Source organism: Vicugna pacos, chromosome 15 (genome assembly GCF_048564905.1).
Source record: "Vicugna pacos chromosome 15, VicPac4, whole genome shotgun sequence".
In the NCBI taxonomy this organism is placed as follows: domain Eukaryota; kingdom Metazoa; phylum Chordata; class Mammalia; order Artiodactyla; family Camelidae; genus Vicugna; species Vicugna pacos.
Genome location: NC_133001.1, coordinates 58299447 through 58371535, shown reverse-complemented (window position 1 = coordinate 58371535; position 72089 = coordinate 58299447). Strand labels below are relative to the sequence as shown.

Sequence of the window (72089 nt, the reverse complement as noted above, 5' to 3'; positions counted from 1 at the left end):
TCATGCTCTGATGCTTTTCCCCTTCCTTGGTTAGCTTTGCAAAAGTCAGAAAAACTAACACCAGACACAGGTGGACACATTTGCTCTGAAAACCTGTAAACTGTGTGTGAATTATATTTTTATACCTATGATATGAACTGTTCACACGCTGCTTTCTGTGAGATACGCTTTCGTGTTGTGATATTTAAAAAATTTGGGAAGTCACCGACTACAGCAATTCCAGAGGTTGTGTTATATTCAAGTTCACATAAAATACACACCCCAGTGTGCGTGCACGTACGAGTGTGTACACAATCTATATACCCACCTGTGTGTAATCTGCGTAGGTATGCAAGTCTGAGAACATCACTACTTCCACTTTATTCTCATAATGCACATTTATTCTTTCTTCCAGTTTTATTGAGATATACCTGACACACAGCGCTGTGCAGGTTTAAGGCGTATGGTGTCCTGATTTGACTTACATCATGAAATGATTCGCATAATAAGTAAGAATCGCAGAGTTTTTTTTTTTTTTTTTAAGAAACAAGTACTCACCTTTAATGTGGTTGGTACTTTTTTTTTAATTGAAGTGCAGTTGATTGACAGTGTTAGCTTCAGGTGTCCAGCAAAGTGGTTCAGTTAGACACACACATGTGTGTGTACATAGATTCTTTTCCAGGTTCATTTCCTTTACAAGTTGTTATAAGGGGTTGAACATAGTTCCCTGTGCTGCACAGCAGGCCCTTGCTGTTTATCTATTCTATACATAGTAGTTTGTACCTGCTCGTCCCTAACTCCTAATTATTCCTATCCCCAACCCCTTTTCCCCTTTGGTCATCCTTGTTTGTTTTCTATGTCTGTGAGTCTATTTCCAGTTTGTAAATAAGTTCATTTGTATTATTTCTTTCAATTCCACGTATAATTGATACATTCTCATGATGGATATTTACAGTTGCACCTCTCTCTTTGGCTCATTCTGTGGTAATCAGATGCAGAGGTAGGGGCAGCAATCCGAGGACTAGTGCTGCTTCGGACTTGTCTCCATTTCTTTAAAGATACAACTGAGAACAGGTATGAGCAGTCCCCAACCCTTAAGGGTTTGAGTGACATTCAGCGTGATCTCTTTGATGTGGAACCGGTCACGCTGCCTTGGGCAAGACTCCTGGCCCTGGTATTCAACCCAGCTGCTGTGATAAACCCTGTGATTCCCCCTCATAACAACAAAACGCACTTCACTGCCCTCGTTAAAAAATTGGATGGACAGTCATGCAGACGTGCCCTGACCAGAGATCTGATTTTTTAATTCAATTTTTTTGAAATCACCAAAAAGTACAAACGTATGTGATACTCTTAGTAGACCATAATATGGAAATATTAAAAATGCCGATCAATATATATCCAACAAGATCCAATTAGTTGTGTGAAAGCTTAGTAAATCTGCGAGGAAAAGGAAATGGGCTGGAGAAAGAAGATCTCGGCCACATCTGCTCTGTATCTTCAAACGGCTACCAAACAGTAAAGCTACCACCTAAACCTGTACTGGATGTAGTTTTCCCCAATGCTGAAAAGTAACTAGTGTCTTGAGGAACATTTGACTCATGGAACTTTTGATCTGAAACGGACTTCAGAAGGTTATCTGCACTGGTCACACATCAAACACTTGGACCTATTGTTTTAAAGTGTCCAGAACTGACCCTCTAACTTGTACTTGAAAATTTCTAATGGTGAATGACTTACCATTTCTCAAGGAAAGTCGTGCTTGTTTTCATAGTCACCTGGAATCTTTCTCCCCAACTTTTTGTTAATCAACTCAACTTCTACATCTTGGCACCAGACAGTAAAACTCGTATATCTCATACTCCACCATCATTCTTATATTTGAGGTAAACACCATCTTCTCATCTTGAAATGAAAAACAAAATTCTTCAAACCCCCCTCCGTTGACTTGTAAGTCATACGAATATGTTTTGAGGGTCGGCACATTAAAAACAATGAAGTACAGGACCCTATGTGGAGATGCCTTCATGTCAGACTACACTTAAATTCACAGTCACGTGACATCTGACACCAGTTCAGGCACCAGATCACCTGTGTCTTCCTGCTGACGTATCCCCTGGATCTGGCAAGCTCTCTACCGGAGCCCTGGTCTGCTTTCTGTGCTCAGTCAGTGAGGGTGGGGTCTGTAATCAGATCTCCGAGGAACGCTTAGCGCCCATCACGATACGCAGCGTGCACAAGCATCCGGTGGATAATAGCAGGTGGATAAAAAGTGACTGAAGGGTGTGACGTTTTACAGCACCACAATCCGTAATCGAAAACGTTTCCACAACATGGCTCTGCCATTTCTCCCCGGGCCTCTGCCCCCTCTCTTCTCCACAGCGTCTTCCCACAGCACTGCTATGAGAAAGCTGACCTCAGGACACTTCTCCTATTTGCCATGGTCCCCGCTCCTCACAGCATCTGATACAAACATGAAGCCAGCGTCTGCAGAGGACTCAGCAGAACAACAGAACTCAGCATTTCCCGGAAGCAGGCAGAGAACGGAAGTGTACAAGGGAAGAGAACTCGCCCACTCGGGTGTCCTGTGGTTCTGGAAATGTCTGCAGTCTGTGAAGAGACTTAGCAATCCACTTCGGCCCCAGCCCATGGACTAGTCTAATGCATCAGACTCACGGTCTTCATCTGAAATGGCTTCTTTCTGTTGGTCACAGCCACGTAAAGCATGTGGTAACTGAGGACCAGAATAAGTCTTTCAGGTGGTCCCCTGACCCGCTCCACATCCAAGGTCAACCAGGGCTCAGCTCCCACGTGAGGCGATGGGGGGGCACGGGGGCTCAGCCTGCAGGAATCCACAGTGAGCCTGCGGAAACAGAATGTAAAGGGCAGCTAGAAGTTGGAGCATCTAAGTGCTGCCATAAACGTAAGCTGCAGAGGGGAAATAGCAAAGGGCTAGAATTACATCCAGCGTCAAGGAAGGACACAGGAGGAGCCACGGGGCCAGCTGAAGAGGAGCGGGTGGGGAGCTCCAGGCTAAAGAGAAGGACAAGAACAAAAGTGCAGAAACGTAGAGAACACCTTCCCCCTGGTAGTTAGTTATTAGCAATGGGTTGAGTGTGATCAGGGAACCGGAGGAGCCGGGTAGCGAGACTGGAAAGGACGGCTTGGGGCCGACATGGAAGACGTCTCCGGACAGAGGGCGTGAGGAGCCAGGAGGCCCCAGGACTGTGGCTGTGGGTGTGCTTCCCAGCAGGAGGGGGGCCTGGGGAGCGGGCGGCCGGCACAGCCTGCATGAAGGGCAGAAGATGAGGGGTGACGGGGTGCTTCCCGGGTCGTGCAGCAGCGCCTGCTAAGATCTTATTTCAGAAGCTCTTACGTGAATGTTTCACCCAGTAAGTCTGAAGAGTTTTAAAACTGGAAAAAAGATAGTGCTGACCAAGATGACCTCTAAGTTCCCTTCCACTTCCAGCCACCTCGGCGCTGTAGAGACCCGCAGGTGACAGAGCAGCAGTGACTTCCCCGCGTGCGGCGCACCGTCCCGCTGCCTCACTGGTCTCGTCTCCACGTTGGTTGTACATCTGAGTCTAAGAGCATCATTCTCAGAACTGCAGCTGATGGCATCCTACCCAAAGGCTGTGAATAAGGAGGGGAATCCAAGTGAAATATTGCCTCTTTTTCATTTGGCTGGTGAAAATCTGCACAACGGACCTCTAGTATTAACATAAAGCGCATATACTCCTGGGATTCAAAATGTGGTGCCTCCAGTTTACCCATGTAATTAAAGGGCGCTGGTCTACCAGGTCTACCAGACGCCAGATTAATGGTTTTCTAGTCACTGAAATCCCCGACAACATGTGGTGTTCTGCAAACAGTTCTGCTGGGGATGGATCGTGGACATAACAATAATTTTATTGCAACACACAGTTGCTGTCAGGTCACGGGGCAGTGAATTGGTGCAGAGGTAAATGTGGGTTTTCCTTATGAGTTATTAATAGCAGCCTACAAAATTAACGACCATACCTCATGCTAACCTAGCACCTCTCAAAGCGTGTCATCAGCTTTTTTTTTATCCGATTTGTCCTCACGACCTCCCTCTGAGAAGTGGTTATCACGGACCGGGAGACTGAAGGAAGAGAGCCACGTTACCAAGCTGGTCAGCCCCAGGTCCTGTCAGAAGATCCTCTTCCCTGAAGAGCATGCGATGGAAGATACTCTTTGTTTACGCTACACACATTTCTTGACACCGTTTGGCCCCCACAAGTGAGTGTATAGATCTGCGTTACTCGTCCTGAGAGAACTTCCCCAGGGATCTCACACGTGAACCTCACAGGAGCTGCCTACAGCAGAAATCACAGTGTTTACGCAGCTTAGTCCCAAGCAAGCAATTTGTGCCCGCTGCCTTTGCCAAAGGAGCACCATCCTTTCCCACGGAAAGCCCGCGGTGGCAATGCGGTAGTAAGAGCTCAGTTACTCAGCCCACAGTCTCTGGGCGCCCATGGAGCCGAGGAGGGGCTGTCACGGAAGCGCCATGAAGACCCTGCTGTGGAGGGAGGGTGCTGTTCCAGTCTGTGCCCTCTGGGCATCAGAAACTGGGCCACAATGGTCAGCTAGTTTTTATTTTTCTCTGTAACAATTCTTGAAATGATTCCATTTTTGTTAAGTTTATAATGTGCATAAAAAGGGTTAATTGAGAAGCAAAAATGTCATAATATCCTAAAGAACAAAATCATAAACACATACACTATAATGAAAAATATGCAGGAGAGCTCAGGGGTCACTTGGTGTTAGCAGAAAGCAGGTGTTGGTGTCACTTCTAAAAGTTGAATCGAAAATAAGTATTTCAGCCTGTTATTGACTGAGTCTTCCTATTAAACAATCTGAGCAGTTAGGTGATTTTCTGCCTCATAATCTGGTTCCCATTGCCTGGCAATTTCCTTGTCTGAGGGCAAGTACAAACTGAACAAAATTTTCGTCTCTTTGTGAGCATCTGTTACAAGGATAGGTTTTAAAGTACAAAGTCTTCATTAAGTGTGTTTTGACAAAGGCCCCCACACGTCATTTCACGGGTGCAGCCGGTCCGGGGGACCGAGGGGCTTGGTCCTCCTCCAGCTCAGGGGGGTCGCCGATCATGGAAACCACTTCTGTCCCAGGCATGTTTCTCTTTTTACGCAGCAAGGCCGTATTTTTATTTTATATTTATTGTCAAAAATCTTGTCTTCTTTGGTGGAGTCCAAGAAGTTAATGGTAGGTGTTTAAAAGAACTTTTAAGACTTTATAATGAAATGACAAAAAATAAAAAGAAAAGGAAGAGGAAATGGGTGTAAGAAGGCAGAGATGCCACGAAACAGAAAATGCAGCTTCAGAGGTATACCTCACGATGATACTCATTTATCAACATCCTTATAAGATAGATACAAACACAAAGTAAGTGAGTGAAAAACGGCTTTAAAAAAATACACCGTACAATAAAAGCACTCAAAGAAAATAATAATGGAGCTTAGAATACATTTATCTATAGATAATTGAGCCAATCTTCACCCCTGCCATCTAATTATATGCTGCTTGTAAAACACACCCACAAAGCTGAGTGGCAACAACTTTTGTCAAACGGCTAAGGACCAAAGTCGGGGAGCGGCAGCCCTGGATCCCCAGCCGGGACTCGGCGACTGAGTAAGAGCCGTCCACCTGCTGAAGCACAGATGCTTCCTTCCGTGACTCGTCCCGATGCACTTTCTCACCTGGCCCTCACGGTGGTTCTGCCTTGTTCCCTCGGATTTAGAGAAGACACCTGGTTTCCTCAAGGCCAAGCAGCCAGTAAATCACAGAGCGACGACGGCTCAAGCCGGGTTGCCTGGTGTTACGTCTAGAGCTGGTGCCCTCATTCACCGTCTGTCTCAACACTCCTCCAGGTCTGGTGTCATGCCTGAGGCGGGCATGGCTTCAGAATCAATATTCTTTCATGACATTTCCAGGTGAAGATGGGGAAGTTCGTACACATCTGTAAATGACCGTGCACATGCTCTTCAGCTAGAGGGCGCGGCTTGGGCTTGTGGAGGAAGAACGTCACGTACCACATCCGTAAATGAAGGATGCGGTGGCCATCCAGCGCTGGGCTCCTGTAGCTGACCCTGCGCACCCTGAGGGCTTTCGGGGTGGAGAAAGCAAGGTACTGGCCCGGAGAGGTAAGGTGCAGGTCACAGGGACGATTTCAGTGAGCCCAGGCTCTTGCCTCTTCCCACTCGCAGAAAAGCGCTAAATTCGTTAACCTGAAGTGCCTGGGTTTTCTTCAATTAGCATTAATCTTCTGACGTTCCACCTACCTGTTTTTCGTTTTTTTGGTTTTTAGGTTTTTGTTTTGTTTATATCCCGGCCCCTCCCTTATCTCTTTGGGGTGATCCCTCTGAGCACCTGGGAGCCCGTCCCCCGGGCTTAAGTCCTCAGTAAGCCCACCGGATAAAGCCTAGTGCTCAACTTGCAGGTTGTGCTTTTTGCTTTTTTTTTTTTTTTCTTCTTTTTTCAGTTAACAAGAGTAACGGAGTAATGATGAACTTCAGGCAGATTTAGGAGTCAGCTGCTCAAGTCTACTCCTCTCTGACAAAATTCCTAAGCAGACAACATTGAAAGAAGGAATATATCCTGGCGTAGTTGATAGTTTCCACTGTGAAGTGGGCTGAATGTGCACGACCACACCCTGCAGGTGAACATCCCTCCCTGAACACAGACAGTAGCTCAGGCCTGAGTGGTAGGCGTGGGCCAGGTGCATCTCATTATTTTCAGAGACGAACCTTCCCTCCTCCAAGATGAATTAGGATGTTTCTACCAAAATACAGAGTTCTTTAGTCAAATCAGATCCTCAGTACTAAGCAAGCTTGTAATTACCTTCACTTGCATTCTGAGCAAAATTCCCTGAGTAGCGGCAATGTAGCTTTTGCCGCTTTCTGAATTTCAGCACATTTCCCCTTCTTTTCACAAGATTAGCTGTTGATCCATACGGCCAGTAACTCTACACTACAGGACAAGCTTTCCTTTTTACATTTTTCTTTTACGAGTCACCCCAAAATGAAACAGCTGATCACCCCAGAGAGAACCACGAAGTCCCACTTGTATGATTAAAATGGCAAACATTTACTCCATTAACTTAATAGCGTTTGCTTTTACAGTGGGAAACTACCAAGCCAAGCCATCGAGTTCTGTTTTGCCAGGGACCAGTCCTGACGTCAGGGCAGACTGACAGCTCTTATCTGTCAACGGGGTGCGTCACATCCGGAAGCCCAGGTGCCTGTGGACCCAAGTGGCTGCCAAGTCTAAAGGTCCTGACATCTCAGATCCACTCCTGCGTGATTTAGTGGAACACATCCTTGTGTTTCCTTGGAAAACAGACCTTTTATTTCAAAATAAAACTGTAACTGAGTGTTTCAAAAATGCTTATCTCTTTATCCATGTTAAAGCATCGCAAACATACTGGGCATATTTAGAAATAATCTTCTAGAGAGTTGAAGTGTTCTTGCCCATGAACTTTCCACCTCAGTCGAACCCATACCAACATGCCAATGTGTTCAGAGCACTTTCCAGGGTTAGGACCAGGATGCATTCGAACATTAGAGTGATTCTGAATGTCTTATTTCTAGATGAAATGCAATGACGACTGATTTTTAGATGTTTACTTGAGCAACGTGAAAATTCAAGTGTATTGAGTGTATCTGATGTCAGAAAAACACAAAGTGACTCATTTGGATTCACAAGGAATATGAAGTGAGCAGTGCAGTGTTACACACCAGTGCCCTTACACTGCTGTCTCCATCTCCGTCGATACCCACGCCTACATCTGTGCCTGCACACGGAAGTAAACAGAGATCGTGCATACACCACAGTACCCTCCAGATAACTCAGAGAACTGCTGGTGCCCCAGGAGCCTCCTGGATTCCAGCTCACCTCTGGTCCTAACTCTTTCCACGATCCCGACTTACATGGAAGCCACTTCCTTCCTTCGTTTGTGTTCTTATCCCCCACCCGTGTATCCTGCATACTGCATTTTAGTTTTGTTTATTTTTGAACTTTATCTGAATGGAATTGTACATCATGTATTTTTGCCCCTTGCCTCATTTACTCAACTATATATATGTGTGTGTTTAAAACCTCAGTTGCAATGTGTCGACTTCTGGCTCAACCATATAGTTTTAGTTGGCCCATGTCCCACACGACGTAGTCGTTGCGTTTCTGTGTAGTTTCCCACTGTCTGAATATTCGCAAGGTGTTTTCCCATTAGGCTGCTGTGTTAACATTTCCAGTGTTAACTATCTGTGCGCGTTGCTGCCATGATCACTCTCGTGCACGTATCTGGTTGTACCTAACTTCCCGCTGAGTATACACATTATCAGAAACAGCACTGCTGGTGCACAGTATCCGTGGTTCACAGTGTACACGTTTCCGCTCTCCTAGAGATGACCCAGCTGCTTTCCCAGCAGCAGGGCACGAGTCCCTAGCCCTCTGTGGACTCAATCAGCAACGTTTGGTTTTGTCATTTATTTTTCTCCATCCAGTGAATGCGTACTATCTCATCTTCTCAGTCTCTAAATAACACTGGACACCTTTTCACACGTTCCTTGGACATTTATTTGCTCCTCGGTGAAGTGTCTGTTTATATTCTTTGCTGATTTTTCTTTTGTGCTGTTTGCTTTATAACAACAACAACAACAACTTGTGAAAGTTCATGAGCTTTGGGTCTTTTTTGCCAGATTAACTAGTCACAAGTGTAATCACCCATTCTGTGTCTTGTTTCGTTTCACTTTCTTTTTAATTTAGTTCAATTTATTAGTCTTTTTCCTTAATCTGTGCCCTTTTGGGTCTTTTTTAAAAAATATTTTTATCTTAAGTGATAAAATTGTCCTCTATTTGCATCTCAGATTTTATCTTATTTTATTTTGTTTTGTTTTACTTTTATCTTATTTTACTTTACTTCATTTTATTTTACTGTTCTATTCTGCTCTACTTTATTCTATTCTTCTCCACTCTGCTCTGCTGTACCTTTTACTCTTAGGTCCCCAGTCCTCCCAAGTGGACGTGTATCTGATGTGGAAGTCCACACTGATTCTGGTTTCTGCATGCACCCCTGCTGACCAAGGTCCACATGTTTAGGAAACCGTCCCTGCCAGCTGAGGCTTGAAGCTGCTGTTGTCGTCTGTTCCGGTGGCAGGTGCTGGGATCTGTTTCTGGACCCCCCGGTCTTGCCTGCTGGTCTGTCTGTCTCTGGGCCAGTTGCTGTACCTATTACAATATCATAGCAAAAAGCTTTGAAAGCAAACGTGTCAAGATCTCCAGCTTCTTTTTTAAGGGTATCAAAGCTATTTTAATTATATGAATTTTCATAATCACTTTAGAATAATTTCATCAAGCTACATCACAATTCTTTTTATCCTTTTGGGCTTTTGTTTGGGATTGCACTAAATATATGGATTTCAATGTGGGAAGAGCTGGCATTTTTATAATACACTGCTAAGTTTACAAATCCAGGGACGTGGTGTGTCTCTCCATTAGTGTTGTTTAAGTCATTCATACAGGTTTATATTTTCCCACTGAGATCTTCACTTTTCTTTCTGTTATTGTGAAAATTGTGTCTTGTACTAAGGATTTTGGAGTCTTATTGTAAGTGGTATCTTTTCTTCAATTTTAATCATTACAGATATAGAAGAATACAGATTTTTAACATTGATTTTATTCATACAGTTTTGATAAAATCTCATCAATTCCTTCAGCTTTTCTACAGATTCCTTCGGAGAATTTCCTTCAGAGCATCTACAAATAATTACAGTTTTGTTTCTTCCTTTTGAATTACTTCTTATTCTCCAATTCTTGTACTTTTAATCATTTATTTATTTAATTCACTAGATAGTATTAAGTTATAATGTATCTTATATTGGATAGGAGCGCCACACTCTACTCAAGAGGAATGGTGGTGGGGACAGTTGTTCTTCTGTTAGAACCAGGGGGCCATCTAGCATTTCACTGTTGAGTAAGGCATTTGTGTTGTTTTGTTAAACACGTTTTATCAGGAAAGGGAATTTCTTTCTGTTCTTCGTCAGCTGAGTGCCTTTTATTATGAATGGGTTTTAAATGTCATTGAATGCTGTGATGCATCTATTGGAATGACTGTATTAGTGTACTCCTTTCATAATAGTTTTTGACTCAAAATACTGATGGATTTTCCAAAGATAAACCAGTCTTAAATTTTGATGTAAACTCAGTGAAGTTACATTTGGAGTTTAGATTTAGCTAGCTACTATTTTCAGATATTTTAATCTTTACTTATTAGAGAGATGGCCTGTAATTTTTTCTTTTACCTTCTTTAACAGATTAATTACTTCAAAAAATAAATTCTAGAAACAATCATGTATAACTGGAATTATATCTTTTTTTTCTTTTTTTTAATTGAAGTACCGTCAGTTACAATGTGTCAGTTTCTGGTGTTCAGCACAGTGTCCCGGTCATGCATATGTGTGTGTGTGTGTGTGTGTGTGTGTGTATTCCTTTTCATATTCTTTTTCACTAAAAGTTATTACAAGATATTGAATATAGTTCCCTGTGCTGTACAGAATAAATTGGGTTTTTTAATTTATTTTTATACATACTGGTTAACATTTGCAAATCTCAAACTCTCAAATTTATTCCTTCCCACCCTCTTCCCCCATTAACCGTAAGATTGTTTACTATGTCTGCGAGGCTCTTTCTGTTTTGTAGATGAGTTTGTTAGTGTCCTCTTTTTTCTTTTTCTTTTTCTTTTTTTTTTTGTTTCAGATTCCACAAATGAGTGATAACATATGGTATTTTTCTTTATTTTTCTGGCTTATTTCACTTAGAGTAACCATCTCCAGGTCCGTCCATACTGCTCCAAATGGCAACCTAAATGTATATCGACAGATAACTGAATAAAGAAGTTGTGGTGTATTTATACAATGGAATGCTACTCAGTGATTAAAAAGAATTTTTTTAAGTAATAAAATAATGGAATTATGTCTTTATTAAATATTTGGGGAAAACTTGGTTGTGAAGCCACCTGGATCTAAAATGTTCTGAGCAAAATGGACTTTTCTGTTTGCGCTTTAGAACTTCAGCTCCTTACAGTCAGGGTGACTGGCAGCTTCTCTGCTGAGGTGAGGGCAGTCTGAGTGATGTACGTTTTTCTAGGATATTCTGTCTGTATGGTAGCTTCCTGGTCTGCAGAGAATGATTCTTTTCATCCATGAAATTAGTTATTTAGGCCTTTTCTCTTCCTTTCTCCACCAATCTCACCAGAAGTTCATGAAATTTTAGACATTTTGAAGAACCACTGTTTGGATTTGTTGATTTCTGAATCTATTTTCTACTTTAGTAAGTTCTTCTGTTCTGGTTTTAAGCTTTTATCTTCTCTATTTCCTTGTTTCTTTGGGTTTACTTTTATCAGTCTCTTTTTCTCTTAAGTTTCTGAGACAGACTTTTAGTTTGTTAATTTATAGACTTTCATTTATATATTTAAGAGTATAAATTTTTCTCTAAATCCTGTTTTAGTTGTATCCCACAAATTCTGATGTATAGAATTTTATTACAACACAGCTCAAAATATTTGGTTTCCATTATAATTTCTGTTTTGATCAATGGCTTCCTTAGAAGTATCTTTCTTAATTTCCAAACATAAGTATATTTTGTTGTATTTTCTTTGTTATTTATTTCCAACTTAATTACACAGTTGTCAAAAAACATTCTCTGCGTAACTTGAAACTTTTCAGCTGTGTGGAGAGTTGCTTGTGGACTAGGATATGTTCAATTTTGGAAGAATATTCCAAGCTTGCTGCAAACAGTGTGTGTTCTGCAGCTGAGGCTGATTTCTTTTCTTTCATTCCTCTTCTCCTTCCTCCTTCCCTCCCTCCCTCCCTTCTTCCCTCTCTCTCCTTCTCCATTACATTAGATTAGCGGTTTTTTTATTTGTTTGAATCTCTGTGTCTTTCATGAGTTTTCCCACACTGATTGTGGGTGATTCTCTTTTCTCTTATTATCGTGTCAGGTTTTGGGTTTTTTTTTCATGTTTTCAGGTCATAAAATCACATGAAATCTATAAATGGTCACATCTTCCTAGTAAATTGAAACTCTTATCTCTTGATACTTTATTTCTAGTGATACTTTGCCATGAATTCAACTTTGTCTGAGAGTAAAATAGTTACACAGGTGTTTTTTGTTTTGTTTTGTTTTTGGTTGGTGTTTCCTTGGTACATCTTTTTCTGTTTTTTTATTTCAAGCTTATGTTTTAGATAAACCTTATGTTTTTGATGTATTTCTTATAAATTACACATGGTGGGGTTTTGTTATAGTCACTCCATTTTTGCTCTTAACTAGAGCCTCTAATTTTTAGTTTTTGCTTTTAACTGGAACATTTAGTGCATTAGTGTATTTGTATATTTATTAGTTACGGTTTATCTCATGGAAGGACTCATGTAATGATAAATTCTCAGTTCAGAATAAAAAAAAATCTGTATAGGAGTCTCAGAATATTCGTTCACTCTTGACTCTTTATTTGAAGAACCAAGAAAAATAAATTGAGAGATTTGGGGAAAACGGAGTAGAAACCACTGTTCATATTAGTTGGCTCAGGTGAACGTTACTACTTATAGAACTAAATTCGTAAAACAAAAAATATCAGCATTTAACCCCTTCAGGCTTTTATATTTGTGAGATAATAGAGGAATGATGTTGAATGCATGCACTGTGGAATTTGGAAACTCAACTGTGTTGGGAACCATAAATATTTCAATCAAAACATCAAGAGTTAGGTAGCGTAATTATAAAGAAGTCTGCAGTCGCCATTTCCAGTGATGCACAACAGTAAGGGTGAAACACAAAAATAAGGAAAACATAGATTTAAAGCCGTTCCTCATAACATTGCATTGCTGTGTGGCTACCGGGGTGAGTTTTGAGGATGGGGAGTAATTTAGCACAGCCCCCACATCCTCACGGCAATTTCACAAGCCTGTGACAGCTTCCCAGTCACTCAGTGTCTGGGCATTCAGCATCCTTACCTTGCACTAATTTCCACTCCAGCTGCAAAGAGTGGAAATAAAAATGGGGTCTTTGAAGTTTTGTGCAGTAAATGACAGAAGCTGGTAGAGCGTGAGAGCTTGCACCCAACATGTGATCAGTACTAGCACTGAGAGTGCTTTAGGGCTCAGTCATGAGGTGAAATATGCAGCCCTCACTAGAATTTTTTGTAAAACTTGTTCTAAACCTAAGGGAAAAAAGACGGACATAGCATAGTCAGAGAATAAGAGCAGGAGAGAGAAAGCCAGGTTGTCTTCTCTCTTCCTTCCTGTTGGTTATGACATTCCTTCTATTCAGGGGCCACTCGCCTCTGTTCACCTGGTCACCTTCCTGTCCCTCCCTGACGTTGCCCTGGGAAGTCTTATACACAGTCTGGTTACTTCACAGGAGACGGTAAATGCACGTGACTCTGGATACTCCCCAACTGATAACCCAGCACGCAGCCTTCTTTCCTGGCCTTTTCAGACCAGTGTTTCAGGATTTATTTAAGCGCTTTCTTCACACCCACAGCCAACCAACCCACAGAAGGAGCACACGTGCACGAACACATTTTGCAAAGCCCAAGTTGTATCTCTCTGGAAAGTATGAACAGCGTCTAACCTTTCAGCACTGAAATTTTCAGTTTTATTTTTGAGCAGATTAATTGCATTTCCCAAATATTAAACGAGCCTGATAATGGCACGTTGGTCCCAGCAGCAGACGCTCAGTCGACTTTAAGGGCTTAAATCATAGCCGTCTCTTCAGACGAGAAATGATGACTTACCAAGTCTATAATAAAAGATTTCTAATAATGTTATTGTAAAAGTGTTTATTTCTTTAACCAAATAATTGTAGTTTCACTTAGGAAAAAAATGGCAAAAATCCAATGAATCCATGAGAAATAATAAAAAAAAAAGTTCAGGTTGATTTTAATGCTACTTTCAGCTGAATTTTTACAGATGTTATCAATATGCATTTTGATTGTGGACAGTATCTGCGAGTTGAGAACTTCTTAAGTCATTTTATTGCAGAGAAAAAAAATCCTGAGATGCCACTTTCAAATATAAAAATTATACTTCTCAGAAAGTTCTTCTGTGTGTGTATGTGTGTGTGTGCATACACACTCCTATACATTTAAATTCTTTTACCCCCGCCTCCCCCACCAAAGAAGCTGGAAACCTTCATAATGTTATAAATGCCAGATTCAAGTCTGAAAATACACGTTGGATTTAAAGATAATAAATAAAAGCTCCAAGAAGAATTCAAGCCAGATTTGTTTAAATTTATGTCACATAAATATTGAAAATAAAATGGCACCCCCTCCTCCCTGTGGTTGGGCACTGAAAGGTGGTCCAGTCTTTCTAGCCGTGTTCTTGAAACATTAATCAGTTCCCTACGCCACCAGGAAAGGCACCCAAAGTGTTTTGCAGAACTTCAGTAACTACCATACAGCTCTGACTTTGCCGAGAATTTTGCCATCAGTTGGATTAGACAGTTTCTGTTGCCACCAACAGGAAATCCAACTGAAATGAGTTTAAAAATAAACAAAGAAAGAGTCCTGGAGAAAGACCGGACCCCAGTCTCCGTGTTCACAGGGCGAGGGCTCCCCTCTCGTCTTGGCTTTGCTGCCTCGGGGGGCAACCGTGTGGGGTCCCGTTGCCCCGGGAGGAAGCTGGAGCAGTTCTAGTGTGTTCCCCCTGCATGTGCTCCAGAGAGAACAGAGTTCACTTCCCACGACGCACAGAGGAGATTCTGGAACAGAGTCTCACTGGCCCTGAGAGGCGGGATTTGGGTCCTGCATTTGTGTCTGGGCTCTGTGCTTGGGGCGGGGGACTGAGTGTGTTCACTGGGCCAGATGCTCTGTCTTTGCAACCTGACCTTTCCTTGGGTTGAACGTAGGAGAGGGGTTGTTCCCCGAGGGTCCAGGGGCCTGGTCCCTTGAGGAGGAAAGGCTGGGTTGATGCTCGGAGGCAGAATAACAACCAGTGTCTACTCCACCTTTTGGCAGCTGCCACTTCCCATCCAGACACACCTACAAAAACACCATGTCCTTGTGAAACACGTCCCGTCCTAAACTGCGGCAATGTTTCCTCATCCCATTAACTCCCTCAGCTGCAGGTCAAGACGCAGGAGCTCTGATTGTCTTGCAGCTCTCGGGGTCAGTCTTACCCCAGCTCCTCCGGCTCGGAGGTCCGTGGCTAAATGATAGACACTTCCCAGCGCACCCAATACGCAGAAAGAGAGAGAATCAGACCTGCTGGGGCACGGCTGGACCACTTCCGTTTAGAAACTGGAGAACAGTGCTCAGAAGCAATGTCGCACCACGAATTTCATGTCCTGCTGGAAGGAGTGGCCGGGACTCCAAGGCTGGCGGTGACGCCTCCTCATTTTAATTTGGCTGCTTTGATTTTGTTCTCTGGGAGAATCACCTTCGTCTCTTGCCCTCCGGGGCTGCACTGGAGATAGCTTGGGAAGACGCCTTCTCTGGAGCTGTTCACCTTTGGCATCACCTTTTATTCTCACACAGGACCAGAGGTCCACGGGCTGTCTTAGGGTTGAGCATCCCAGACGGTCCTTGGCTGTCCCAGGAGTTACTCCAGTGACACAACTCTTTATGAAACTTACAGGTGTTTTGTCTATTTCTGTGCAGTAAACTCCATGGTGTGTGCCAAGGGGGGAATCAATTAGCAGAAAAAATAACCTCGATGTGGAATGTGGTTTTCCAGAAACTGGCTCTGCTAGGTGCTCTGTCCAAGGCCAACAGCTGGCATCCTGGTCTTTATCTCAGAGCATTTCAGACAGCAGTCCATTTGAGGAGACATTACTAGCGTCATCTCTCACTTCCCATTGCATCTCAGAGAATGGCTGTTTAAAACGGAAATGGTTCTTTATTTTCTGAGGGAGAAAGAAGATAACGTAATGTGCCTGTGAGTGGCCTGTGACATTAAGCTTCTCCCTGGTCCCATTTCCATCTCCCCTCAGGGCTCGCCTCATCTCTGCCTCGGCAGGCTTTAATTTTATCTGTGTGTAGAAAAGCCTGGCTTTCCCTAGACTGAAGTGCACAAGTAGAGGCTGGTGTGGCCAGTTTCAAGTGTTTATCTACGTGTGACCTGTGACAAGCACAGAAATCCTCCAGCGTCTGGAATCTCTCCTGTCAAGTCTTCCAACTTTGGAAGGTGGGCAGTCAGCACATGACCTTGGTCTCCAAATACACCAGAAACAGCCCAGACAATCACCTGGTTACCTTGCAACGCGAACGGCTGGACGACCAAGGGGCCCCTGCCTTGCACGTGTGGGCGAGGCTCCGCCAGCCTCCCTCTGGGGGCCTTTTGCCTTCGACACCTACCTCCTGTCACTAGTTTCTGAACCAGTGGGAGTGAGTTGTGTGGAAGCGAAAGAAATTTTAAGGGGGGTTGTGGGGAGAGACTCTCATGACTGTCTAGTCCAGGTAAACCCAGCTTCAGCAATGGCTTGATGTGGTGCAAACAACGTCATCGACACATGCTTCTCCTTCCCACTAGCAGGTCTCACTTTCTGAGCACGAGGTCCCTTGTGAGGCCAGTGAGACCTCAAGCGGGCTGGAGCAGCTCCCATCTCCCACTTCCCCTCTTTAACACCCAGCGTGAACAAGGGAGCTTTTCCAGAGACCGCAGAACGAGCGTCCTGTGAGTCTCGCTGACCCAGAATCGGCTCGTGTTGAGCAGGGGCCCTTATCAGTGCAGCGGCAGAACAGAATGACTGACGGACGGGCCTGGACGAAGCCCTGAGAGCCCAGAAGAGAGACGGCGTCACTCAGCTTTCACAGGATGAGAGCAGGGGGTGTGACTGCCCTGGAAGGAAGCTGGGGTTCACAGAAGTGGAAGCGGAAATTATGCACTACATCATTTATTGGTATTTCAACGAACATTTATGGCGTTTATGCTCTCTGCCCAGCCCTGTGAAAGCTTCTGGGGAAACAAAGAAGAGTAAGACATGGTCATTTCCCTCTAATTGCACAAATTAAAGACGCCTAATGCAATTTAAGAAATAGGGGCAAAGGAAGGGCTTTTGGAGAATAAGACACCAAGGAGGCTTTAAATGTCAACTAGGACTTAAACAAGGGGAGGCGGCCCTGGGGATAACGGGACAGCGTTCCAGGTGGGAGAAGGCCCGCGCCAAGCCTTGAGAAGCCCCGTGCTGTGTGCACGCTCTTCTCTTTCACTCCAGGATTTCGTGCAGCTTCCTAGCTCCACCACTGTTTAACGGTGTGGCGTTAAGCGAGCGACTTCCCTTCTCTTATTTCTTGTTTTAAATCATAAAACAATATACTAGCGCTCTCCCTGCCTGGTCCTCGCCGTAACAGATTAGGCTCATAAAGCATCAACACAGGGCTTGGCATAGAGCAGGCCCCCTATAGTCTTACCAAAGGTTGCATGAAAACCTCAGGAATTAGAAATGTTTATAGAAAACTTTCTCCAGGGCCTGATCGCCAAAGGAAAAAATGATGCATACACAATTCAAAGTTTAAGATCAACTCGGATGTTCAATATTTTGTAATAATAATCTTTAATGAAAAAGAATATGAAAATGAATATACGTATATATATGCATGACTGGGACACTGTTCTGTGCACCAGAGATTGACACATTGTAACTGAGTGTACTTCAATCAAAAAAACAAAACAAAAAAAAGATCGACTTGGGAAGGAGGAAAATGAGAAGAGTTCAAAACAATTTAAATGACGTCACATAATACCAAAAACAAACAAACCATCCCTGAATGTCCCTACACGGTACCGGCTCACCTGTGAAAACGTCCAGAGATTACTGACCTGGTTTTATAAAGACTTTGGAAGTAAATACAAACAAAGATTGCAAACATAACAGACACTGTGAAGAATATTGCAAACCTGTTCCCTCCTCCTCGGCAACCGGCTGGACCATCTCGCGCCCCTCCCCACCCCCATGCCCCAGGCCTCTATCTGGGGCCCCGGTGACATCACTGCCCCCTGAGGGATGGCCTGTCATGTGTTTGCTGTGACACAGCCTGTCACAACACAGCAGGATGCCACACGGGTCAGAGAAGCACACTCCGGGCCTTCCCGTCCAGCAGTCACAGTGTTTGTGAGAAAACACGTTCTTCACCGGCAGCCGACACAGCACTGTGAGCCCTCACAGGCCGGCGCGCGTTACTGACCCGTCTGGGCGCTCGCAGGGCATCTCCTGAGGCAAAGTGCTTCCAGGATGTTGGCTCTGTGTTCCTACTTGTCAGGCATCCAGTTAGGTTTCTAAATCCTTGTTGCAAATATAATTTTTGAAGTTAAACCAAGATGCCAGTCTACGCAGTGGATTCTCTCCCTCTCTCTTTTTTTGTTGTTTTTTTATTTCTGTTTTACATGAAGTGATGGGAAGACTGACTTAAGCAGCTGTTTCGGCGCTGAAGGCCCAGATGAGAGCCTCTGGTCTGGCGCCGGGCAGAACCCAGCAGTGGCCTCCCTCCGACAGACACGCCTCAGCTCTCCTCCCATCTTTCAGCGCAGAGACGAACACGAGGGCGCCATGCGGTCAGGAACAGGCGACGTGGGCGCCGAGCTCTCCATCCCTCTCTCTCTCTGCCTTTCTCGTTCGCTCTCGTTGTTTTATATTATCTGTAATGACTTCCTTCCCACATCCCTCCCCCCACCGCACAGCGTGAAGGTAACAGCTGTAAAGTCTTGCACATTCGCACTGAAATGTCACAGTGTGGCGTCATTACACTGTGGCACGGAACGCGACATCAGACGTGGCAAGTGGCGTCCCCACGGGCCGGGCTGTTCCTGTGGCTCCCTCCCCCCAAGAGCAGGGATGGGTGAGTGATGGCCTCAAGGGGTCCCCAGAACCAGTGTGACGCTTCACTGTCATTCTACTTGGAGCGGGGCCGCTGTGCGCTCACCCCGCGGGCACACGGCTCCACAGTGTTCGACTCTTCGGGGGAGCCTTCTGACCCAGGATTCTGGACTTTGCGTGAAAATGGGGGCGATGACACACCACCGTCAGTGTCAGCGTCTTCACGTTTACAGCTTGGATCGCGTCATCCCTTTCTTTCTTTAAGGAGAGTTTTTTCTCCAAGCTGCACCGGGACCTAGATTTCGGCACCAAAGTGCTGGGGGTTTTTCTCCTTTGCTGTGACCACGAAGGTAAGAGAAAGACAAGCCCGGACGCAAAACCGTGCGCCCGCGGCGGGGACGCAGTTCACCTGGATCGCGATGGACCCTGGGGCCGTCGGGTGAGCCAGCATCAGAAAAGTTGTGTAGGATTTTCGACAGGTTATTTAGGCTCTCTCAGTCTCAAATCTAGAAAGTGGAGCTGCCAAGTCCAATCTCACAGGACTGCACAGACCAGCGGTGACAGCACCTGAGGGGCGGCTGGGGGTGGGGGCCACACTTTGGCTGAACTGCTGATTCTAGGCGCACACAGAACTCGGTGAAGTTGTGCTCAGGCATTTCCTCACGCACGCATTTCTCCACCTCGTACTTGTGACAAATGAGACTGATTCCCTCATTTTGTTTTCTTTAAAGATTTCCTTTTTCATTCTTTCATTTAAATGAAAAAGTGAGTTTCTCACGCAATAGTGCAGAGGTGCGGAGAGAGAGCAAGCACCCTGAGCAGGGTCCTGTGTGAAATGCTGACATTTGACAACTACCTACACTTGGGACACGTGACAACCCAGCCCCGGCCCCTGGGACATGGGGACTGGCTTCATCACCATGACGTGACTACGGAGGAAATGCCTCAAGTCTGTCTTTGATGATGAGGTTCTCCAAGACTCAGCCCACTCAGGACCACCACTGGGAGCGGCGCTCCAGGCCCGGGGCAGAGGGTGAGGAGCCGCAAAGGTGCCCCTGCCCAGGCCCTGCTCAGAGCATCCTGCCGGGAGCCACTGTCAGCAGAGCCCCTGCCCCCAGATCCCTTCTGTCTCAGGTCAGCATTGCCCTGAGAGTCAGAGGCAGCACAGAATTTGGGAGGGATTTCACTGTACCAGTGGACGGGGTATTTTTCACCATTTGGAGGGAGGTAGGATTTTAGGCAAAGGTGCGCCATGGTGGTTAGGACCTGGAGCTCTGAACAGACGGGGGTGAAAAATCCCAACCGTTCTTCTTTTCATTTTCTATGTGAGGCAGAGTTTTGCATCTGTTAAGACTCAGTTTTTTTCTTCTGCACATCAGGCTCAAGGCACCCCTCTATGGGGCATTACAAGAGGTAAATTAAAGGATGCATGTAAGGTGCTTCCTATGGTGTCTGGTAAAGTTAACTCAGAGTGATGATTTGTCAGGTACTTTAGCAGATCAATGGCTAATTCTCAGTGGTTCAGACATACGGACAAAATTACAGGTTTCAGCTCCCGAATTCGAGTTACTGTTTAAGTATGGGCTTGGCCTGTGTTGGCACACTGCCCAGCTTGCTTGCACACCAGGCGTGCAACACATGCGTACACAACACGCACACACAACACATACACTCAGTCAAGACGCCTCTAGGCACGACGTCTTCCATGATCAGACAACCCACCGTGTCCAGGCCCCTTGTATCGCACACATGGACCCACAACACGGAGCTGAGCGGTCAGCTGGGTCCTCTCACTAACTGGTGCCCAGCTGTCTGATTTCATCCACTCCTCCGTCCTCTGTTTTCCTGGCCTCGGGCTGGCGGAAATTACAGTCTATGAGTTATAGAAGAATGTTAGCTGTATATTTATTAAAGTCACAAAGGCCCCCCCTTTTTTTTCGCATTTGTTCTTCCAGAAATGTTACCTTTTGAAGCACAGAGGGCTGAAGAAAGAAATGTCGGACCCACACGGGTGAGCTGGGCAGCCTCAGATCAAGGATGGCTTTGTCAGTCAGATTAAAGAATTTGACTTTATCTTGGGGGCTTTGAAGCCCCACCAAAGGGTTTTAAATAGAAGATTATCAGGTTCACATTTGTTTTGAGAAGGCCCTCCTGCCTGAAGAGGGGAGATTCTGTTGGAATGGCGTAAGACCGAGGCAGGAGGCCAGACGGGGATATGAGTGATGATGAATTAAAGACGTTTCTCTGGACAGGGGCAGATTAGAAAGACCCTTCCAGATAGGATCAGCAGGGCCTGGTGCTAGTTCACCTGGGAGGGGAGAGAATGGAGGTGGATCTACCAGTGCAGGTGTGGAGAGAGGGCATTTAACGGTCTCCTTGAATCGTCTCAGCGGTCCTGTGGGGCAGGCGACATCACCTCACAATTCAGTGGGTGGTCTGAACTCTTCAGTTTGGAGAGCTGTTCTGCGAGCCCAGTTTCAACAGAACGAGGTATGGAAACATGTCGCACTTGTTTAACTCCACTCTGTTCAATTTCAGTTCAACGTTAATGCAAAAGAGAGAGAGCAACCCTGCGATGAGGAGCATCGTTTATTTTTCATAGTTACTGATCTGATAAAGACAACATCATGCGTGTGACCGTGAGAGGCTTAATGTCTTAGTCCAGCCATAAACGGTTTCTCAGAACATCATTCAATTCTTTTTGAAAGTAAGTTCTGATCTTTGCATGACAATGGTGGGGAATCAGTGCGGTAGTAAGAAAATGTGAGTTAAGCCCTGGAAACACACATCCAGAGTCTAGACTTTTTCTGTTTCTCTTCATCCACACACACACACATGCAAAATATCCACGAATGTTTTACCTCTCCGCCTTTCAGTGTAACCCACCATACTGTGTATGCTAAGAAACTGCAAGGTAGGTGCCTCTGGAAGTTCAAAGTCCTACGACAATTACTTCTTCATTGTTTTGAGGTGACCTAAAGGATTAAACAGCACTAAATGTGTAAGAAAGTCGCCAACAAGCCAGTGACTAAACAAACGATCAGGGGAATGCCCAGCAAGCTTAACCATCAGATCTTTTTTTTTTTTTTAAGTGGAAAAGAAAACCTTTATTACAAGTGGAAACAACTTTAGGGGTTTTTATGGACTCTGTATTGCAGAATCAATTCATACATATTCACCCATAAGCCACCATTATTCTGCTTAATAAACTCCACCATGAGCAAGACGGGTGGACGTGCATTTGCAGATTTTACTGATCCCATTTTTTGTTTACTGTCCACTTGAGTCCGGATGGGTCTCACTGGCACTTGGAACCCGTTTCGTTGGGACTGAAGGCAACTTCACGGCCAGCACCACGGCAACACCTTTGTAACTCCAAGGAACAGGGCTCCTGGACCCCGATCACAGATCTGAGGAGTGAGAGTCAGAGACCTAACGCTGAGAGGAAGTCCAGGAATCAGAGGCACTGGGCTTCAAGGAGAGACGGCGTCACTGACCTTGAACAGGTGTGTTGGAGAAGTAGCAGCGTGGGCGCCGAGTTCGCCGGAGCCGCGCTCTCCAGGCTCGCGGTTCGCACTGCCATGCCGTTTCCGGAACCGCGAACGTCCCACTTTGCACCCGGAGTCGTCCGAGCACTTCATCTGAACCTGACGCGGGACGAACAGGAGGGAGCGCATCACGGCGCAGCGGGCAGGATTCTCCCCAGGGCCTCCGCCCTGCGCCGGTGGCACTGCTGCGTGGGACCTGCCTCCCGCGCCGGGCGGCCGCAGGGCCCGAGCGCGGGTCCCGCCCTCGGTGCAGACGGCTCTCGGCTCCCTGGCCTTCGTGTCTTTTCGTTCCAGCAGAGCTCAAAGGCCTCCAGCCTTTGGCTGGTCTTGCGGGGGTGGGGCACGTGCGTCCCATCACAGCTCCAGGGAAAACCTCGCCCTGAGCCTCCTGGCTGCCTTCCTTGCGTTTTGCCCTGTGTTACTTTCACACGGAGAGAGACGGACTTGGTCAGTTTGCGAGGCTTTTCCCCCTCTCCTCGTCCTGGCTTGCTCAGCATTGGACAGTCAGGTGCCCTGTGTCAGAAGCAGTGAATTCTTGCCGCAATTCCAGGATTCTGTGTTAGCTTATATTCTTATTTCATGTGCTCACTTACCATCGCTGTTTCCCCTTTTGCCTTTGCTGCTTAGTTCAAAACGAGATTCATTATGACTTACCCACTATTCAACCCCCTCAAAAGCTATATTAAGAACCAGAAGATAATGTTTGCAAATCATTTGAACCCCTCTGAAGGAAATTACCGTCTGAATTGTACTTAAAATTATCTTGAGGAGTACTTCCTGGCATGAAAAGTAATCTTTCTCAAAATTATCGTCATAGATTTTATCACAGCCATTTAATAAAAGTTCTCCCCCTCAGTATCCATAGGGGTTAACATAGTAGAGTGTACTTTGTATCGACATTGTCCCTAAATTCAATGTCATAGTTATTCATTTATTCCAGAATTTAAAGACTTGAAAATAACAGAGCTCTTATTATATTTAATGGCTCAAAAGTCAAGACAACAATTATGAACCAAGGAAACTAGCATTTGGATGATATATATAGCTAGACAGATTCAGAGGTGGAGGTGGAGACAGAGAGAGGGAGAGAGGGAAGAATATAGGTACCCATGTGGATGTAGACAGCTGTGTTGGACACAGGTATAGATGTAGTGTATGCAGGTTAACACTGAAACACAGAAGAGAGAGCTTATGGAAGCACGCACATGGAATTAAGACTTAAAAAGAAATTGGTCTTGAGTTTTTAAAATTATTACAAGATGATAAAAATGAATGGGCAATCCAAAGCATAGCATGTAGTGAAGCACACTTGAGAGGCTGAACTGTAAGGCGAGAAGTGATGTCCATGAACATGGGATGCCTACGACAGTCGTTCTCAGGGAACTACACTTCTGGCCCCTAACCTGGACGATCATTACCTGGGTGTTGATCTTCCACAGTTCATCATACTGCACAGATATTTAGTATGCATTTCTATGGCTGAGTTATGCTTAACATAAGACAGAATTTTTCAAAAAGTAGTTATAGGAAAATTCTCACAGTAATCCAGGGAGCAGGCACTTAATAAGAGCACCCTGAGCACACTTAGCCATGGTCTTACAGCCAGGGATGGCCTTCTTGTTTGTCCTCAGATAGCAGCATCGAGCTGCGTGTGCAGACCCCAGTGCCTGCAGACCGGGAGCTCCCTTATCTGGGGCCCAGAAGCTGATGACATCCACTGTGAGAGGGGCACCAACGTGGTGACAAGTACGGCTGACCTAGGACCAGGTGGCATTGGGAATGACCTCAGGGCTGTGAAGATCATTGTAATTAGGTAGCCAGGCGATGGAAAACACAACAAAATGTGGCCCTGGGAGAGACCAGCTCATTAAAAGTCCGTTGGGGTCCACCGTGTCCCGACTGAGTTGCTAGATGGCGTAAACTAGGCAGAAGAGTTCAAGAAGCCTCTGCAGGAGGTTATCATTTATTTGAAGGAAACGTTGGCCCAGGAGAGAACCTTATGCACTCACAAGCCCCTGGCAGCAAAATCAAAATAATGTTATGCCAGAATAAGGAAACATAAACATTCAAGGGACATAGTAAAGGGAAGTTTGGAATGGGGTGTAATTAATCCCTGGCTTGAGAACAGTGAGTGTGTGTGTGTGTGTGTGTGTGTGTGTGTGTGTGTTGTGTTTTGAAGGAGGAGACAGGCACTGGTTTGCAAGAAGGATGGAAGAAGATTCTCTCCATGCACTTAGGGGAGAGCCTGCATGTCAGGAAGGGAGTCACATGATGAAAGGTGGTCGAGAAAGAACACTCCAGTCCAGGCAAGCAGGACTGCAGCAGGGGACAGAGGAGTCGGCAGCAGGAACCGGAAGTTTCCTCCAAGAGGAAGTCCAGAGTAACGAGGGGTGAAGTCATGCTGGAGTCATGCTGAGGAATGACTGGAATCAAGGACATTTTAGAAAAATAATTTAAATCACCTATTTATAGGGACTGGCCCGAGTGAACGAGGATGACTGAGTAGCCTTCAAGAAGAGCACATTTGAAGTCTCTTATTCTTCCTGCAAAGCAAAAACCCGAAAAGCCCAGCTTTTAGGCAGCTGCTAGTAAACAATTCCGTTAATTACTACTGGCTTAGGACATGCTTTAATAATTCAATTTTTGTTTAATGACTAGATAGAGTTTACCCAACCATGGTGATCGTTTAATACTTCATGCTCTGTTTTATTATCAAATTTGCATAGATATCTATAAAAAAAAACAAGTAGGGAGAGATGTAACATTTCCATGCATCTTACTGGACAAAATTGCAATTTTTGTTTTAACAACGTGAGGAAATATGCTGGCATCTCTTTGAAATTAGTCAAAGTTATAGTCATTAAAAACGTAAGAGGAAGAAAAACAACAATCCAGCCTGTCTTGTTTATCTATGCAGGTTCCCAGCTGTGTTCATTGTGAAGGGAGAGAAGGGCAAATGAAAAGATGCTGGGCTCCTGCCAGAAAAGGAAATGGAATCTCCATATTGCATTTATTGCCCTGGCCGGCTTGGCTTCCATTCATCATATATTTAGTTAATGCAAATAAAACGACTTAGTCCTGGTTGGAATGAATAATTGTATGAATGATCAGACTTGAGATGTCAAAACTATCAGCCTCTCCACTGAGATCTCAGACGCTCAGCTTTTTTAAGTACCGAATTTTAGGGGTACCAGTTCCCCCCTCTCTCCTGCTTCAATTTGTGGCTTGTTTCTCAATGATCCCTATAAAGGAATTACCCGGGGACGTGTTTTCCCCACTTCCCACCCCTGCTTTCCAGCTGGAATCCTGAATCCAATTATAAATCCATTAAAATGTATATAAATGACTGAAACCGTAGCATGCCTTTTCAGAGCTGGACCACATTTCCTTGAGTCGAGAGGAGGACCCTAGCAAAGAGTTGTGTGGACTAAATGTTTGGACAAACCATCATTTCAGAATCTGGTTTCTATATATTTGATGACTTTTTTTTCTTTGTTTAATGGCAGCCTACCATATCTGCCAGTATTATTTTAATAGAGGTTCTTAAATTTCAAGCTCATATGTTTTCAGCCACACGGGAGACCCGTCAGGCTACTCTCATTTGTAAAGTAAGGATGAAGTCATGACAAAGCTCCAGAGCAGATGGAGGCATCAGTAGAAAGGGTGTTTTAAAAGATATTCAGGCAGACACACTAATTTGCAGAAACATCTTAAAGGCTTTTAGGCCAATAGAAATAGAACTGTTTACAAAATGTTTTGCCCAAGATGAACTGTTTCTCAAGTATATTTACTAGATGCTTCACTAATACCAAGTTTCTTCTATCTGCTCAAAATAATCTCTTCATATCCAATTTCAGAGCCTCTAGACAAAGATTCTTCCAGGTCTTAATTGAAGAAGATGATTATTTACTTTTTTTAATTTAAAGGCACAATTTTTGTATTATAACTGTTACTGCTCCAAATGAGAGTAAATTTGATAAGCTCCAGTTTAAAGATGCATGCCTAGAAAGAAAAAGGTCACATTAGCTCAGAAGGCCAAGGGCAGCCCACTCAGCTGGAAAGACATGATCAACCTTGGCGATGCAATTAGGTGCATCCGACAGAAGCGTCTGGAAGTTCCACAAGCGTGTCCAGTTGAGGAGACAGCGGTGCTGAATTTGGCCAGCCAGGTTATCACAGTGTCCGTGAGAAGAACCACTTTGTTCTAAGCCGTCAGACTTTCTGGTCTGTATAGGATGGGCTCCAAATTCCTCAGCTGGCCATGTAAAGCCCTTTGGAGCTCTCACTAGCGAGCCTTTCCTACATCATTCTCCCAAATCCCTTTAGACCATTCAGCTCATCTTCTGATTGTGCAGACACACAGTTACAAAGGCAGGTGGAGCTGGACTTGCCCACATCCTTTCTGGTCACTAATTCCTACTCATATTTCCGGATGCGTTTTAGCTTCTGTATCCACCAGGATAATTTCCCTGGACGACTTAACTGGGAGAAATGTTTGCCTTTTCTGGAAGCTTGCAATATGCCATGTATAACTATCTTGTCACCCCACTGAGACTTACACTCAAGTTATTTATGCAGATGTCTTATTTCACCAATGAATTACAATCATATTAAAATCATAGCTTCTAATTTGGTCTTTGTTATACACCCGATGCACAGCCTCTTGCACATAGTAGACTAAGAAAATATTGTCTTGATGCTGATGCATCATCTTGAAGTGTCCTTTCATCACACCCTCGTTCTCCTTCTGCAGTTTAAAATGTAATCCATTCTTCTGTTCCATCTCCTCCATGGGTCCTTTTCTTGATTCTCCAAAATTGGAAATAGACTGACAATATGACCCAAAGCGTTCAGGACTATTGTATCTCACAATCAGGATGTGTGCGATTAGGAGCATCAGGCCAGTAGATTAGTTAAAGCAGAAGAAAGAGAGAGAAAGACAAGTATCATATGATGTCACCTGTATGAGAAATCTAAACAAAAATGACACAAATGAACTTATTCGCAAAACAGAAACAGACTCACAGACATAGAAAACAAACTTATGCCAGCGTTTTTAATAAATTAGGTCTCCGGGAGTAACAGATACACACTACTGTATATAAGATAGATACACAACAAGGTCCTACCATAGAGCACAGGCAACTGTATTCAATAGCTTGTAATAACCTATAATGAGAAAGAGTATACGTATGTGTGTGTGACTGAATCACCGTGCTGTGCGCCAGAAACTAGCACAACATGGGAACTCAACTACACTTCAATTAAAACCAACCAGGCAACAAACAGAAAGATGGCAGGGGGAGCTAAGTGGGAGAGGAAAGCTGGGGGCTCAGGCTGACCCACAGAACAGACATGAAGGGCACCGATGCGTTACGGAGAGGTTTTACTAGATCACGTTTACAGGAGCGGAAATGAGGCGCACCGAAGACGCAGGTGGAAGAGGGATTGATCCACTCAACGTGCTGTTGGAAATACGAACGCATTTGTGTTTTGAATCCTACCTGCAAGTTGGAAATTTACAGACACCAGGTAACGGACGAGTGCGAGGTGGTGGAGCGCCTCAGTGGGGGCCGAACGTCGTGGTCCTCGGACGCCCCGCGTGACACTCACGGCGCAGAGCGCAGCAAGTGCACCGGGGGACCCTGAACTCAGGATCCTCAGGGGCAGGAGCTCACCTCGGGCTGATGTGAGGCGGGAACTGAACCACCACACTCCAGACTCCGTCCTCCCGGGTCCCCCGGGGCCCTGTGGCAGTGCCGGGCAGAAGCCTAAGTTCTCCCTCTTGCCTACTCATGTCCACCCCTATGGAGGGAGCAGTCCCAGCACCGCGACGCTCAGCTTTACAGAATTTCAGGACAGGGCAGCCTTCTCACCACGGTCTCCCTCCCAGGCTGATGCCAACGTATTTAAACTACTGAGTCTGAAGATAAAGCACGAATAAAAATTTTACAAACTGTAATGGACTTGACTGCGTTTTTTGGAAAATGCTCTCTCTGGCCTGACTGATTGGGAGAATGACTGCACGCCAAGGAGCTGGAGTGAATAATATTGTGGTCCATGGGCTACAACACATCCTCTTACCCCAAGACCGCAGGGGCAACACTGTCTGCTCTCAAGACACCGAGAATCAGCGACATTATCCTTCCTCTCCTGCTGATGCCCCATCCCGTCCCATCCTGACTCTGAGTACGGGCTTTTCCCTCTGGGGCCTCTCCCCGCTCCTCCGCCTCCCCCTCTCTCTGCCACACCACCCAGCACTGTGCGTAGGGCTGCCCGGACCTTAGCAGTGGAGGGTGGAGCCCAGACCTGGCCTTCCACACCTCGTGAATGAGAATACCGCCCACGCCGTTCCAAGAGCTGGACTCTCCCAACTCCTTCACATTTCCGATGTTCCTGATACCCCAGAATGAGAATGTCACACCCTGATTTAAAATTCATTGAGATGACAGTGGGATATTTCAATTATGTTTCCGTTGTGGTTCAGCTGTGAGTACTTCTGCTGTGAACAAGCACCGCCACGTAATCCAGGAGATGTACGTGGCAATGTTGAAGGCAAGGAGCAGCCCTCTCTCCCGGTTCCGTCCCACCCTTTCCTCTGAAGCCCTCTGCGTTGCAGGGAGCACCGGCAGACCTATTTTTAGAAGACCCCCTTTGATGTGGGGCAGCATACATCCTGTTACTGCTCTTCAACAGTTTCTTTCCCCTGGCCTTTAAATGTATACATTTGTTAAAGCAGGCCAATGTTTACAGTGACCTCGAAGACATTCTCTCCTGCCCCGTCTGCCACTCAGTTAAAGCCTTGATGTAAACCATTCGGTGCCCACAGAAGTGACTGACTGACTGACCGAGTGGAGCCCTGCTCAGTTGGCATCTTCCATCTGTAATTCACTCAACTCCTTTCTTGACTGATTTGGAGCAGGGTGTTCTGGTGTTTGAAACAGGAATACGCACAGAGCACAGGGCCTCGGTTTTGTTTGGGGTTTTGGGGTGTGAGCAGGGGGAATGCTTGCTGCTCCTCCCAGGCTCGTCCCCAAGGCTACTGGGTGGTGACTGTGAGGGCCGGGCTGACAGACTCCCTGCACCTTTAGCTTCTCCTGCTCCAACAAGCACGTCTTCATAATCGTAGCTCATCAGTGGCTTTTTTGTTTTTAACCGAAGTACAGTCGGTTACAATGGTCAGTCTCTGGTGTACAGCACAATGTCCCAGTCAGGCATATGCATACATATGTTCATGTTCATATTCTTTTTCATTAAAGTTTATTACAAGATATTGAATATAGCTCCCTGTGCTATACAAAAGAAATTTGAGTTTTTAAAATCTATTTTGTGTATAGTGGCCAACATCTGCAGATCCCAAACTCCCAAATTTATTCCTTCCCACTCCCTTTCCCCCGATAGCCATAAGATTGTTTACTATTTCTGTGAGTCAGCCATAATAAAGAATAAAATAATGCCATTTGCAGCAACATGGATGGACCTAGAGGTCGTCATTCTAAGTGAAGTCAGCCAGCAAGAGAAAGAAAAATACCATGTGATGTCACTCATATGTGGAGTCTGAAAAAAGGGAAAAAGAAGACACTGGTGATCTCAGCTACAAACCAGAAACAGGCTCGCGGACACAGTGAGCAAGCAGTGGCTCTTTGTCTTTGTCTTACCTCTTCTTGGTGGGAGCTCCGCTCTTCATCGTCAGAATTAAGTCACGGTGATTTTCTTTCTGGCCTGTCTTCAGACCTGACAATTATCAGCCACATCCTGTCCTCACGGAAGGGCCTCTGGCTGTTGGAGGTGAATTTAAAAAGCATCCATCCAGCCTCTCGGGGTCACTGGATTTTAGGAAGCCACCACGTTCCCTTGGGGATGGCCCCGCCCAGCAATGAGGCAGCAGGAGAAACGACTCTCCAGCCCTGGTGACCCCCGCCCCCCCACTCGGCATCCACCAAGCCACCCCAGCAGGTCGGTGACCGGCGACAGCTCATTTCCAACAGCGTACACGCCCAGCGTGGACCTGAGCAGCCTCTGAAATTCAGTTTCCAGCCTGCAAGTGTCTGGACTCCCCACGTGTGTGGGCTGTCACCGAGGGGCAGTGTGAGCCCGGGGTGCCTGCACTCACAGCCCAAGTCGTGGGCTGCCCACCTGGGCTCCTTCCATGGGATGGAAAGGAGAGAGGTGGGTTTAACACCTGCGCCAGTGGTGACATGTTTGGTGACAGACGAGGCCTGGAGCAGAAAGCTCTCCAATTTCAGGGAGAGGCAGGTTTAACCTCCCGGGCACAGTGCGCCCGACCCGCTCTCCCTGCGGGGGCAGGGCAGGTGGGCGCACCCCTGCTTCCGCTCAGACCAGGGCAGAGCCAGGCTTCCGTGTGGACATTTGGTCACCTGAATCACCGCCAGAAAGCAGCTCTGCTCCAAGACACAGAAAAAGCCTATCGTCATCTGAGGGCTAATACCAGAAAAATAGAAGTCTTAACATTATCAGGCTTAGAGCATAGAAATATTTTTTCTACCTCTAAAGGCCATTTATTAAAATTATTTTGAACTTTTAAGACTCTTGGATTAAATCTTACCGCACTGCATCCGTCTTGTTAAACTAAATTTGCATAAAGGTGCTGGGTGCGAACAATATTTTTTAAATGATCAAGCTATAAGCAAAGGTAACCACGGCGTGATGCTGTCACAGCCTCTCCAATCAGCCAGCATTCTTAAAGGTATAAATGCTGGTGAGGATTGATGAAAGAGCACTTTCAGCTACTGCTGGTGGAAGATCCATTGTCACAAATTGCTTTCTGAAATAATGTGGAAAATATGTCTCAAGATTCTTAAAAATATACGTATTGTGTTAATTCAAGGAATCAACCTTAAAAAAACCACATGAAAGTTACAGATCATAGTTTCATGCACAAAGATGCTCACATGGCAAATAATAAAAATCAAACCACCTTCCGCAGTAGGGAATAAGCTAATTGCGTTATCACACCTGCATGATGAAACAGCACGCAACCACTAAAAGTTGGGTCCCAGATTTTTCATTCAGTATGAGAGCAGACCAATGAAAACATCAGAGACTGAAACGGATATATATGAAAATTTATTACACGATAAATGCAGAATTTACATCAGATGATTAGCTATGCTGATATAATCTGCTATATCCATGGAAATTATAAAATTCTCTTACATCCCACTTTGCCCAGATGGATTATGCACACATATGTATACATTTACTTGTATAGATACACATAAGTTTCTATATATAGATACATTTATGACACATAATCAAAAAATATATACAGAAATGTATATATGTGTATATATACATTTTCATTAATTAGAAGAAAATATATTTATATTTATATATCTTATATATTCTATTTTTTGTAAAATTGTGAATGATAATGCTAGCCTTACAAAGCAACAATACCTAGTCGTCAAAAAGTAATAGATCAACAATTTGTCTACATAAAAGTTAAAATCTATGTATACATAAATGTCTCATCTGTCAAAGGATATTATGAATGAAAGTTAGACTGGGAGACCGTATGCTATAATAGAGGCACACTATTTTCAAGATAAATAAGAGATAAAAGTCCAGTTTCCTCATATGTAAACCGTTTTTTCTACACATCAGTAAGAAAAATATGAACAATTCAATAAAGTCTCGCAAAAGACATATGAAAAAATAATTCGCGTAAGAAATGTGAACAGCTTTTAAACACATGAAAAGGAAGGGAAGCTCAACATCACTGCAATAAACAAGGAGAGAGCTTTTTTGTGTTTTCCCTCGTGGTGGCCAATAGTGAGATGCTCGGTGGTACACGCGACTGGAACAGGCATGAGGAAGGTGCGCTCATGCGTCATCTGGGGAGCCCGATTTGGCACGTATTTTTCAGGGCAATTTGGTAACTTTTTCAAACTGAGCTGACATTTAAAATTCCCAATACACTTCCACTGCAAATTTCTGCTCTTAAAAACATACCCTCGTAACTATTCCTCTAAATATGCAAAGATACTTCAAGAATGTTTATTACAGTGTTATTTCCAACACGTAAATGTTAATGAACCAAAAAGTCTGAAAGGGGAAGATGGTGGAATACATTATGATATATGTCTACGTATATTCTGTTCTTCAGATCACTGAGAGATGTATTCACTGAGGTGATGCTAGATCGTACCAAACACACCCTATGATTCCAGTGCTTCAACACAGGGAAGTCTTTCTCATAACCTCTGGGGTGGCAGGTGTTTCTGGTGGCAGAACGGTTTCCTGCCCTGGGAGACTGTCATCCTGTAGGGTCTCAGAGTCCTTGCACCCAGCCCATGGGAGGTGCACACAGCCACCTGCAGGAGGGCTAGGCCGGGGGACCCTCCTAACTTTCCCTCACGTTCTGTGGGCTCCATCACGTGCCCACACTTACAGGGGTGCCGGGGACCCCAGGCTCACTTTGTCCAGGTTTGGTGGGCAGTATGCGGTCCCTACACTAAGTGCCAGCTCCCCCACCAGAAGAGGAGAGGGAAGGGCAGCCCCCACAACACACACACAAGCTCCTGCAAACAGTGCCCGACTCCCGCCCTCCAGGCGTCCTGCGCCAGGAGAATCAACTGTCTCTGTAGATTTCAGAGGCCTTCCGGAAGCACAGGGGTATTAGTTTGCATAAGCCAAGGATTTTCGTGTGCTCCTCAGGGAGCAGGTGAAAAACTCCAAACCAAGATTGGAGTTTCAACCAAGCCAGGGGGCTGGGGCAGCCACATCAAACTCAATCAAAGACAATTCAGAATATAAAGAAATGGTTACATGTCTTCATTTTCTGAAATATGTCACCTGAACTTAACAGTGCAATAGGGAATAAAGAGATAAGCTTATGTCAGCTTGGGGTAAAAAACTGAAAAGAAGGAAGGAAGTCAGGCAGCAGGGACTCCACCGACAGGTTAACAGAACGGAGGTGAGAAAGAAAGGAATAGAATTCCTCCCCCCAAAATAGGTATTCGGCATCCTCCAAAGATAGATGTACCCAAATAAAACGTATCATCTTGGTAAAAATATTTGCCAGACTTTCTTTCCTTATTTTAGAGCTTTCTTTTCCCCCAGTTATAGGAGGATGTAGGGGGTGCTTCCTTCCGTGCCTCCGGAGGAGGTACCAGCGGTCTGCAGCCCGGGACTGCGGAGGGAGGAGGTGCCCCGCCACGCACGCTTGATCGGCAGGAAGATGTTACATTCACTTGAAGATTCCCAGAGACACGTGGGAAGTGGGGCCAGAACAGACAACACGCAACCATGCAGGGTAAAGTTTAATTTATTGTCCTATGAGTGTTTAACAGAGTAATGTCCCTGAAATTTGATACGTCCGGGTCATAAGGCTCTGTATTTCCTTTTTTTTATTCTGATACGCCTCCCTTATCATTTGTAAAATGAGACGCATCTTACAAATCATGCAAACTCTGGATAAGGTGGTACCCATGTCTTTTCCTTTTCTTTTTCCTTTGTTCCAAAAAACCCTCTTATAATGAAGATGCGTTTTCTAATCTATAAAATCTTAGCGTTGAGGAAATATGTTGCTAAATATGTTCAAAAAAAAAGGCTGGAAATAAACACACAAAATTATGAATCCCAGGTATCTGTGGGTGACAGGATTATGAACTATGTTTCTTTGAACTGTCTCAATTTTACACAATTTCAAGAGCGCAAAGAAAAACTAAGAAATGTGATTAAAAGCCTGGAGAGTATTCAAAACAAGGAGCCTGGCCAGAAATGAAACCAGACTGCAGATTGCAAAGAGCTGACAGTCGCTAAACTTAATCCACGTCATGGCTGTGCCCTGGCTAGACACTCCCGCAGGGACCGACAGAAAGCGCCACACTAATTGTGCCACCGAGGAGCAGAGCTGACGGCCCTGCCCGAATTACGCTCAGCTCGCCCGCGAGGGCAGGGTGCCCGGAGCCAGTGCACTGCGCTGGACGGAAGAGGGGAACTCCATCTTTGGGATTCTCTGGGGGCTCAGCCTGGACACTCTTCTCTTTGCTGTGCGCCATCCAGCGATGTCTTCATGCTGGGTGTTCCTTCTCTCTGCCACCCCAGACCCGGAACCGCCTTCTCCCCTGGCACTGTCTTACCCTGAGCCTTCCCCCCTGGGGTAGGAAGCCCCAGTGACCCAGATCATCTAGTTTACCAAGAGTTATGCTTACCGATCTCATTCCTGGTTACAACCTGAGAAAGGAAATCGGGGCTCAGCAGACACGGGCTAACTGCCTCTTCCCCCAACACATCTGCAGCTTAATAGGAAGAGACTCCAAAGACAGGAAACTCAGCTCTACAAGAGTTTGTCCGAGAAGATACGAGAGGGGAGATGCTTTTAGCTCCGCACTGCTGCTCCTGCTCTCCAAAATGCCCCTGCAGTCAGCTCCGCACGGCGAGGTCTGCTGCGCCCTGGCAGACAGCAGGCTGGCTGGTTTTAGCGCTGGAAGCTTAGCTTGCTGGTGCAACAAATCTTTTTAACGTGACCATTAAGAAGCATTTCAATATTTTTCCTCTAGACATACAATTTTTTGGTTGCTGAAATAATTGTCTGGGTAATTATATATTGCTGTTTATGTTAACTTTGGAATTAGATACCGTCTTAAAAGTAAGACTGTGATCGTGAAAACGTGCTGACTTTAAAGTCTCGACTCCCACTTCGCATAATCAGACAGATACTGTGCACTTCCGGGGGCGCCGAGAGCTCGGATGAGTGGATGCTGCCGAGAGATTCCCGAAGCGGAGCTCCACGAGGACTGGCTGTCTTTGACGCTGCTGTGGCAGCTTTGTTCTTCTGTGGACCCTCATTTTATCGGCAGTCCGGCTGAACACCTGACGCTCGGTAAGTGCCATTTGATTTTGGAACAAACCAAGTTAAACCGACGCTCTCCCTGGGGGTGGGATTTCGTGGAGGAGATGGGAACCGTGCGTGGGAAAAGCAGACCAACAGCGGAGGAGGCAGCACCGTGAATGCTGAAGACGCGCGACGTGGGCACGCGAGCTGCACGCGAGGGCCGGAGCAAAGCCCAGGGCACCGGCTTGCTTCCGCCCTTACTAGTCAGCGTTCTACTCTGTGAGGGGCTGGGGGCACCCACGACAGGGCTGTTTTAAGGGAAAATCACTGTCCTTGCCTGTTGGCACGTGAGAACTTTTCTGGGATCGCGCACAAAATCCCCACGTTCCGTTCTCCCAGCACTCGGGGGGTGGCTCTCAAAGCCCCGTGAAACTCTCTCTTTTCAAGGGGGGGGGAAGATCTTTCTTATTCAGTTACGTGCCTTCGTTTCCCCTAAAACCCAGTTTCCCCCATGGATCCCCAGGGGACAGCAGACACAGTAGCCATCAGTCCATGGGTCACGGCCTTTGGGGGCGTTGAGCTGAGGGGACTGTCTTATGTCAAGAAAAGGACTGTCATTTTAAGAGGTGGCTGCAGATTGGCCCCTGACTCCACAAGTGCAGGGCAGTTAGCTGAAACGAGGTCACTTTCTAATTTTTTTTTTTGAAAATACCTTGAGGAGCCAGGAAAGGGGCCATTTTTGCACCCCAACATGACTGGGTGTGAGTGGCCATCCTCCGCCGGTTCAAGAGAGCAATACTGGGGGTCCCTAAGGGATCTGCAGAGAGTGCGCAGGGGAAAGGGGCTGGAAAGGGAGAGGCCCAGGACTGGCACCGCTCCTGCCTGTACGCCAAGGCCTGGGTCCGGTAAGGGAGGGCGCACCTCGGCCTCCGAGCTCTCTGCTGGAGCCTGGCTTCAGCCTTCGGGCCAGGCCCTTGGCCAGCCGCGCCCGTGCTCAGCCGGCCTCCCTCGGTCCAGCCCTTTGTTTAAGGGGTGGGTAGGCCCTGTCTCCGCCCCGTCCCTTGCCAGGCACTCCCCGAGCAGGGCTTGCTAAAGGCGTTTATTTTTTAAAGTGCGAAACAGCTCTCCTGTCCCGGCCCCTGCCGTGAGTTCTCCCAGGGCTCCCGCTGGCGGCCGCGGGCGCCCTCCCAGCTGCCAGCCTTCGGAACACGCTTTCCTTCGCTGGAGCGGGAGGAGGGGCTTCCCTCCGCAGGGAGCCCAGAAAGGATGCTCCCAGCCCGGCAGTCCCGAGTGTCCCCAGCTCTGCTCCTGCCTTCGCAGCCTGGATTACTGCTGGAACCCTCTCACACTGCACCTCTTGCTCACAGGTAACTCAAACTACTTGATGGGTCTCCAGGGAGACTCCAGTAAACAGCGCCACTTTCCCTGCCCCGGGGCTGGAAAAATGAAAGTCCATCAAGGAACAAGAGATGGGCACAATGCCACCTTTATTACCGAAGAGGCCGAGGTGAAGGGCAGAGCAGTGCGAGACCCTGGGCTTGCCAGCATCCCAGCCACAGCCACGCTGCAGGGCTGGCACCCGGCGGACACAGCTGTTCCCCAGGGAGATGGGAGAGCGGGCGGAGCAGGCCCATTTACCGCCCATATTTCCCTGTCAGTTAAGTCCCCGACCGGCTCTGGGAAGGTGTGAGTCAAGTTGCTGAGAGAAGCCGGGGGGACCCCGCACCGAGGACTGGACGAGAGAACTTGGAGTTGGGGAGCACGCCTCTCCTCCACGAGCCCACAAGAAACCCCCACGTCCTTGCCGTGACCAGGAGTAAGAGGGTCAACTGCTCACCGAGCCCTCCGACTAGCCTCCTCTAGACACTCTCCAGGCAAGAGGCACCTGCGGGTCTCTGTGCTCACATGGGCCAGTGCCTTCCAAGGCCTCTCGTTTCATCACAAATGATGGAACAACCATGTGCTAAACAAGGTCTCTCCATCTCGGCGAGTGATGCTCGGCCTGGGTTGGGCTGGGAAGGTCTCTGGCTCTGAGCCAGGCTTACATGTCCAGCGGCCGGGTGCCTGCCCGCTAAGGCAGTGAGGATGCCCACACCCCGTGTCCTGTCCCCTCTAGCAGGTGTGTCCGTGGCGGTGACAGGGGTACAAGAACCTTCGGCTGTCTTTCACTTCCACCATCCCACTGGCCCAAGCAAAGCACATGGCCCAGCCCGGGGTGACAGAGGAGACAAGTAAGTCTAAGGAAATAGCATGAAAGACAGTCCTTAATAAATGAATAGGACCCCCCTACAGGAAGGGGAAAGAGGCAGCAGGGTGAGCAAGGACATGGGGCTAAGACAGAAGCTCGATGCACTTCAAAACCATGGCAGGAGGGAGGCAGTTGGTGGGACACGAGACTAGAAATGAGGTTGGAGCCCAGTACAGAATCATTTTCAATGCCACCCTAAGGAGATTGCATTTTATTTTTTATGGTGGGAGCTGTGATGAGAAACAAAGTCTTGAGTTCTAGAAACTTCCTTTCTAGCTTTCTGCTCTATATCTGTTAACAGCTCACATCCATAAGACCTTTACTACCTACTTTTTTGGCCAATGATTATTCCCAGCATAACACTGCTCTACACTTCCTTGGCCATGGGTCAGTCCACTGGACCAGTGTGCTCCAGCTATCCAGAGGCAGGAACTTGCCCTTGTCCAGTTCCCACCTCACCTCCACCACACCCAGCACAGTGCCTGACACCCAGTGTGTGCTGCATGTGAAGGCAGTGAGCTGCCCTAAGCGACCATCCCACAGAGCCCCATGGCCGAGGGTCAGCCCTGGAACCAGAGAGGCGAACAGAGAAAAGACTGCCTTGACTGAGACCCTTCTCAGGAAGAAGGTGCAGATTTACCTCTTCATGCCCATCACTTTATTTGAGCCTCACGTCAACTCGAGCAATCATCTTCATTCTTGTCTTTGTTTTACAAAGAATAAGGTTGACAGACGGAGAAACAGGATGATTGACTCAAGTTTGCCAAACTCTCAGTCCCCAAAGCCAGGAAGGAGAAGGACAGAGGTGCAGCTGAACCACTGCTGAGAGCAGAGAGGCTCTGTGTCCAAGGGGTCATGCGTGCTGGACTTTATCGTGCAAGTATTTACAATGGGCTTAAGAGAGGCAGCACCCAGACCTGTCTTAGAACAGACTAGAACACTTACAGAGTCATTTAAAATAGCCAGTAATGTTAATCAGAACCCTCCTCCATTGATGGTGGAAAGGTAAAACAGTGTAGCCACTGTGGACGGGTTTGGCAGTTCCTGAAAAAGGTAAACACAATTAACATGCAACCCAGCAATTCCAGCCGGATACATATGCTCAGAACAACTGAGAACAGGGACTCAAACAAACACTTTTACATGAATGTTCACAGTAGCATTACTCACATTCCCAAACAAGGAACACAACCTCAAAAGGCCATCACAAGATGAGTGGATAAACAAAATGTGGGAGATGTACGCTACGGAATATTACCCAGCCATGAATAAAAGCAAATCCTGAATGAACAACAACTTCACGCTGATTGAAAGAAAGTCACATATGGCCTGATGCCATTGATATGAGGTTACTGAAACACTTCTTTTCCAGTAATCGGTACACCAGTCATTAATGAGTTAGAGGTGAAAGTATTTTTCTTCTTCTTTTGACACATGTTACGAGTGAATCCAACAGTTAAAACCTACCTGGGATAGAGAGAGAAATTATTTTACCAAATTTGCACTAAGTCTACTTCAGGGTTATTTTTAAAGGTAGTATGTGTTGATGAATTTAAATATAAAATCTGGTATGTTGATGTGAAAACGAAAGACCCACAAGAGAATTCGTTTATTCACTACTATTGAAAAATCCCCCAAGCAGATATAATTTCAAAAAGAAAATGCAACAGAAAAGAATCAAGTAGTTATTTGATGACCTAGAAAGGAAGTGTATGTATTCAGTGTTCAGGTCGAATGAGGACAATACAAGGCAGAACCAAGTAGGCAGATCATGTGATCCAGGCCCATAACTGAATTTTCTAGTAACCACATCAAAGGGACTAAAAAGAAGGAAATATAACTTTATTTTAATCATACATTTTATTTAACCAATGATATTTAAGATATTATCATTTCCGTATATAGTTTACGTTAAAATATCAATTATATAGTTTACTTTTTTGCGGTAAATGTTTAAAATGTAGCATGCATTTTACCCCTACCACATATTTCAGTGTGGACCAGCCACGTTTCAAGTGCTCAGAAGTCACCTGCTGCGGCCAGTGGCTGCCTCACTGGATGGTGTAGATACGGTTTCTGATAAAATCATGCTCACATGTCAAAATGACCAGTTTGGGGTTATTCTTCGCTAACGTTGGAGTCAGTGAACATGAAGGCTGCTTGATTTTGTGGGGAAGAGGAGGAAGTTGGACAGGCTCAGTCATTCCCACCAGTCCATTCGGCCTTTCACAAAAGACCACTCCATCCCAGGCCCTCGCAGAGCACGCGGTGTTTTCCCAGGTGGCTCCTGTGTCTGCATCATTCTTGGTAATAAACTTGCAAACCAGAGAAAAACCCAACTGGACTTGAATTCATTATCGTCCACTCACGCAGTTGACAGGCTGTTAAAGTCTGCGCACACCAGCTCTCGTTACGAATTCACACCTTGCACGGGTCGGAAAGCCCTTCCATTAACCCCACCGCTGCGCGTGCAGGACACGCAGCGCTGTCACGCACACACATTTCATTAGGCGGCTGACGGCAAGTGGAAGGCCACTCAAAGTCCTTACAACGTGTGATGAGGAGCCCGCGTTCAAATGGAGTGGATTTGGTGGCGCTGAAGGTTACAGTATTTTCAGCAGAGAGAATAGGACTTGGATGTGTGATTCCTGTGATGGCTGATGAGAACTGAGTGGTGGAAGATCAGATCTCCCACCATGTGGGTCATACCCACTGCATCCCTGCCTGTCCACCCGCCTCCCTGCCCGTCCACCCGCACCCCTGCCCGTCCACCCACATCGCTGCCTGTTTACCTACAAGTCAAGAGGCCGGTTTCCCGTGGGGTACTGCCCTGCCTTGTGCAGCTCTATATGCTGAAGACACAGGCACAAAGGACCCCCGTCTTTCCTGAATGCTGTTAAACTGCCTTAGACTTTACAAGCTCCTTGGGATGGTGGGGAAAATTATTCTGCTCCTTGACTCATTAATGGAAATGTTCAAAGAAAGACCGGAGAGAATGGAAGATGCAAATTACGTCTGTAAAGTTTGATTGGGCCGTTAGGTGCCTGTGGGCCACAGATGACCGAATGTCTGGACCGGCGGCAAAGCGAGGGCTGGGGCACTGCGTAAACTGCTGGCGTTTATCTTGTCATAATGTGTTGTTTTAGGACTTTTAAGACTTCATTGCTTACTGCTGGGCCTGAGGGAGAAAGTGATGATTTCAAGGCAAGAAATCCCGACAGTTTGGTTGGGTTGTTTTTACAGGCGCTGAGGTTACAGAGTTTTGACACCAGAGACTTGACTGAAGCAGGAAAATGTGATGAATTTTCACATCAGATTTGCAGGGTTGGAGGCAAATGCTTACCGTCTAAAGCAGAATCCTTCCAAATCACATGCTGTAGGAACGGAAGGTTCCTGTAGGACCACACAGAAAGAGAATGCAGCCCATATGTTAATAACGTCATATGAGCTAAAATAACGTGGAGCATCTTGCATGAAAATTTGACTACACCAGGGTGCTTTCTAATAGATTTTTGTGTAATCTACTTTCAAATTATGTGAGTTCTAAAAGTAGAAAATCTAAGTCAGACAAAATTCCACCTGGTGAACAACTTTTCAGCTGCGTCCTGTGCTGGTGCAGCATGACAGCACGGTAATGTCTTTTCAAGATGTCGAACTTTAATTTCAGAAAAAGGACTCTTAATGCATAGGTGGTTTCTTCTTGATTAGCATCTCTAGGGGATGATTTACTGCCAAACACTCCTTCCCACTGCCCTCCTGTTCACCCATAAAAATGTCGCAGTGGGAATAGAAAAGTTAAAATCAATGAATTAAAATGAAATTGTGTAAATCTGACAAAGGATGTAAAAGTTCTGCCACCACTCCCCAGGGTTGATGTCATCGAGGTTTTTAGGAATTTCTTATGAAGAAAGGACACACACACATACACATAATGTTATGCAATCCTCTCCCTGTGACTTGCCAGGTACAAACACCGAGGCCCCCAGAGAAGTCACCTCCCCAAGGCTACATGCTCCGGAGCCTGGCGGAGTCGGCGCATAGCCCATTCACGGACCGGGAAGACGTGACGCTTTCCAGTTCACGCTTGGAGGTTCAGACAGACGTGTGCAGTCTTGAGCCTGGATTAGTGAGGAGCACTTCTTCGTCCCAACAGCTACGTTAGTGGGCTTTTAGTCTGGCTTTGATCTGAGTCAGTTTTCTCCAGACATTTATTCTCAAGCTTGGCGGTAAATGAAAGTTATCCAGAGAGCTTGTTGAAAACACAGATTCCATGAGCTTCACTCTGATGGGTGGTTCATTCCTCAGTGCGAAGTGGGGAAGGGAGCCTCTCTTCTCAGCGGGCACGCCCTCTGGCTGTTCCGACAGAATCGGTGCCCAGGTGAAGCTCTGGGAACCGCTCTTCAAGGTGCTGCTTGACCGACTTTGAAAGGTGCGGCACATCTGGGAACCTGGCTGGAATCACCGGATGAAGTCCACCCTTTCATTCAGCTGCTGCCCCTCCGCTCATACCAGGAGGAGGCGGAAGCACCCGTCCCCCGAAACACTAATGACACCCCCACCCGACGCTGAAGGGGGATCCACGTGGTCACCCGTCCCCCAAAACACTAATGACACCCCCACCCGACGCTGAAGGGGGATCCACGTGGTAGACGTGATGGCACTTTTCTTACCATGCCTGTTTTCAGGCTGCCTCTTCTTTGACATTTGATTTTATGTGTGTGTATTTTCTATTTCTATTGTGTATTTTATGTATATATACGCATGCGTACAGGCCAGTCTAACGTGGACTTTGAAAGCAGGCAGAGGGTGATTATAACCGTGGATTATTCTCAGTTTCCGCATTTTTTGGTATCGGCTGCACAACATGGTCACGAGGATTGGAGAAGTGCCTAGGACGGCCCGCCCTGCTGTGAAAACCCCGCTGCGACAATTGCAGTTGAACTTGTGTTTGCTACCAAGTACGTGAACGTGGACTTCACTCCGAGGGTCTGGGGGCCGGGTGTGAAGTCCAGCCCAGGCCAGGAGGCCACCTGCCCGCCTCTCAGGAGCAAGAAGCCACGTGTATCCACACACGGGACAGAGAGGACGGGGCCCCGGCTGGAGGCCGGCGGCCCGGGTCTGCCCAGGACGGGGGCGCTGTCGCTCCCCGGGGGCTTCTTGAACGCGTGCCGAGGCTCCTGGGGGGACGCCGACACGGACGGCTCCCTCACTGGAGGATCGGGGACGCGATGCCTCCAGGCAGCGCTGGGACAGTCACCTGGCACAGGCTCGTCTCCCTGACAGAGAGGAAATCCGCGTGCGGCTCAGAAACGTGCAGCGAGCACCCTAAACGCACGGCCCCGCCCGTCCTGAACGAGGCTGCGGGGCCTTTTCATTTTAATTCTTACTGTCTTACTCTAAATCACTCAAAAGAAAATGTAATTCAGTTTTACCAGAAATACAGTCATGACTGTGTTATCCTGAAGCCTCCCTTCTGCCTAATGTGGGAGAGTGTTGGTGCCGGGAAGAGTGACAGGATGGGGTGTCAGGAGACGAGGATCTGGCTCCGGCTCAGCCATCACCACGATCAGACACGAGATGACAAGGCTCTCCCAGGCACTGCTCTCACCTGGAAAGTGTGTTGGCATCATCGACCTAAAAGGTTGTCACGTGACTAGATGAGGCAGGTCATGAGAACGGTGCACAAGAAGGACTTGTGAGTGTCCAAAGTGAATCTGAATCTCAATCAATTTTCTGAAAGAAGAGAAAGATGTGTTGCCCTCGTTCCTTACCACCATGATTAGAAGGACCTCTAGCCGGAAACCGCCCCGGGCACCATCACCGCCCGTGGACCATGCTGTCTTGGACCCGTCAGGTTGGACCTTTGTAAACTTGGTGCGGCAGCAGCAGTTGCGTCCACCCGAGTGTCACCGACAAGGCGTGCGATTCCACGGAGCCCGGGGTGAAACTCGCAGGGGTCAGCCTCACTTCCGACTGAGTCAGGGCACCGCTGCCTCTTGGAGAAGGGTTGAAACATGCTGCATGGGAGCTCCTTCTGGGGGGGAATGGTCACTTCTGGAATTCATGCAATTGGAGTCAGGGATGGCTGACCATAATTCGCTTCTGGCTTACCCATCCGAAGAGCCCCATGCGGTTGGTCCCAGGGGTTTCCTCGCTTGCTGTGTCCCGTCACTGCAGTGTGCACTTCTCTCGGAGGCTGTCACCCGCAGCGCTCTGTCCAAGTGCTGGATTTGTGTCTTCTTGCAGCCGGGTGCGCTCAGACCAGTGGAATGCTTTAAGCTTATCGTGTAAATAAATCAAATCGTTTCCTCACAGTAGGTGTCAAGGGCTGAGCGACTATGTGTCTGATTTACTGCAAATCCAGAGAGATCATTTGCATTTGCGGAAAAGCAGAGAATTCCTCTCCCCTGACCCACGGTAGAGTAGACGGAGCACTTCCTGGCGCCCGGTTTAATTCTCCCAGCAGCTCTCTCCTTTGTGTTTACCTGAATTCCTCGTTTCTTTCTAAGTTTTCTTGCTCAGAACAGGGTAGCTCAAAGCAATGCTGAACTAGAGGTTCTTATAAGCGCTCATTAAATAGCAGGACCGAGTACACAGGAGACCGTGGGGGTCACTTGGTACAACCTCCTTGTGTCCCAGGTGAAACGTCCAGCTGGATAAGCGGTCTTTTCTCAGATCACAAAGCCGGCTGGCGGTCAGCTCTCCCGACGCTCACCCTGCGCGGTGTTCTCTCCGCAACGCTGCGCAGGTCTGTGAGGTGTCACTCGGCTAAACAGACTGATGTGCAAGTTGGATCTCTGCCCCCATGGTTCGTCTTAGGAGAGAGCCCCTACTCCCTACAGGGTGACCAGCCAAGTCCGAGCTGGGCTTTCTTTTCCCCCGTTGGTTCCAGCCCAGCCCTGCCGAGTGAGCCCCAGTGCCTGCTTTCCCAACCCGGACCCCGGGGGCCAGCCTTTCCTGCAGCTGAGCGGTCCCGGGGCTTGTCGGTTTTGATCCTGGCTCCTGAAGTGTCTCTGATGTCTGCTGGCTCCGTCTCTGGCTTTTCTCTCTTACCCTCCTCCACGCACTTCCATCTGTATTCTTCTCTCTTACTCAAGATTTCATGGACGATTTCCATGTAGTCATGCAATTTCTCAGATCTTCTACTTGAACTCCCGAGACTGCAGTGAGAATTCATTCTCTTGAGAGACCATTGGAGGCGGTGGTTGAGCACGGGCTCGGGAGTCCAGCCAACGTCCTCGGTCCCGGGGCATCTGCCTGGTCTAGGAGACCTCCCTTTCTGAGAACAATGACTGGCAGCCACACGGGTGACTCTGAGTCGTCATCCTGACACTCGTGGTCTGTCCCTTGGTGGCAGGCGAGAACCTCAGCGCTGGGCTCTGCATCCCGGGCAGGCCACACATTCTTTCTCCTGGGAACTCGTAATGAGGAGCCAGCCGTGCTGGCTGGTCTCTGCTGTCTGTTTAAGGAGGTGTGGGGTGGTGGTGAGTGTTCTGAGGGAGGGAACGAGACACGGGAGGAGGCGGGACAGTGAGGGGAGTGGGCAAAGGAAGAGGTGAAGACGGAGGGGGAGATGGAGGGGTGGGAAAGACAGAGACGGAGGGACAGAGAGAAACAGAGAGAGGGAGAGAGACAGGAGGAGAAAGAGGAAAGAGAAAGAGGGAGAGGAAGTGGGGAGACAGCAGTTCCCTCGGCTCCTTGCGACTTTCATTCCCTGAGCTGCCTTCTCTGGAATTCCCCAGCAAAATTTATAATAAAATCTTTTTTAATTGCTTAATTAGGTTTGAGGAAGCTAAAATAATGCTGAGTAAACCCCCCCCATTCTCTTCATTACCCCCTCCCATAGGAACCAGTCAATGGCTCCCTCCCCCTTAGAAGCCACGTCTGTCCCCCAATACAGGAGAAAATGGGGCACAAGAGGGTGGCCATGTCCCAGCTCTCAGTCGAGTCCCCGGGATGCACCCCTGCCAAGTGAGGGTCCTTGGCTTCGTGCAGGAAAGAATTCAAGAGTGAGATACAGTTGAGTAAAAGTATTAAAAAAATAGATAAAGTAGTGATGTAAAAACACATGAATAATTGTGTATTTACTACAAGGGCCTAGGGCTGGGAAATTTATCCTTTATTAAAAAAAATGTTGATATGAGGGCAGTAGCCAAAAGAAGAACCTTCATGGGATAAACTAAGAATTTAACTGGCGGGATCCATGCATTTGTGTGTAAGCAGGACATAGATGAAATCATATACATATGTCATGTTCAGATACATGCACACAGACACAATTGTGTTTCCCTTAGCAGTGTGTTTGGAGAGTAAATAGATTGTGTCATCTAGGTCATTGCCCCAGTCCAATCTGATACAGTGTTGAAATTCATCCCTTCCTTTTTTTCCCCTTCTTTTTCTTTCTTTTTCTTTTTCTTTCCTTCTTCCTCAAACACTAGTTATCTAATATGTGCTAGACTTGGGCGGGGTGTATTAAGAGATTCAAAAATAACTGTTCTCATAGAGCCTATATACAAATGACTAACAGTCTACAAAGACCGTGAAATAGATACTCACCTACTGCACAGATTATTTCAATGCAATGACACAGAACTAATGGCGTTGTCCAGAACTGGGAACCAGACGTCCTGGGTTCCAGTCCCATTTCTGCCGCCAGCCACCTGTGTGACCTTGGTGAACCGAATTTCCCTCCAGGAAATCAAAGTAATGCTCCTTGTGCTATCCTTCACAGGAATAAAGTACGTGAAATGATTACCGCTGTCAAAACATCGTGATAAACATACACAGCTTCATATAACATGCACACACACACACACGTGCTGAGAGAAAGTCCATTTTTAGTGCATCGCTGAGGGCTAGGAGGGACTCCAGAGGATGAAGAATGTGGATGTTCTGGGCTGAACAAGCAGCCCGCGTGCAGCTAAAGGGTGGACAGTGGTGTGGGGCTCAGCCAGCAGGCCAGGCACCAAGCGAGGGTTTGAATGTCAGGTCCAGGGCTGAGGGCACACACACACATGCACACGCACAATGGGATCTTGTCACAGAGATCCTTGAATGCTTTGCGAAGGGACTCAGCTTGTTTTTGATAAGGAAATGGCGTTACTCACCTACGTATCACATCGCTAAAGCCCAGCTGTTGGAAAGGTGCGAGGCGGGGAGAGGAGCCGCTTGGAGCCCACTGCTGCAGCCCAGGTCAGTGGCTGTCAAGGCGCGGTCTCGAGGAGGGCTCCCCGGGTAGCAGAAGCATCACCAGGTGTGCTAACGTCCGAGCGCTGCAGTCAGGGACCAGAAACAGGGCCTCAAAACAACAGAAACGCATTCCCTCAGGGTTCCGGACGTTAGGTCCAGAGTCAAGGCTCGTGAACATTGGTTCCTCCTGAGGTCTCCGAGGGAAAACCTGCTCCTCGCCTCTCCCTAGCTTTTGGTGCTTTGCCGGCCATCTTGGGTGTCCCTTGGCCGACAGACACATCACTTTAATCTCCGCCTCTAGCATCACATGGTGCCTTCCCCGAGTTCCCCTGTGCTCAAGTTCAAATTTCCCTCTTCTTGTAAGGACACACCCCGCTGGATGAGGACCTACCCTAGTCCTGGACGCCCTCGTCTCAACCTGATTTCGTCTCAAACGCCCTATTTCCAGCAGGGCCATGTTCCCAGTTCTAGGGTCCAAGGTGTCAACATACCTTTTCGGGAGGTGTTGGTGGGGGTTGGTGGGCAAGCATACAATTCAACCCAGAACCCCTGGGGTCTTGTGAAAGGTGAGCATTCTCCACATCTGCCCCAGGCTCGCTGGTTCAGGAGCTCCGGGGGTCTGGCTGGCACTGTGTGTTTTCACCAGCCCCTCCTGCGGTTCTGATGTGATCCCCGTCCCAGGTGGGAGTGGACAGGAGACAGAAGGGGGTGAGGCTGCAGGGAAGGGGGCAGGGCACAGCCATTAAAGGAAGGACGCCGCAGTCAGCACCAAGATGGCGGAAGATCCAACTCCCGGTAGACCTTGAGCTTCGTTATGCATTCATTGTCACACAATGGCTGCCAAGCGGCACACCCACCGGTGCCATGACAGTTTCAAGGCTGGCCCTAGGAGGTCAAAAAGTGGGTGATGGCCCAGTTCCTGGGACTCGCAGCCCCTTCCCCAGAGTAGTTGGAATGATCCTCCCACTTGTTAGCATATGAAGTTACTGAGCCCATGAAAACTAACACCCCCACATCCTAGGGTGCTCTCTGGCTCTGTCTCTCTGTCTCTATCTCTGTCTCTCTCTGTCTCTGTCTTTCTGTCTCTGTTTCTCTCTCAGCCTTTCTCTGTCCTTCTGAGACGCCTGCATTCTGTCTATGGAGTGTGCATCTCTCTGAATAAATCTATCTTACAGCCATATGCTGCCCCTGATCTGCATAAGAAACTCTCCCAATGGGACTTACATGAATCCAGGACAGTAATCAACATTCACCCCATGTTTTTGTTTGTTGTTTTAAGAAACTGGCTGGGGGAGGGCAGAGCTCAGCGTTAGAGCACACGCTTAGCACACACGAGGTCTTGGGTTCAATCCCCACGTACCTCCATTAAAAAATAATAATAAAATAAAATTTGAAAAAAAGAAAGACACTGGCAAACTTACGTATTTCTACCTTCTACTAAACATGTAAGGTTTTGTTTTCCCAAATCCGAATTCTTCACGGAGCCAGTGGCTGGACACTTCTTACAGCCACCTCGGGACATGTTGGAGCTGCCATCAGAGGGGGTCTGGGAGGAAGGGTCAGACACATGTCGATCTCCTATGAGAGACACGCAAGGCGATTCAGCTTCTTTAAGACGAACACCTGGGCGACCTCTGAAACTGTCACGCCCCACCGCGCGCTTCCTTGCCTGGCGGATGCATTTCCCCGGGACTTGTTAGCATTTCTTGAGTCCCAGAGCCGGGCCTCGCTCACTCGTTTGTGGAAGAGCCACTGCCCCGCGGGTGTTCTGTAAAAGCCAGCTTCCTGCTGGGGTCCGGACGAGCCGCCCAGGCCCGCAGGAGAACCGGGGCGGCGCGCCTTAGCAAGCGCCGCCTCCCGCCGCGAAGTCCCGCCGGCCCTTTCCCGCACTTCCCGCAGCCCGAGAGCCAAGGGGGAGGCTGCGCGCGGCCGGCAGGTGCCGGCGAGGGGGCGGGGTTGGGCGGTGAAGCGCAGGACTGAAACCGGCGAGGCCCAGGCGCCGCGCCGGGGGGCGGGGGCGCTCGGTGACAGCTGCCGGGGCCCAGGGCCGGGTCTGTGCTGCCGAGGCAGGTTAACGAGAGCAGAAGCCGCGGAGCACGCGCTGGGTATCCGTTAGTGGGGTTCCCTCTGTCATTGTTTGGGAGAAACCGGATCGTTTGTGCTTTTTTAGGCTTGAATCAGCAGCAGGGCTGTTTTCTCTCCTCTCCACTCGCGTATGTCCTAGGAGACCTGCCTTCATCTAATCATGGATTAGGCTTTGGAGAATCAGTCAGTGTTACGGTGTTCGAAGATCATTTTCTCCATGAAAACTGAAGCACTGGTACCCACTCCGTGTTGCAACGACTGTGTTCTCTGCACCCACTGCAAATCAAAGTGTGTGTAAACACTACGTGAGGAGAATGCACACTGGAGTCAAAAAGGCAGGAGTCCTGCCTCTAAATGCTCGTCAGAGCACATGGCTTGCAGTGTTACCTTCTCTCAGTATCATTGCGTCAGAATTCCTCAGAGAAGGAAAGACTAATTGGTCATAAAATGCAAAAAATCACATATATATGATAGAGCATGCATTTTAGGATAAAATGAAACCTATTTATTTTCTCTATGGTTGCTATTACTAATTCTTCTGTATTTTAAATACAATTTAAATAAATATTTATATTTTTCTTTCTCTGTGTGACTTACTTCACTCAATATGATCATTTTTTAATATCATATGATATCACTTATATGTGGAATCTGAAAAAAAATGATACAAATGCTATGTACAACCAAAAACAGACTCACCGACATTAAAAAAAAAATCTATGGTTACCAAAGGGGAAGGAGTGGGGAGAGATAAATTAGGAGTTGGGGATTAATAGATACACATCACTATTTATAAAATAGATAAACAACAAGGACCTACTGTGTAGCACAGGGAACTATATTCAATTTCTTACAATAACATATAATGGAAAAGAATCTGAAAACGTGTATGTGTGTGTATAACTGAAATCACTTTGCTGTACACCTGAAACTAACATTGTATATCAACTACACTTTAATAATACATTTTTTAAAAATAAAAAAGTACATATTTATATATTCAATCCACATAATAAAGTGTATTTAAATATCTTAGATATACACGTGTGCGTATATATGTACGGATATCTGCAGGCACAAATGCCTTTGGTAGAAAAGAGGTTGCTCAGGACTTACTCTGAGACACTCGATGCAGGAAATGAAGGCACAGCACAACTAGCATCGCAGCGGGATGAAGAGCCCGTGTGTGTTCCTGCGTTCACGGGGCCGCTAAGTGCTTGAACTGCATCAAGCAGATGTGGTTCCTCCTCTTTAAAAAGGCGGGGCTGGAAGGAATCCCCCTGCAGGTCCTTCCCAGCCCTGTGCCAGAAAAACCGAATCCCCACAAATGGACGGTCTCACACTGCTATGTATATTAGACCTACCGTTTGTACAGGTCCTATTATTATCCGATTAAAATAAGAAACTTAGAATTATTGGGCACAGACGGAGCAGAGACCGGGTCCCCGTGTGCCGGGTGCTTTGTGAAGCCTCTCTTTAGTTTACCTCCAGGCCTCCTGCCACATGCAAACTGCTCCTTCCTTCCTGCAATTTGAGACCAGTATCCACGGAAGCCAGTTAATTTGTTCTGGAGTCAGGAATAAGCAAGGTCTGGATCATCACTGTGGCTTAATTGGGCTTTAATTAACTCAGGTACTCTTGGGCGAAAAGAATAACAAATATGGGGAAACACACACACACAGGCCCAGCCTCCCAGGGATCTTGGTGGGGGGTGGTCTTCAATGGTCTCTAAACCCAGGGAGTCACCTCTTCTGTCAGCCAGCGACCCCTCACTCGGGGCAGGCAGACCCCCACCGGGAAAGCTGGAGGAACTTGGTCAACTGGTAGTTTTACTCATGGGATCCGTTCCTGAAGACCAGTGGGGCAGTGGATGGGGTGCTCCACCTTCAAGGGGCCTCCGTGCTGGCCTTGGAGGCCACCGGAGCGTGGGTTCCCCTTCAGTGACCCTCCCCGGGCAGCATCTCTGCTTGCTGCAGGGCTCGGCTTCCTGGTCCCTGATGGGCGGGTGTCATCCAGCCCTCCCTCCTGGAAGCCCACTGGCCCCATAACTGAGGGGGGTGTCTGGGAGGGCCCCCTTATCTAAGCAGGCTCTGTCTCCAGGAAGCAAGTCTGGTGGGGGGCCGGGAGAAGCAGCTAAAGGAACATCACAAAACAAGTGGGACCCACTTGTCAACGATGATGCAATGCTTGCAGGAGCCTCGAGCTTAGCCGGCAGGTGAGATCGCATTTTGGAGACAGCGAGGCACATGAAACACAAGGAAAACCTAAGGCACGACTGGGGACTGCAGGTCCTGCGTGGATGATGCCAGCCCAGGGAAGACACCCCGCATCTTTCTAAAGACTCTAGTTCAACCAGTTTGAAAAATGCGTATGCTCTGACCTGACATTTTTAGACATTTCAAAAGCTATTTCCTCATGAAGGAAAGCCATTTCCCCCTTGCAGGACGGCCAGCCGACTTCCTCTATGTCTGGAAGCACATCGGATAGGACTTGAATGCCCCTGATTTTATCCCCTTCCCCTTTGCTTCACCCTCTTGCCCACGGAGCCTTGTCCCTGACATCGTCCACCTTCTTTTCTCAGCTGACAAAGGATGGAGCCCATGACTGCGAGAAGCCGCTCTCCCAGGAGAAAGCAATGTGTTAGTTTAAAACATCGGTTTCTGGGAACGGTTTCAAGGCTGTGCGGTCAGGCTGATCTAATATCTACCTCGTGAAACCTCCTCATGGGGAAGAGCGGGTTTTAGCCAAGTCCTTCTGGTCCCTCAGCATCTGGTCTCCCTGACAAGTAGGAGGTCAAGACAGACCCCTCAAGTTCCACCCTCTCGAGTCACCAGAGCAGCCGTGTCAGTGAGAGGACGTGTGTGTATCCCAGGTGTGTGTCCTAAAGCAGAAATGCCTTTTAAACTTCAGGAAAATGCAGATGGAACAAGTGAGAGCTGACCTCATATGGCTAAGACTTCTAGAAATGCAAACAGCTTAGGACCCTGCTGAGTATTCAGTAGGTGCTTAACATTATCCCCCCAATGGAACTGAAGCACCCCAAGGAGACACGGGGGAACATGCACACACCCCGCCAAACTCAAGCACATCCAGTTGTGTCGAAGATCGGCGCCTCGGCTTCAGCCGAGGTCTGAGGCTTCCCTGGCCAAGGAGGCAGTTTCGCAGCCCGGCGAGCCGCACAGACTGTGAGGCTGACATTTTAATTTGCAAGTGTGAAATCTGACCCTGAAGGGAGCCTGGGGTGGGCTCCACAAAGGTGCTTTCCGCGACAGCTTAACCACAACATTTTCCCCTGTGTCAAAAAACGATTTTTAAGTCACTTTTTTCCAACACACTGCAGGCCCCATTGCACGGTCCAGACCAGGCCTGTGGCAAATCCTGGGAAGTAAAAACCTGCAACTTGCAGTCAGAGTCCTGGGCGTTTCCTGTGAGGCTGAGGGGGCGGGCGAGGAGCTGGCAAGGCCGTTTGTTTCCGCTTCCTTGAGGACGAAAGGCGTCTACTCAGGGGGCCCGGGTCTCGCTCACATTTATACCCCCGCCCACAAATCCCAGCCCAGGAGGCTGAGACTGAAGGAAACAGAATGACAGGACCGCAGCCTGGGAGTCCCCTCCTGGAAACCCGAACGCGGCATTTGACAGCGTTCAGAGCTGCAGGATGAAGCATCTTGGGAAACAGTTCTCGCTTGCTGCCTGGCGATGTAGAGGGTGTGCCCGTGTGTGCGCGCGCTGTGGGTAGGCATTTTCAGCACTGAAAATGTGTTTCCTAACTTATCCCTCCCCCCTTTTCCCCTTTAGTAACCATAGTTTGTTTTCTATGTCCATAAGTCTGTTTCTGGTATGTAAATAAATGTTGTATCTTTTTTAGATTCCGCATATAAGTGGTGACATCCTATGATATTTGTCTTACTCTGTCTTACTTCACTTAGTATGATCATCTCTAGGTCCATCCATGTTGCTGCAAATGGCAATATTCATCCTTTTTATGGCTGAGTAATATTCCATTTTATATATACATAAATACATATGTATATACACACACACCATATCTTCTTTATCCATTAGAGTTTGGAATTAACAGATACACACTACTATATATAAAATAGATAAACAAGGACCTACTGTATAGTACAGGGAACTATATTCAATTTGTTGTAATGAGCTATAATGGAAAAGATTCTGAAAAAGTATATGGACGTATGTATACATACAACTGTATCACTTTGCTGTACACCCGAAACTAACACTGTAAATCAACTACACTTCAATAAAAAGCAAAATTTAAAAAAATAAATTAATAAAGCTTGTTTCCCACAGCAGCAAAGGAAGACTGCTTCCTGCTGTCTGTCTGTCTGTCTGTAGGCTGCACACTGAAAATTGCGGTGTAAGCCCCAGTTGAGATTATTCCATGATAGGTTGATTGATCCGTTGATTGATTAAATGATTGATCAATTGATTGATTGGTTTAAGGGGCTTCAGAAATGCCCGGGTCAGCCCTGTTTAGAGCGAGGAAGTTGGAATTAGGGATGGGTGGGAGAAACACTGACGTGTTGAGAAGTGAGATTCTAGCTGAATTCTTCCCCCGACTCCCTGTGTCCCTTCTCTCCTGGACTCAGTTTTCTGCCTACAAGTAGTAGTGGTGATTTCTGGGATAGCTGAGAAGGAAGATGAAGAAAAAGAGAGGGTTTATCAAAACAGAAACTCAGAACGTTTTTGTTGTTGAACATTAGATATTCAAATTAAGGTAACAGGAAAGGTGGCAGTGGGGCATCAAAGGCTGATTAAATGTAAAAAAGAAACAAGCCTCCACGCTGAAGGAAAACGCAAAGATAAAATCAGCAAAGGAAATGCTTGTCTTGTGTCTAAATGCGAACAGAGCCAAAAGCACAGGGCACGTACTGGGTGCATCAACTTAACCCTCAGCCCTGGGAGAGACGACATTTCTCTAAAGGACCACGGAGGGGGTTCCAGTCTCCTGTTCTTTCAGAACTTCGAGGAGCCCTGACAAGAGCTGGCCTCCACGTCCTCTCCCAGGGAAACTGGAAGCTGGGACCACAGCAAGAAACGCGCTACCAGGGCGCCCACGTTCCTCGCAGGCGGCGCTCAGAAGGCGGCGCGGCAGCCGCTGGGGTCGCTCTGGGCGAACTCACCCTGGGGACCGGCCGCCGTGCTGCGAGCAAGCTGGGACGGCACAGAGGCCACACGGAGGTGTCCTGGCCCAGGCCCGGCTAACGGGTCAGCCAGTCAGCATCCACCCAGGAGGGCGAGAGAGTGGTCTGCAGATGGTCACAGGCTTTGACAGTCCCCAGCGATGCCCCGGAGAGCAGAGAGGGGCACTCCCTGTGACCCCCACCCACACTGCAGACTCATGAGCCCAGTGAAACTGGGAGCTGTCGGGGAGGTTTGGCCCAGAGTCGTGGCAACTGGATCAAGGGACGGGTACCGTCACTTAGAGAGAGAAGAGGTGTCACCTCCTAGGGGTGACACAGCTGTGTCTGTGAATGTTTGAGTATTATGTCAAACTAAGTTAAACGGGGCTGACGGATAACCGGGGTCTCTGTAACTAACTCGAGGCAGGGGTCAGACTCAGCAAGATTTCCTCCCCTGGAGAAAGAGGTTCTCAGAATGGCGCCCAGCCCCCAGCACACAGGAGGAGCTACACGGCATTTGTCAGATAAGGTGAAACTTAACGTGTCTGGTGCACACAGTCATGTGGAGAAGGGCAATTAGAGCGTCTCCCACAGCCAAGGAAGCGTGCAGACTGCTGCCCACAGTCCTGCTAAGACGTTCACCAGTCACATTTGGGGTTTCTGCTCCGAGGTCCCAGGATAACAAAGCCGGGCTCCCTACCCTGAAGGCACCATTTTAAAATAGGCTCCACACCCTGCCGGACGTGCCAATGCTGTTCACTAATTGTACCTTAAGAATTCAGAGGTTACTTGAAAAGGCAGAGCCCCGGGGCAGCCCCACAGCCGGGAGCTCCTAAATAAAGCAGTCCAGCCAGGGCATCTCCAGAGCGAAGGTGCTCATAGTTGCACTGAGGCCAAGAACATCACGTTTGTTTCCGCCCTGATCTCAGGAGACGCGTGATGCGACGGGAACAGCTCTGTCGGCGTGTGAGAGCCAGCCTCCGCCCCCTGGGGGTCTCTGAGAACCCACTGAACATTCCCCGCTTTCAATTAAAACATTTTGTTTTTAGGAACATCAGACTTGAGCGCCAAGTTTGTACGTGGCCCCGTGAAACTGGTCAGTTCTGAGCCCTGTGTGTTGAGTGCCCGGCACACACCCGGCCCAGGGGAAAGTGTGGGACACACACCAAGGATGAAGAGCTGCCCCAGGAGAGAGAGGAAGACAGGTCAGCGGAGGACGATGCAGAGCTGGGAGAGGGAGACACAGACACCCTCAGTACCAGGTTCATTTTCAATTAATTTTAAGCAAATAATAATTTGTGTGGCCTCTGTTATTTTCCACCCAGTACTGAACGAGAGTGAAGCTCTATACAGCTCAGTTTTCCTTTACCTGAAATTATTCATCCAGAAACTTTATCTAAATATATATATATGTGTGTATATATATATATGTGTGTGTGTATATATATATATATATATTTTTTTTTTCCCTCTGCAGATCTGAACACCATAAGTCGCTAACAAGTATAACTTGTCCTTATGGCCTGAACTGTGTCCTCCGCACAATGGTGTGTTGAACTGTAAACCTCCAGGACTTCCAGGTCCTGACCTTCTTTGGAAGCCGGATGGGTGCAGATACAATTGAGACTCTGCCATCCTGGGGGAGGGTGGATTCAGGGATCCCCTAATCCACGTCCCTCTAAGAAAACGGCCACGTGAAGTCAGAGACACAGGGAGAGGCCACGCACAGAGGCGGCGGAGACCAGAGGGACACAGCTACCAGCCCAGGAAGCCGAGGGGAGCCAGCAAAGCTCCAGGAGCTGGAAGACTGGGTCCTGGACCCTCCCTTCCAGGTCTCAGAGGAACCGTGGCCCTGCCGACACCTTGGTGTTGGACGTCTGGCCTCCAGAACTGTGAGAGAATAAAGGCCCATTGTTTGAAGCCCCCCAGTTTGTGGTGTTGTGTTACGGCAGCTGCAAGGCCCTCATACCCACGTGTAGGAGCACATCGTGGTGGTGAAGGATGGGTGTCTGGAAACAGTGCCAAGTTCAAGCACTTCCAGGCCTACTACGTTCCCCGACAGTGAGGTTACTCCACCCTAAATCTCCTTTTTTGTGCCTACATTTCTCTGTAGCTGGCGTCCGCGGAACGCGGCAGGGAGCTGCCAGCAGCCCTCTGAGCAGGAAGGGGTTTTGTGTGACAAACACTTGGCAGGGCCCCGGGCACAGAGGGGCCTGCGGGGTGGCCGTGGTCTCTCCTCCCCGAGACGCTGACATTGTGGCGGCCCCCACGCCCCCAATCCTCTCCTCTGTTGTAAACGCTGTCAGGAGGAGACACCAGACGGAGCTATGCACTCAGTGTGCAAGAACACACCGTGGTTTCAGGCGAGAACAGAATAATATTTTCCTTTCTCCCTTCGGGACGAGGCTCACGCAGAGCCTTTGCGTCTCCCCGCAGCTTAGGTGACTTTCTGCCGCTCACAGCCTCGGCTGTTGGATCGGGCGTCGGGTCCTGGATCCTGCGGTCCAGAGCAAGACGGAGCTGGGGCGTTCACTGTGATGTGTGAGTGCCTGTGTCTGTGAGTTTATGTGTTTGTGTGTGTGTGTGTCTGTGCGTCTGTGAGGGTGTACGTGTTGGTGTGTGTCTGTGTGTGTATCTGTCTGTGTGTCTGTGTGTGTCCGTGAGTGTGTGTCTGTGTGTGTACCATTTAAAATAGCCAGGGGATGATACTGAATATTAGTAACTATAATTAGCAGGGGTGGCCTGCATGGGTGCAAAACTTTTCCAATTCAAACTGTATGACTCAGTAAGAATGTTACATTTAATTTTACAAATTGCGAATATTATTTAAAAAGATTGTTCCACAGTATGGAAAAAAAATAAAAAACAAAGTTCAGCTTCCCAGGGCTTCTGTTCTCCGAACGTGTCCCCCGGCCCTTGATTTGTCCCTGTTTTTGCTTCCTTTGAGGCCTCCCTCTCACCCCTCGTATGTGCTTGTCAAAATCCTCCACCAGCGGACACTTCCCAGGGCCTCTTCCCTGTGGCCTGGCCTGGGCTCAGCACAGCCACACCCAGATGGCGGCGCCTGCCTCTGCCTGAACCAGGCCGCGCTCCCAGGCGCCGTGGGCCGCCTCCCCCCATGGCCCGCAGGTGTGCTGGCTCTGTTGGGGGGGCTGGAAGAGGGGCACCCGCTCAAGGAACAGCTCTGATGTCCTCCCCTCCGTCCCCCGCAGTGTCCCTCACGGCAGCCTCATACACGTGTACGGAGCCCACGTGTGCCCAGCTAACCTGCCACAGCGACGCCGGGGATAAGGGAATGCCACTCATGTTTCCAGGGTCATACGATACCTTTGAATGCTAAGGGCCCTGGTGGCCGAAGGACCCCAGGAGAGGAAGAGGGAGGCCGACGGGGGACACTGGGCCGCAGGGCCAGGTGACCCGCGCCCCGGAGGAAGCTTCCCTTTTTCCTAGGTGTGGGAGCCATTTTTGGATCCCTCTGCTCTCCCATTTGTTTCCCTCCATCAAACAGGCATAAGACATACCCTCGAGAGTCCTAATGGCAGTCGGAGGAGGTCACGGTGTGGGGCCAGCGCAGCCCGAGGTCTCGAAGGAGAAGTGGGCCGAGTCGCCGAGCAGAAGCAGCAGCTCAGAGCAGCCCCCGGCCGCTCCCCCAGCCCCGCTCCCTCTCGCTCCTCGACCTCCACGTGTTTGTTCATGCCGTTTCCTCTCCTGCTCGCCGCAAGGCTGGCCTTGAGGTTGGTCTCAATCAGACCACAGCAGCATTTGTAACTTCACAGCCAAGGCTCCAGACAGAAACAAGCGTTAGCCAAGAGAATCCCACGGGAGACCATTAGCGCCTTCCAGGCGCCGTAAGGGACCCAGGAGCCCGCCCCGCGCCCTCCCAGCGCTGTCTGCGAGGCTGGCCCGGGCGGGCTGCTCAGGGCAGCTCTGGGGCCCGACACTCACCCACCGCTGAGCCTTAGCACGTTGATTTCGGAAGCTTGGGGGAGGCTCACAGCCGCGGGGTTCCCCTGAGATCCAGGCAGCTCGGCTTGCTCATGCCTCGGTAAGAAGCAGCTTGAGGTCTCGGGCGGCCTCGCCCATTGGCCCATCCCTCCTGCGGGCTCTGCTGCACCGAGACTCAGTCTTCTGCGCCCTGCTCGAACGGGCTGCGCGGCCCTGAGGCCGGTGTGCCACAGGAAGTGAGGATCCAAGCTGCCTTGGGCGGCGGCTGCCGGGCCAGCCCACGCCCTGCCGGGTAGCGCCCCTCTCGGGGAATGGGCGCCTCCTACTCAGCCATCCCGCCTTCGTTCTTCACTGACTCCATCTTCACAACAGCTCTGGAGGCAAGTGTGAGCAGCCGCGCTTTACACGTGGCAACAGTGAGGGCCAGCGCACCAGGCCAGGTGCAGAGTGGGATTCTCAGAGCCAAAGAGAGATTCGAACTCAGGGCTGTATGGAAAGTCCGAGCTCTTTCAGGAGGACGTCTTGGCGATGGGAAGGGGGCCCTGAAGAGGAGGAAGGGTAGAGCTGCAACAGACCGCGCAGGGCGGCCGCGGGCCAGCCCAGACCAGCCGTGCGGTCAAGCCCCGCTCTCCTGCGTGCAGGTCGCAGGGCAGGAGGGAAGCAGCAAGGCTGAGCCCGGCTCCCGATGCACCCCTCCCTTCCTTCCCCTCCCCTCCCCTCCCTCTTCAGCGTCTGGAAACGGGTTAAGAAACAAACCAGCTAACAAGGTGGCCCAGCGAGGATTCCAACCCTAAGGCTCCCGTAAGTTGCAAGAGCATCACCTCTTGACTTCCCTGCCATTTTGTATCTGGCCTTTCCCCCCTCAACCCCCACTGCCCCTGCCCCCCGGCCCCTCGCCCCTGAGTCTTACCCCTCTGCCTCTGCAGACACACTCATTATTTACTGGGTGATAAGACAGGCCTGGGCCGCCTTCTTGGAAAAAGGCACAGATACTCTTTGCAAAGGCTAGAAAAGCAGGTGCCCTCAAGCTTATCTGAATATTTGGTGTAAATCCGTGTTTTGAAATGTAAATGCTGCTGCAGCCTGTCTAGTTTGAGATAAAGCTGCGAACAGTGAGTTAAGCCTTGTTTTATGCAGTTCATTATCTGAAGCCTGCGACCGGGCGGCCACCTTTCCAAGCATAATGGAGGTCACACCCAGGTAGATAACTGCCCCCCTCGCCGTCTCCCCCCACCATAAGCCACATTTATTAGATAACGTTGGACATAAACGGACCAGGGTATAAACGTTTTATATGTGCTTACATACACAACACAAAAGGATGATTGCTTGAAGTATTTAGTCGCTATTAAACATCTCAGTCCTTCATACAATTGTTTCCTTACTGTCCATGCAAAAAGCAGATTTTTTTCTTCTTCCCAGGGTGAAATTGAATGTATTCATCTTGCTGAGACACATGATTTAATCTTCCAGAGTGGCAGTGGGAAAGAGTGTGGAATCTCTTTGATTTTTTTTATTATCTTTAAATAATTGCAAAGAAAAAAAAGCTGGACATGCATTCATCTGCCCAAGTCCAGTAATTAAATTCTCCTTTCTTCTCTCATGTCCTTCCAAACACAGACGAGCAAGCAAAGTCGAACCCCCAAAGCGCCCGGGTTACCTCAAAAGGAAAGGGGGTGCAGGGCCCGGTGTCACAGACTTTAGGTCCGAGCACATCCATCCCGTCGCTGCGCAGAGGTTGGTAGCTGCAGCAACGATTCAAAATGGCCTAATTCCGAATTCTTTCCTTCACCGCCATTCCGGGTCAGACCTAGTTAACGCCTTTTGTAACTGCCTTGTCCCCCGTTTTCTCTCGTGGCTTGTTTTATAGCCTCCTTTCTTCTCATCCCCCTCTTTCATCTTCTCCCTCAGCACCTCAGCTTCCTGTTTCTGTCTTTATTTCCCCCCTTTATGGACACTCCAGCCCCCCTCGGCTGTGCTGGGGCTTTCTGCGTCAACGGCACCCCGGGGCACTGAGCTTTCCCCTTCCTGGTGCAGAGCCGCTGTCTCTCTGCCCGATTTATTTATCCTCCTGGATTCCAGCGGCTCCTCCTGGCACTGGCTAGACCGCCAGCATTCCACACCTCTGTGTACTAGCCGTCAGCTAGGGGACGGCCTGTCTGCCCATCCCTCTGTGTGAACAGAACACGTAGAGAGCCTTGGGCAAAGACGCACCTTCTCCGTGAACTTGTACGGCTGGCACTGCGGGGCAGCCCTCCGGGTGGAATCTAACAAAGACAAGCCTCCTTTTCTCCTGCATCCTTCGTGGTCACCTCCAGCAGCATCTCATTGCCTTGTTTGTTGAAGACCCAGCTGGGCTGCAGGAGATAAGAGCTGATCTGTGTGTCCAGAATATTGACTCTCAAGCACATGTTTGCAGACTTATTACTGGGAAGCTACGTAGGTCTCTCAGACGTGGCTTAAGAGGCATATCAATGTGTTTTTTATTTAAATATTTGACTCTGTTTTTAATAGGAATGATACCATCGTGGCATTATGCTCCAGATTCTATTGACTGTCGCTTGCTGATGACATTAAGTAATTCTAGAAAATGTGTGATCCATATTTTATTTATAACCAAAGAGGCACCATTAAAATTAAAATAGGACCCCAGGGCTACATCGCTCAGACACATGCCCGTCACGAGCGGATGTCAACACGAATACCAAGTCTTGGCACCTTCTGGCACACAGCTCTTAAAATAAATCCATCTGCAGATATCTGATGACAATCAAGGTCACAGCAGTGGGAAAGCACAGATGAGGACTTCAGGGATGCACTTACCAAGACTGACTGTGTCCACGTGCGTCGCCAGAGCAACCTCTGGCACTGATGCACGCCCTCTTCCCGGGGAACACTGACCAATTTTTAGGTTGTATCGACCACGTTAATGTATTAGGTCATTTCGCTCTAAATGGTTAAGTTGCTTTGTTCACAAGAATTCTGGTGGAACAAGCACCTATTCAGTGGGGACGCCTGGGAGAGAGCACTGGTTAATTCCAGCCCCTCTGATGTCACTGCAGCCAAGATCTTGCATGGTTTCAAGGGCAAGTCCACAGCACTAATAACGAAATAAGCACCTGTCATGTGCCAGGGGTGATGTGCCCAATTCTTAAGAAGATGGATGTATTTCTCTTTCTCTATCTGACTTACTTCACACAGTATGATCACCTCTAGATCTATCCATGTTGCTGCAAATGGCATTATTTTATTCTTTTTTATGGCCGAGTAGTATTCCATTGTATAAATATACCACAACTTCTTTACCTTATCATCTGTTGATGGACATTTAGGTTGCTTCCATGTCTTGCCTATTGTAAACAGTGCTGCTATGAACACTGGGGTGCCTGTATCTTTTCAAATTAGTATTTTCTCTGGATAGATGCCCAGAAGTATGACATCACATGTGAAATCTAAAGAACTTACATGTGAAATCTAAAGAACGTTACAAATGAACATATTTATAAAACAGGAACAGACTCAGACGTAGAAAACAAACTTCTGGTTAACAAACGGGAAAGGTGGGGGAGGGATAAATTAGGAGTTTGGAATTAACGTATACACACTACTTTATATAAACTAGATAAACAACAAGGCCCTACTGTAGAGCATAGGGAACATTCAATATCTTGTAATGAGCTATAATGGAAAAGAATTGGAAAAAGAACACATACAGATGTATCACTGAATCACTGTGCTGTACGCCAGAATTAACACAACCTTGTAAATCAACTGCACTTCAATAAAAATAAAATAAAAGATCTATACAAAAAAACAACAACAACAAAATAGATGGGTTTACGGGGAAGTGGCTGCATCTGAGCTGCAGGGTCTTCCCCAGGCGACAGTTCTCTCCACAGCACTTGTGTTAACAGTGTTGGATCCGTTTCCTCAGAGAAGGTCCCCCAGATTGCGCGGCCTCGGGCCTTACCAAAGCCAGCCCCTGCGCGTTACATATTTCACAGCACCCTTGCAGTTGTGTGAATTTGTGACTTACAAGAACGTTACACCAAAAAGCAAAAGAGTAAGTCGAACAGGCGGGCTGCGGAACATACAGCTTCCCTGGGAGCCCGCCTTGGCGCCCGTCTCAGCGGCGCGGCGCTCCCGAGGACGCTTGCCGGCTTGAGCGCTGTCGGCGTTGTTGCTTTCCCGCGCTTATGTGTCCACGCTCTGTAGTTACAGGCTGCGACCACAGTCGCTACGGGGGACCTTGGCTGTGTTGGCATATATGGCCCATTCTAAGTTAGCAAGGGGTTCGTGAGAATTTCTCCCTCTGAAGAGGAACTTGGACAATGTTTGAAATATCCCGCAGTAGCCTAAGGTCCCAGGGCCGTCCGTGCGCAGAGCGGTACCGGGACAGGCAGGCGTCTTCTGCTTCACCACCTCCTGACCTTCATCTTAACGTCCGACTGGCCGGCTGACTGGCCGCGCTGAGGCCTGGAGTGTGCGTGTGGCCCGTGTCCGAGCTGCCGGGGGAGAAGCGGCAGGACGCCGCGGCCACGCTGGGGCTCCTCACCATCTGCAGGCTGACGTCCAGGTCCCCGGGCAGGGCACACACAGACCTCCACAACCCCCTCTCTGCCCTCTCTTGCTCTCCCGCTGACTGGCCCCTGGTGTCCCACAGCAGGGCGTCCCCCTTGTCACCTTTCCCCCCGACCCCACCCCCCAGACTCTGGACAAACCAGCCTTCTGGGCAATGGCTGACTGCATCACACCGCCTCCCGCGCCACCCGTTCCCTCCAACCCAGCCACCGTCACCTCCTCTGTCCCAGCTGCCCCTCCACCGTCACCTCCCTGAGCACACCTTTCCTGTCCGCCCACAAATCCTCTTCCAGGGCACGGTGGGTGGCTCCCTCCCGGATGTTCCCAGGTTCTAGAATATTTATTTCGCTAACTTGAATACAGGGCCATCTCCCTGGTTCAATCACCTGCCCCTGATTTGGGAGTTTGAGATTTGCAAGTGTTAACCACTATATACAAAAACAGATAAAAAACAAGATTTCTTCTGTAGAGCATAGGGAACTATATTCAATATCTTATAATAACCTTTAAAAGAAAAGAATAGGAAAATGAATACACATATACATGCATGACTGGGACCCTGTGATGACTGGGACCCTGTGCTGCACACCAGAAACTGACACAGTGTAACTGACTGTACTTCAGTTAAAAAAAAATCGCCTGCGCGGTGCTGGGCTCCAGGGCACAGGCTCCACTCCACCAGGGACGATCTGCCTACAAAAGTAATGGAGCACACTTCCACGTCCTGCACCTTTGCTTGTGAAGCTGAGCATGTGCATTTCTTTAACTTCTGACTCACCTGGAAACTTGGATCCACGGTGCTGAAAATTGTCAGAGAGACGCGCCTGCCACAAAGCAGGACTTCAAAAGGTGTCCACTGAGTGAACGGTGCCACGCATTTCCCCGAACTTCTCCTGCGCAGCCCAGCGTGGACTCCCAGGCCATCAAGAGCACAGCATCGTTTTCAAATCGATCGTGTTTAATACATTTCTTTCTACAAGCCAATGCAATGCAAAAGCATGTTTTTCTCCCCCCAGGGAGAAATCAATTTCTAGAGTTTGATTTGAGGGGGAGTTCACTTTCAGTTCAAACCAAGTTGTCTGCAAAAGTCAAACTTCACTGCTCTTTATTCTTCCTCTTTCTAGGCGAAACGGCTGAGCCTTACCTACGGGAAGTGAGACTCACTCACTGCCGCTGCCGCTGCCCCCAGTTCCACCAGTGTGTCCATGCGGGATTCCTATGTTGATGAGACAGCCTGACCAGTGTGTGGTACTTCGTAGCGAGAGACAGAGACCCGCAGAAAGAAAAGTACATCGGGGCGTTTGAATGCACTTCCGGGAATTACTCATTTATTCTGCCGCTGCAGTTCTCTTGTGTTTAACCTTCACTTAGGAGGGAGTAGAGGACGAGGATTCTAAGCCGGAGGCCTGACATTCAGCCTCAGCTCTAGAGGGCACGTTGCGTGGCCCTGCGTGGCCCTGCCCGGCCCTGCCGTGCTCGTGGGCAAAGCTGAGATTAAAGCACCGCTCCACCCTGGAGCTGTGGCGAGGGTTAGGTGTGACGGGACATCCAGGGAGAGCAAGCACATGCTCGCTGTGCCTGAGACCAGGCTGCCCTTGAACCGGGACTCTTCCCCCATCCGTCTGTTTGTGAACTTAGACGACATAAAAAAACCTGGAGGCTTCTCACCAGCGTGCCTCCTGGGCTGTCCGCCCGGCCTCCTGGTCGTCCAGCCATTAGCCCGGATGGATCCAGTCCCAGGGGCCCAGAGTGGGCCCTGGGACCTGCATCGGGAACATGTCCCCACGGTGGCTCTGACGGGCTGTCTGTGCACTGAACTTGGAGCCCACGGACAGGGCCACCGTGTCCCTTCCAAGCAGCTTTGAAAGCTGAGTGCAGAAGCCTTCACTCCCACCCCGTTTATTGTTGGCTGAGCAAATGCTCTAAGCTCATGCAAAGGACTTCTGCTTTCTGGAGCCCATGATGGTGCTGGCAGGGCCTCCTGGACTTCCCAGGTCAGAAATACCCATGCGGTGTCGTCAGGTTTCCATCGGACCTGGGCACCCACTTTGTAACCTCGGGAAGATGCTCCGTGGATACGTACATGACATAGTCTTATGGAAAGACCTCAGGCTCAGAAGTCAGACCAGCGGAGGCTTGGACCCATTTCTGTCACTCCCTCCCACCGTGTGCTGGAAGGAACAGAAGAAGGAAGGGCACGGAGGGGCGGAGACCAAGGGGAGAGGCCACTCTTGGACTTCACAGGACCTTCGGGTAACAACTCGCGTCGTGGGGGCCTCATCGTGAGGTCTGAAGGAGCCGCGAGAAGCAGGCACTCGACACCCCCAAGCGCTGGTTTCCTTCCTGGCCTTCTCCGAGCCCACCTCCTGCCCGTCTGTGACTAAGCACGGCCGGCTCTCCACCACTCACCCAACCCCGGGTGGGATCCGTGGACACTTACCGCCATTCAGTTGTTGGACACGCCACGGCTTTGTCTTCCCACTGGATTATAAGCACCCTGAGATCGAGGACTGCGTCTCAGCCCGGCTCTGTCTCCCACCCGTTCTTGCACCTCCCCGCCGCCCCAGAGCTCCGACCCACACGCCCTGTCCCTGCGCATCCTCAGCTGTCCGGAGCGATAATAGAGGGAGCGATAAACAGACCACAGATTCAGTTCCTGACCTAAGAGGTGGGATTACCAGGCAAGCCAGAGCCGGGGAATTCACGTGCACCGGGAAGTACGTAGTGACTCACCGGTTGCCAAAAAAAGCAGACAGGGAACCTCCCAGAAGCGGCGAGGGCTGCCAGGAGCCAGGGGCTCCGCTCTGCGTTGCTTTCTGCGCTCGGTGCCTGGACCTCCCCTTCCTCACGCAGACGTGCTTGCCGGGACTCCAGCGAACACCTCTCCCTGACTGCTGACTCGACCGCAGTCCAGCCGCGAGGCCGCCCCAGCCCCCACGCGAGCCTCACTGAGGGCTCCGTGAGCGGAAGAGCAGACACTGAAGGCGCTCAAAAATTCCTGAAGGAAGAACGTAGTAGAACCTAACAGTCTGCGTGTGTCTTTTAAGGGTAGACATTAAAATGAGCCAGTGACATATTTGAAGAGCCAGAGCATTTTCTTGAAAACAAATTGTGCGTAAGTCAGAGCAAGGCTTCCCAAATGCCCTTCGGTCATTCAGGAGCTGTGCTTCTCCAGGGCGGAGCCGTGAGGCAGCCCTTTACAGGTTTTGCTGTATTGGAACTTTCCCAGGGTGACTGGGGTCACGGTGACAAGTTGTCATTTGCTCCAGGCTCCATCCGAGACCCCAGCTCCAGAAAGGAAGGGGTGCCTGGAACTTACCTCCATCCTCATCTCTGCAGCCTCCCCCGTTCCCACCATCAACTCACAGTGTGGTGGGGTGCTTCTCCACTTCTTCTGTCTTCTCTCCCCGAAGTCTGAACCCTGCCTATAACAAAGAAAATGTTCCTTCCTAAACCAGAAGAAGGTTCTCCTCCTGGGCAGGCAGGGAACTCGCTCCCACACCCTGAATACTGAACGCCGCTCTCTGGCTCCAGCCCTGAACATTTGATTTATATTAACTGAAACTGACTATCTTTACAAAAACACATGAAAGGGTTTTGTCATAATCAAAACTCCATGTGGCTGAAACGTAGCTCATTTTTCCCGAGTAGATAGCGGTCACGTGCATCTGCCTCTCTGAGGACTGAGCCCCGTCCCTGTGGAGAATGCTCTTGCATTTGTGACGTGGAGAGTTTAGGGGGGTTAGTTTGCGTCGGAAGCTAAATCTCCACCAGAAGACGAAAGGCGATGTTTCGCACGGACACATGACCTGTTCTATTAAACCGCACCATTTTCCCCACCTCCAAGCAAGCTTTAGGCTGCTCTGAAATAGGCTGCTTCTCGAGGCCTTGAGGAGAGGTGGTTTCATAAGATTCAGTGATTGTACCTTAATTTACAGTAAGTAGTCATGCTGATGGTAACAACAGTAACACCCACCGCTTATCGAGCAGAACCTGGATGTTTTCACATACACGGTCTCCACTGGCCTCGTAAAAAGGGCAAGACAGCGGACCTTGATCAGTTAGGTGTGTGAACAACACAAATTTTAAAGTTTCTCCTAAGTCAGAAATCTCTCTTTTACTTCTTCGGTTGTAACAGCCTGATCAGGACCACTTAAGTTAGCTTGCAGCATTAATCCAGTTTTCCCTAAGTCAGAAAGCATCGCTGTTTTTTGTTATTATTGTTACTTGATGTTACTCTGACTAATGACGTCTGCCCAGACTGTGTTTCTGTTCTCAGACATTGTAAATAGCCTCCACCCAACTCCATGCTTCCGGGGACGCTGGGACCCTGAGGCTGCCTCGCCCAAGATCTTCAAGTGTCTTCCTCCATGTTTCTAATTTTCACTTTCCTCTCCCACGTCTTTCTGTCTTTAATTGAAAGAAACTGCTTTTTATCAGGACTAATGTTTTTCTGGACCATGTAATAAAGAAAAGTTTATATTGGAGAGATCGAAGGTTGTAGACTGACCGGACAGCTCAGACTTCAGGGACCAAGTCCACGGCATTGGAATAATTTAAAAGGCAGGGATCCCAGCCCCAGGCGTTAGCACTGCAGGCTAATGGGAAACAGACCTGCTTCGAAGCCATATTCCAGTAAAAGGAATCTGTCTGCAAGAGGCAGCTAAGTGGCAGCTGCTTTCAAGTGCGGGCAGTTTCGATCTGTCCTCGTGTCATCGGTCACTCTTCACCAATCTGGGTCACAGTTTCTGTCGGATTAAAAAAAAAAAAAAAGGAGAGATGATACTTTTAGGTTACCTTTCAATTCTAAGGATCTGTGGAATCCCCAAAGCATAGCACATCACACATGGGGATTAACCCAAAATACAAATTTGCTCCTGTTTTTGCTGTGATGAGCGTGATCTCTTCCGCTTTCGAATGCGAGGTTTTAATGCAGGGCCCTTACAGAGCCAGAACTGCGTTCAGGGCCAGAGAACTCTCTGGAGCAGAAGCTGGAAGACAAAAATTAAAGGTTTAGGGGGTGTGAAAGCAATGTAAAGTTAGATACATTTCAGATGCAAAGAGTTGCTCTACTGAATGTAAAGGAAAAAACAAACAAACGTACAAAAATGATCAAAGAAAACGGAGTTCCTCAGCAAGGCCTTCTGTCCACATGAACTCCCCTTCCTGGGCACTGACCCAGCCTCTGCGCCGTGACTGAGCGTCGCCCTCCATCACGATGGGAAAACTCCTCCCACCAAAGCAAATGACAGAGGAAATCTCGGCTGTAGGTGATCTCAGGTGTTGCCACAAGTGTGAGCAAAGCTTATGAGACACATTTTTTTTCCTGTAATATTTGTTTGTATTTATTTACTTTATTGAAGTGTAGTTAATTTACAATGTTTGATAGTTTCTGATGTACAGCAAAGTGATTCAGATACACACACACACACACACACACACACACACACATATATTCTTTTTCATGATGGATTATTAAAAGATATTGAATATAGTTCCCTGTGCTATACGGTAGGACCTTGTTGTTCATCTATTTTTATATATAGTAGTTTGTACACTTGTTTTTTAAGTTTTGTTTTTCTTTGGATTTTCAAATGTTGATTTCACCCTGATCAAGGAAACCTCATTTAGTCATTTTCCAGCACTGATTTTTCAAATGTCTCACATGGAAGTTAAATACATTTAGAGATCATGGCTACCACATTATTTATCAATAATTTATTCATATTTATAATTTATTCATTCATTCATTCATTCATTTATTTATTTATTTATTTATTTTTATTTAATTTTTTTTTTTTTTTTTTTTTGCAATTGACATGCATTTTTTAGGGTATGGGCTATTATACCTTTGATCCAAGCCTCAAGTTAAAGGTAAAAAAGCCTATAAAAGCCTGACAGCTTCTCTTGAGATATTTAAAGTAATATATGTTTCTTATATATTAGCATGTATTAAATAATTGAGATTTATAAATTTGTATGTGTCACATTTAATCTAGTAGATACTCTTACATATGTAATCAGATAGATCTGACTCACTGGAATAAAAAAGAATTTCACTCAAAACAAAGTTTTCCATATTGATCCTTATGAATCACTCAGTGAAGCAAACAGATTGAACCAACACATTGAACCAATACGGCTCTTACCAGGGACTGTATTTTTCTGGGCTTGTAGACATTCGCAGATATTCGACTGCAATGGTAAATCATTGCCTCACTTGCTTAAGGTTCCACTGAGATTTTCCAGATGTAGGAAGGAAGGAGAGAAAAAAGATACCAGGCAAGAGTCAAAAAAAGGCTTTATCAACTTAATCAGAAATTGTTACTTTGGTAATGAGGGTTAGGACATTTTAGTGTCTGTTTATGTTAACTGTGTTAATTGACATTCAGGAGGGAGACTTTCTTCTTTTCTGTTACTTCTTAGGTTGAGGTGGGGGAGGTGAGCTCTGCATTTGCTATTCAGTCCGGGATCTCAGGGTCTCACTTCCCTGGGAGGCATCATTGTGATTCTGATGGAGAAGCTTACCTGGAAACAAAAGAGCAGGCTCCCCACCTGCAGTTCCAGCCATCAGTCTGAATTCCTAATTCTGAAGAGTCTCTTAAGCTCCAAGTCAAGCCTTCTGCTTAGCGTGTAGAGGCAGTTTCTCCTCCTCTTCCCAGAGTTCAGAACAAAAAGCCAACGTTAGTAAATCGTATTATGCATTTCCGTTATAAAAGTAGCATACAGACATTGCTGAAAACTTACCCCTATATATAATATATATATACATACACGCACACTACTCACCACCCAGAGAAACCACTGCTGACATTGTAGTGCATGTCTGTCTTGATTCTTTTTCCCCACTTCTTTCCAGAAATACAACTTTATGTCCTACTTATTGACAAATAAACCACAAAAAGGCAATTTATTTTGGTACAACTTTGTCACCTGCCTTTTCTCACTTAGCAGTACCAGACACTTCTAGGAGGGGGGTGGCAGGAACGGGGGCTACATGGCCGTCAGTCGGGGGCGGCCAGGCTTTCCAGAGGGGGTTTCTCAACTGTTGCTGAAGCCCAGGCTGTTCTGTGCAGCCTCGGGATCTGGCATCGGGCCCCCCTGCAGCGGGAGGGCCGAGGGGTGTCCTGAGTCTGAGCAAAGGGACCATCTGAACACTTCAGAAGGAAAACTAAGACCATTTGTGCTGCTCAGGATCCAAAACTCCTCTTGGCTTTGGGGTCAGCCCTTCAGGTCCGAGCAGGAAGTGGGCCTGGCGACGGAGAGGGCCCCAGACAACCAGACTGCAGGGTCACAGGGGTTGCCTGTCCCACGCGGTCCCGGAGGCCAAGAAGGGGCGGCATGGCTCCCAGCCCTGCACCTCGGCCGGAGCTTAGGGCCCCGAGGGCGCGCGCTTGTTGGCCTTTGGGGCTGGACCGAAGTCCTGCAGTCTGACCCCTCGGAGGCCCGCGCTGGGGAACGCTTTGAGCAGCGGTCCGTTCGGCGCAGGCCCCGCCGCGCCCGGAGGAGTGAGCGCGTCCCAGCTGTTCGGCGGGGGAGGGGGCGGCCCGGCCGCCGGGACCCGGAGGAGCTCGCGGACGCGGGGGAGGAGGCTGGGCCCCGGAGGCCTGCGGGGCGGCGGCGGGAGCGGGGGCGCGGGGGCGGGCGGGGCGGGGCCGCCACCCCCGGGCAGGCCTCCGGGCGCGGGCGCCGGCGAGCAGCTGGGCTGCAGCTCGGGGCGCAGGTGCTCGTCCTGATGCTCACGGGCACCTTCCTCAGAGGGGCCCCGAGGGGTCGTCGTGCAGCAGCCAAACCGCGCAGACCAACCCGGAGCTGAGAACCCTGCCGGTTTCCGCTCCTAATTGTGAAACACGTCGTTTTGCGCTGCTTGGTGCCAATTTACCTTGATGTCAACATCAGTAAGTTAAGAGAGATTTTTAAAAGTTCTTTAGTAACACGGGTTTTCTTGATGCGCAAAACAAAACCGTTGAAATATCCGAAATGCTATACTTGGTTTAAGGAAGATCTACTTTTAAAGGACGCATGACGAGAGCCAAGTTTTGTTCTTGTTCTCGCTTTTTTTATCTTGCTAATTTAAGGATAACTTTTTGACTCCTGTAGAGAAAAAGAACATTTACAAATATTCACTTTTAATATTTAAATAAATGTTTCTTTTCCAACTTTGTTATTCTTCCATTTGACTTTTGTTTTTCACCCCCGGAGGACTTCCAGTTTTAAGAGGAAATGCAATTTTCACAGCAAAGTGATCAAGAAATTCTGGTTCTTTCTTATTATTTAAACCATTTCATGCATTTATTTATTCAGGAATACTACACCACCAGATGTACGTGTGTGTCTAATGTGTATGTGCACGATGTACTGTGTGTGTGATGCAGCGTGTGTGTGTCATGCACTGTGTGTGATGCAGCGTGTGTGTGACGTGGCACCTGTGTGTGATGCAGTGTGAGCATGTCTGCTGACAGAGTGGAGAACCAATCTCTCACTCCTCTCCCCAGCCTTACACATTCTGGTACCAGGTGCCCTTTGGGGTTTTCTGTTGCTGTCACGCTAAAAGGAATGGAAGCTCACAGTCACCTTAGCCAGCATATTTCTTTCCACCAACTCAGTCTCACAGAGCAGACTTGCCCCATCACGCACTGTGTGCTCTGCCACACCAAAGCTGTTTAATACTGTGTTAATAAATGTTTTGATGCAGAAGAGAGCCTTCCTCAAGGACGACTGAATTCATAAAACACGGCAGACACCGGTCGTTATCTCGTCCCAAAATGTTCCCATACGATATTGTTTGATGCCAAAGCCCCCTCCCCCATCAGAAGCCCGAATACTTAGAAATGAGTTTGAGTGAAGTCATCATAGCATCACACTTATTTCCCTATTTGTCATCATTGGCCACATTCAGATCACTTTTCAGAGACTCAGGTTTAAGCTGTTTCAGATCTGCCTCTCTTAAAGCCTGTTTTAGGGGGTTAATCTCCCTGTCTATTGCTCGACACAGAATGAAGTCAACTTTTCAGCCAGCCATTTAAGTGCTAACAAAATATTCTAAGCAAAGGCTCTTCCTGCTTCCCGAGAGTAACTTCCACCCCAGCCAGGCAGGGCAGGAGAAAGTCCCTTAAATACACCCGCTTGTCAGTTTCCCCTCCAAGCCAGTTCTTCAGCTCAGCCAAGGCGTGCTTGCCTGTCATTTCTCCCCTGAAAGTTTCCCTGGACTCCAGCACAAGGACCTTTCGCTGCGCGGAAACAGCCTGGAACAGCAGCAAGGCTGCCGCAACCTGAACCTGCATTGTTGGTCTCCCCACCCAAATGGGGAGCTCCCTGGGGAAAGTGATTATGTCTTCCCATGGTCAGCAATCCTTCTGTGTGTCTGCGCTCACGACTACGATGGTTTATGACAACACAAATCAGCAGGCACCGGAGGACAGTCGTGAGATATATATTCACACAGAAACAGGTAAAGAAAGTGTTTCAGACAGGAGTGAATCAAAAGCTATTGATTCACCAAATACGATAAAGATGGAGAAATGATCACTGGATTTAGCAATAAAAAGAACATTGATGGCACAAGGAACTATATTCAGTATCTTGTAATAACTTTCAATGAAAAAGAATATGAAAACAAATACACGTGTATGTATATGTGCATGTCTGGGACACTGTGCTGTACACCAGAGATTGACACATTGTTACTGAATGTACTTCAATTAAAAAAAAAAAAGAAG

At 48.1% G+C, this 72089-nt stretch overlaps 1 long non-coding RNA gene across 1 annotated transcript; it reads right to left on the bottom strand.

Moving 5' to 3' along the window:
• Positions 1-39250: 39250 nt before the first annotated feature.
• On the bottom strand, positions 39251-46687 carry LOC140685944 (uncharacterized). Its single transcript, XR_012059412.1, has 3 exons — positions 46531-46687; positions 45980-46146; positions 39251-40816 (listed from the first exon to the last, which is right to left on the bottom strand). It is a non-coding gene; the product is annotated as an uncharacterized lncRNA (long non-coding RNA).
• Positions 46688-72089: the final 25402 nt, after the last annotated feature.